The sequence below is a fragment of the Augochlora pura genome, chromosome 10, assembly GCF_028453695.1.
Source record: "Augochlora pura isolate Apur16 chromosome 10, APUR_v2.2.1, whole genome shotgun sequence".
NCBI lineage: Eukaryota > Metazoa > Arthropoda > Insecta > Hymenoptera > Halictidae > Augochlora > Augochlora pura.
The window spans coordinates 446340-517386 of NC_135781.1; the positions used below are offsets into that span (position 1 = coordinate 446340).

At 43.1% G+C, this 71047-nt stretch overlaps 6 protein-coding genes across 8 annotated transcripts; 1 reads left to right on the plus strand and 5 right to left on the minus strand.

The window, feature by feature from the left end:
* Positions 1 to 6414: 6414 nt before the first annotated feature.
* On the minus strand, positions 6415 to 17100 carry LOC144475974 (uncharacterized). Its single transcript, XM_078192460.1, has one exon. The coding sequence runs from the start codon at positions 15891 to 15893 to the stop codon at positions 13887 to 13889; it is 2007 nt and encodes a 668-aa protein (XP_078048586.1). The 5' UTR covers positions 15894 to 17100; the 3' UTR covers positions 6415 to 13886.
* A 6087-nt stretch (positions 17101 to 23187) lies between these two features.
* On the minus strand, positions 23188 to 33156 carry Me31b (ATP-dependent RNA helicase me31b). 3 transcript variants are annotated; one of them, XM_078191657.1, is made up of 8 exons: positions 32873 to 33156; positions 31512 to 31680; positions 30838 to 31044; positions 30580 to 30751; positions 30187 to 30337; positions 29894 to 30089; positions 29605 to 29775; positions 23188 to 28814 (listed from the first exon to the last, which is right to left on the minus strand). In XM_078191657.1, the coding sequence occupies exons 2-8, from the start codon at positions 31650 to 31652 to the stop codon at positions 28518 to 28520; spliced, it is 1335 nt and encodes a 444-aa protein (XP_078047783.1). In that variant the 5' UTR covers positions 31653 to 31680; positions 32873 to 33156; the 3' UTR covers positions 23188 to 28517. The 3 variants fall into 3 exon arrangements, with proteins under 3 accessions (XP_078047783.1, XP_078047784.1, XP_078047785.1); XM_078191658.1 differs by lacking the exon at positions 32873 to 33156 and adding an exon at positions 32678 to 32812; XM_078191659.1 differs by lacking the exon at positions 32873 to 33156 and adding an exon at positions 31846 to 32001.
* An 814-nt stretch (positions 33157 to 33970) lies between these two features.
* LOC144476244 (uncharacterized) lies at positions 33971 to 35584 on the minus strand. The gene is made up of 3 exons (XM_078192945.1): positions 35524 to 35584; positions 34604 to 35243; positions 33971 to 34136 (listed from the first exon to the last, which is right to left on the minus strand). The coding sequence occupies exons 1-3, from the start codon at positions 35582 to 35584 to the stop codon at positions 33971 to 33973; spliced, it is 867 nt and encodes a 288-aa protein (XP_078049071.1).
* Positions 35585 to 37140: 1556 nt separating this feature from the next.
* On the plus strand, positions 37141 to 43397 carry Yl (Putative vitellogenin receptor yl). Its single transcript, XM_078192690.1, has 20 exons — positions 37141 to 37254; positions 37570 to 37636; positions 37721 to 37845; positions 38148 to 38285; positions 38627 to 38732; positions 38859 to 39008; positions 39096 to 39212; positions 39282 to 39407; positions 39526 to 39741; positions 39864 to 40035; positions 40169 to 40370; positions 40443 to 40634; positions 40749 to 40869; positions 40945 to 41088; positions 41337 to 41592; positions 41664 to 41866; positions 41939 to 42091; positions 42259 to 42386; positions 42477 to 42601; positions 42812 to 43397. The coding sequence occupies exons 2-20, from the start codon at positions 37573 to 37575 to the stop codon at positions 43056 to 43058; spliced, it is 2985 nt and encodes a 994-aa protein (XP_078048816.1). The 5' UTR covers positions 37141 to 37254; positions 37570 to 37572; the 3' UTR covers positions 43059 to 43397.
* Positions 43320 to 45528, minus strand: LOC144476099 (chymotrypsin-1-like). Its single transcript, XM_078192692.1, has 5 exons — positions 45463 to 45528; positions 44938 to 45088; positions 44078 to 44327; positions 43849 to 43986; positions 43320 to 43564 (listed from the first exon to the last, which is right to left on the minus strand). The coding sequence occupies exons 1-5, from the start codon at positions 45509 to 45511 to the stop codon at positions 43424 to 43426; spliced, it is 729 nt and encodes a 242-aa protein (XP_078048818.1). The 5' UTR covers positions 45512 to 45528; the 3' UTR covers positions 43320 to 43423.
* Positions 45529 to 47389: 1861 nt separating this feature from the next.
* Positions 47390 to 49317, minus strand: LOC144476098 (chymotrypsin-2-like). The gene is made up of 5 exons (XM_078192691.1): positions 49207 to 49317; positions 48743 to 48893; positions 48067 to 48316; positions 47791 to 47928; positions 47390 to 47537 (listed from the first exon to the last, which is right to left on the minus strand). The coding sequence occupies exons 1-5, from the start codon at positions 49253 to 49255 to the stop codon at positions 47397 to 47399; spliced, it is 729 nt and encodes a 242-aa protein (XP_078048817.1). The 5' UTR covers positions 49256 to 49317; the 3' UTR covers positions 47390 to 47396.
* Positions 49318 to 71047: the final 21730 nt, after the last annotated feature.

Genomic DNA, 71047 nt, shown 5'->3' on the forward strand with positions numbered 1-71047 from the left:
CGTTTCTATCACGTCACTCTTCGGTCTCGTTTCATTCCGATAACTGCGCGCAATTAATTATAACCGCGGAAACGAAGCGTCGCGTCCCTCCGAATTCAATTCGACAATCGTCTTTCCCGCGCAGCGTCAGGATTTTCTAGCCCCAGCCCCGCGAATGGTGCAGCGTTTCAAACGTTTCAATACCATCGCGATAAACTGCGCGCACAAGAAATAAACTTGAATAAACGGCGCGACATGAAAGACCGGATTGCCGGACACAAAGGAAGAGGAGCCGCGTTTCTTTTCCGCGGAGCGTCGCGTCGCGCCGCGGCGTGGCGCGTCGGTAACGAAGATCAATTCGGCGCCGGGATGTTACTTATTTCCCCGCAGAGAGATATAAAAGTCCGGCTATTAAGTTCTTTAATAAAGAAGGAAGAAAAAAAGAGCGAGGCGAAGAAAGCGCGAACGAACTCCGGGAACTGCTGAACTTTCGCGTGGGCTGTTCCATTCGCGGTGCCGCGCCGCGAGAACAGTAAATCCCGCGAAGCCGTTTGATTTCGATGCCGCTTTGTAACTTTGAGGACCGCGTTCCCAATTGACGCTGCCGAATCTCCGTCTTCCGGCAAATCGGAAATTTCGAAGCAGAATAATTTTGTAAAGGTGTCATTTTTGGAACACCCTTGTATCGGCACACACAAACTTTCCGTCAATGGTCAATGGATAGTGGGAGAAATTAGACAGCTTGTTCGTTTTACCAGCGGTAGCAGCGCTTCTATTTCGCATTGGAGCATTTCATTGCGGATCGGATATTTTTGAGTTCGAGCGGCTTTTTAAACTAATTAGACAGACGCGTAACGTTTATGGCATTAACATAGCGCGAACCAACTTGTACCTTTCAAAGTAGCATCAGCGGAATCGCGCGTTTCAGTGAAACTGAAGCTGTATCTATAAATATAATAATTTTATATAGCGGAGTTAATTTTTAGTTACAAGAACGTTTAGAATACAAAAGTTTCTGAATAAAAATATCTCAATTTAAGCTGAAATAAAAAATTAAAAAGCGTGGATTTTTTGGCATTCTAGCCGATTGAAATGTTAAGGGAAAATCTTTTTTAGAATTGTTTAGTAATACCTAACAAATAATTCAAGTCGCGTGGACCAGTTGTCGAATAGTTATACCATTTTAAAAATTAATCCGAGAGCCATTGTGGCAGCTGATGAAAATTTCATGGCAGCTAAATGTGGAAACGTTATTCGAGAGATCAATTGTTCAGGCAAACTTAGTTCTTCTTCATCCAGAAAGGAGATTCTCTCTGTGTACATATGTAACGCGTGTAATATTAAAGCTGGTCCAAATGTGGAGTCCAAAGTTAAATGTCGTATTTCGGTGAACTCCGCGGTTGTGTTGCAAGAAGGGGGAGCTTGTACAAATATCTTCTTATTTCTGCAATTAGAGCTTGTCAGAGGGCGGTGCATAATGTAACGTATTCCTCGCTGGTTTTCCCGTGCGAAATACGAGCCCGAAAACATCATTTCAGTCGCCTTTAACTTTTTATGCACTTAACTTTGAACACCGTCGAATTTATCACGCGGATTTCAATAATTCAACGAAATTTTTTTGTTCACCCGAACCGCATCGATTTTGCAGTTTCGTATAAAACTCCCGACGCGATGTAAATTCAGGCGGAACAATTGTGTTACCGTTTGGATTTTACAAAATTTATCGATACAGCTTTTAATGCGAGAAGTCGAGGAACGTTTAACTCTTCGTACCCTGAGGAATCCCTAAAATTGTTACGTCACACTCCGAACTAATTTTTTTATTGTCAAAGTTTAGATTTAAAAAGTTGCTAAAAATCCAACAGTTGTGCGAGCCACAAGACTCAATTTCGTATGCATAAAGAGCACTTTGTCGCGTAAAATAGAAATACCGTAAGCCAGAAAAAATTAATGTGGATCTGCAGTTGAAATGGCCTCGACTGCAAAGGGTTAAATATTATATCTTCTTAAATAGAGAATGAAAAGAAAAGGTATCGAGAGGTAAAAGCGCGTGTACGGGAAAAAGGAGAAATCGATCGTAGAATTGAAATAGCGGTGATTGAGATTGGCTGAAAAAATTTCACTGAAACTCTCGCTCTTGTTCGAGAACGTAAGGCTTAATTGCCCGCAATATCTTTCCGGTCGATCATTGCCAGAGCTTCCAGCTTGTTGACTTTTGTGTCATTCGCGAACGATACGAATCGCAATGTTGTAGATTACTGATTGTAGGCCGTAGCATCGAGAGAGTTGTATCGCGACTGAGTCTGTTTATTAGGTTTCGTTGTGGTCGTGCCGCGGCCTATTGTGTCTCATGTCAGATCTGTACAGACGGGAAAAGATTCTGAAGGTTCCCTTTCCCATCGATCTACTTGAACTTTGAATCGCGACAACACGCTACAGGCAATACGCGTAATTCCATGCGAATATAAATCTCGGCTAACGAAATTGTTCTCGGATACGCGGCGCGATGTCAAGAAAGATCGTTCCCCGACATCCGAGGCTCGACGAGGAAATCATTGCACGGATTTCAGTTATTTTAGTTCGTCCTTTTATTTCATAAATATTTGATCCTGCTCGTATCTATGCAGCCCCATAAATATTGGATGAACCGAAGGATTGCACGAATTTCGTTATTTCGTTCCGTGTTTCATTTATTCGATTTTCTGCGTTTCATTTTTTGATGTGTTTGCATATCCGCGGATGTTAAATAAACCGGGAGAATCGTAGAACGACCGTTTGAAAATATATCTTTCGAAATGACAATGTTTGCGCGGGATCCTAATTGCTCGGCGACGCGCAAATTCATTGAAGAAACGCGGGGGGGAGAGTAGGGGGGGGACAAATGCTCGGGAATGTTAAGCTGCCGTGCTCGAGGTTCGCGCGGCGCGGCGCGGCGCGGCGCGGCGTTCCATATGCAACGACCCCCGGCATGGTTTTTATTTCACGGATTCTGATCTCGCGAATGTTTTGGTGCAATTGAAGCAGAAAATTGTCAATACCGAAGTTATATCGGATATAAGTCGCGGCGCGGGCCGACGAATCGCGTCGCTGCGAAAGAGAAACTGGAGCGCGGGCCGCGACGATCCCATTTCACGTGACGCTTGCTTTTCGAAATATTGTCTGCCGGACTTCTGTTAATCAGCCTATCTCCGGATTAAATCCGATCCGGCCGTGGCCGCGCGTGCTCGTTCAATGAAACGCGCGCGCGCGCGCGCCATTATTTTACGATTAGTTAATTTTCGTACGCGGGCCCCTGAACGTTATCGCCGTTTCAGGTGGCAACCGGGGCAAAAAGTTCGAATACCTGTTTCATAAAATTCGCGGAATTTCATTATCCTGTGGACCACTAAATTCTACGGACTTGTAGCACAGTTTATTTCAAAGGTTGCGCGTTCAAAGATATTTGAACAGTGAATTTTCGGGGGAAAAAATGTCGGCGTTTAAAGCGTTACAGCTTCGTAACCGCGTGAAACGCAATTGCTTTTGTACGATAGAAAATGGGAACGTCTCTAAAAACTTTAGACAATTTCTTTCGCGGATGAAAATACCATCGGTTTAAACATTTAAACTTCCTCTTTGCAACGACCTTTCGTGACACGATGCACCATTTCTTTAGCTATTTTATGAAATAACAATGGAGTCTGTCTTCGATCGGGTAAATCTGTTGTCGCGAAGTTGGCAGGGCTCGTTTCGCTCGGAGCTCGTTCAAACGATCAATGGGGGAAGATCGTACATCGAGGTCTAAGATCTCGTTGAAAGAGGGAAGCTCCAACCTAAATATCTCTGTAGCAGTTTCAATCGGGGAAAGTATAATTGAAAATGAAGATAGCGATGCGAAAGTAGCGCTTTCAAGCTTTAAAAGAGGGGCCAAGTTAACTGGCGTACCATATTTCTTTTACAAATTTACAACGGTTTGCAGTGACTCTCGTTAATATTCGTTAATATCGGACCGCTTTTAAAACGCAATGAATTTTTTAGTACTGGTACGAAAATATTAAATACGTGCTCAAAATCGTAACTAGCTATTCTAGTCATTGTCTAGTACACTAATCTCCGTATCGTCCAAAAAAAGAAAACTTCAAATCGTTTAGTCCAGTTTTAAGAAAGTTATTACCATTTTAAAAGCTGTATGAATATTAATCCCTTGGCGTGCTTTGACTGTCCTTTAAAATTGGAATAAAATTCTAATTCCCCGTCATTAATATATGAGCATTTAAGGAAATTTCGGTACGGTATAAATATTAATTTTCTCTCCCTTTTAAGAAATGATCGCAATTGAAAAATTTCTAAACGCAGTGATTGCGAAGAAAATGATACGTCAAGGGGTGAATCGGAGTCACCGGAGATAGCAGTAATTTCGCGAGAATCGAAAGGCCGTCGTTTGAATAGTTTTTTCAGGTTGCATTTATTTCCGAGCGTTGAAGCGGCCAATTCGTTACGAGAAATTCTCACGTGGCGCAGGAACGCGAGAACTCTGCCATAGAGCAGAAACGTGAATTCGCGATACTGCGGATCATTGATAGGAACATCGTGACGCGCGTTACTGGTAAATATGTTGAATAGCGTATATACCTGCGATAAAGTACGTCGCTCTCCTCGGCCGCTTTCGACGATGACGTACGCGGGCATAAATTTATTCCGTGTCGGCATTAACTGTGCTATTCTAAAGGGAAGAAGACGTCGAATCGACCGTTCTCCGTAGCTTCTTGTACAGGTAATCTAGTTCCCGCGCCCGGCGAAACAAAAAGGCCACGGTTTCTTCGGATTTGTTCCAGCACATTTTCGTGCACGCAAAAACGCTACGAGAAGTATTATTAATGAGCGAAGCACAATTACCTGCGGCTCTTCGGGGAAGGTATTTATTCGCTCCAGCCGGCTCTCGCTAATAATTTCATGCGAAAATGAGGCATGCATGCATTGGCAATGTCGATTTTTCAATATTTAATGAGGCGCGATGTTGCGGAAGAGCGATGCGTTCGTTTACGAACATTCACAATGAAATGTTCCATAGTGGAGCAGAGTCGCTAGTCTTGTGGAAAAAGAAATATTTCGATAATAACCAGTTACGATCGATGATTTATCATTCCGATTTTGTATCGATGCTCTGATCGCTCCACCAACCAGCTCAAAAATTACACAGAAAATTGCACGTTACACAAAATTCTCGCAATGTTAAATAACGCGACACTGAGTGACGCAACTTTTCTAATAAACAGTTTCGAACGGTATATTACTTTGGCAAGATGAAGAAGATAGGATTCGGATGTTCAGAATTTTTATTCGATACGTCGTTTGCGAATCAATTTGAAAAACTGGGATCAACGAATATGCATTTCGACAGTTTCAACCGTTTCGTAGTCGTCGATCATCGCTTCCTTCGCCATCTTGGGGCGTAGGAAAGCCATTTCCATTTCGTGCGGTTCACAATAAATCACTCTTTTAATTTCAATTCAGAAACTTCCCGGGCAAACTGTTCGCGGAATGAGAGAGAGAGAGAGAGAGATTCGAAGAGCGTTTCATCGAACACTGCATCACTCGAATAAATCCGAACAATAAAAATTCAACGGTGTAATTGGCTTTCTGGTTGGAGCGGAGATTTTACAAGAAACTATAGGAAATCGAATTAAAATCGAGTCGCAACGCTTATCGTTGTATCTGTGGCGCACTCCGACGATGCCGCGAGCTTCTAATAAATTTTGGAGCCGATATCACTCACGTACCGCGGATCCAGTCACTTCGTTTCGTATTTGACAGGAAATTATTACCGATACGAGGTTTGAATAACTTCTGTCCGTGCAGTTATTAATAACAATAGAGACCCGTTCCCGTATCAGAGTGCTTTAATATCTGAACGTTCCGTTCTCCGGTAAGTCTGTTATCCTAACAATAGGTGATTCTGTCGAGCAATAATTTCGGACAACCTGTCGCTGGGGATAAAACAAGACCCAGAGAACATTTAAATAAATTGCTATGGAAAAAGTGATCGTTCATAACTCATAAACTGTTGTCCACCTGCTAATTGGAAAGTTTTGTCGCGCCATTAAATCGGTCCGAGTAAATAAGTAAATCGCTAAATAAATTTCGAGTGGAATAAAAATCGATGAAATCAATTCGTGGAGATCGGATTTAATGTTATAAATTAAGTATCAGAAAAAATGAACTTTCCAGTTTCGGTAGATTAATCGTTCGCTGCGCTGTCGCAAACATCTCTAATCGTAAATAACTTCCGTTCGGTTTGCGTTTCCATCGACAGTGCATTATTGTTTGTGATTTTTTAAAACTCGTTGGTGAAACTCGCGGTTTTGGATAAGTATTCGTCGATTTGCTTCGGTAACGAGAAAGGGAAATTATTTACGAACGAAATCGGTATGACAAGGTGGTCGGGCAGGAAGTAGCCAATGTTTTAGTCACACGTAACGTTATATCAAACTCTAAACGAATTTTATTGGACAAATTCAGTTCCAATAGATTCTGTACATATTTGTCAATGAAACGCAAATACATATATATATTTTTTTTATATATATGTATACGTATATACATACGGCAAATTATAAAATTAATTCATCGAAGACGATTTTCAATGCTGTCTCTCTGCTGAATGATGATTTCCTTTGTTAAAAACCGTGCGGCCCGGACGTTCGAGCGGAGCTTCCGAGAAACTTTTATTAGGAGTTTAACGCGTCTAACTTGTTCGTCTAACGTTTTCAGACTTGAGTGTGCGCAATAAATTAGAGGCATAATGGATTACGCGGAATTGAATTCTGAACACGCGTTACGTGGACACGCTTCGGACAATTTACAGTGGATTTTATTGTCGAAACCGTACACGCAACGAGCCGTGTTTAATCACTTTCGTTAATGCCAACTCTGATCGAGTCCTTTCCACGGTTAATAATTTAATGGAAATGTAATAGGTCGTTCCAGAAGGTCGTGCCGCGACCACGCGTCGCAATTTCACCTTTCGCAGTAATAAGAAAGCGCCGTTTCCCACACGGGCAAGAAAAAGGTCAATGGGATTTACAACGAAACTGGTCGAAAAGTACGCACAGAGCGATTTCAATAAAAGCGAAATGTAAATAAGCGATGCAAATAAACAATACGAGCACGCTGCATTTAGAACGATCGAGTTTAATTAGAGCCAGGGGACACGTGTCATCCGACGAGACTCTGTCAACGCGTCTATCCATGGTTCACGGGTTCTACTTGCCACGGTGTTCGAAGCCGTTGCGGATCGTGTACAATGCAAAGTGATTTTTTCGCGCAAAAGTTCGTCGCTTTTAAATAAAGCTTGGCGTACTTTGTAGACCCCGGTCTTTGTACCTGGTAATTCTTTCCGTGCTGAACAATGTTCTTTAGCGGATTACAGATTAAGATCGCAGATTAAGAATTAGCGGTGCGAGAAACGGCAACGGAGGATATTGTAATAAACGACGATCAAAGAAACTGTTTCTTGATATTATAACGACTTTACCGTGGAAGCAAGCGACAACCGTTCCGAGGATTACATTTTTCCAAAGGAACATTTTCGACTGCGAAGAAATTTCGACACGACTCTCTGGAACGATCCAACGTTGTTAATTGCGACACAATCGTGTAATAACGAGGAACTTGGAACGTACGAACCTGTTAAAACTCATCGACGGCAGTAGGAAACGCGTCCGTAAAATTGACGAATTCTAAAGACCCGTTCCGTCGAGTTAACTGGAAACGTAATACAAGGATATGGTGGTATAAAGGCAGAAATCGTCTGCCGGCGCTGATGCGCGACCGAGTTCCGAGACAGAGACAAGTGAGGTGAAACAAAGGACAAATGCTTACTTCGAGTCAGACTTTGGTTTTTAATTTCTATAAAAAGTGTTTTGTGCGTTCGTCTTCTATTACGATTGAACTTTGTCGATCGAACGAGAAAACCGAGAACGAAACGTAGGAGTAGGAAAGATCGTAGCGTTACAACGGATAGTCGATAAATCGGTTACACCCTTCGTACCGATGAATTTATGCGCACGCGGCCTTCCATCGGGGGGGGAAAAAAAATCTTCGAAAATCAAAGCACGGTTTTATGCCTCGAACCGCAGGAATTAAACAGTACCAACAGAACTCAACAGTTGTGCGCGGTCATTTTAGCAAACACACGGCGAAGCTAGGTATCAAACAATGAATCGCAACTGAAATTTTTGTGCACGGGTTTATTGGCGAAGTTTATTCGATTCGATGCTTATGCAAACAAAGTTTTATTCGCTGAGAATGGAACGGTATGCCCGCGGTACAACTACAGCACCGCTTTCGTACCAAGTTATCGAATAAACAGTTTTTACGCTCTTTATCATGATTGGGAATCTTTTGCCAAGTTGTTGCGCCCGGAACGTCGTGTTTATCGATAAAAACATTCCGTTCTTCGTTCTTATGCTCGCATATGCTTATTCCACCGTATTCTTTTCCTTCAATCGAAACCAGAAGGTACAATTAGGTGGCAAATCGGTGTAACTCAGAGTTTTTGCTGCAATTCGAATCAAGCTACCTTTTCCAACAAATCTTATATATACAAGTGATTCAATTTGCTCGTCTAACAAGTGCACACTTATTTCCATTGATTCAAAAAGCGAGAATTCCAAGGTTGTTCGTTAAGACTGCGGATTCTGGTTTCGACATATCAATCGTGTAAACCATAAAATAGAGAATAGAGTGGCGTTTACTATTATTTCGTCCTTAAAATCCGCTAAAATTGCCAAGAAGAAATGGCAATGTAATTTCTGCGTGTTGCTGCTGCTGCTGCTGCACCAAAATCCGCAGTCTATCGCATAACGCTATGCTAAGCAAATTCTAATGGACTCGCGAGTATCGTAATGATATTAATTTAGTCGAGGCGGCCGGCAACGACACCCCGCACGCATCAACTCGGCAGGCGGTAAAAAAAACTGCATCTATCATCGGCGTCTAGGAACTTGCATGTGCAGTTGACAGGAATCGGTGCGTCGCGCGACAAGCGACAAGCGACGAGAGTCGAGCCGAGTCGCGGTCCCCTATACCGTAAATCGCCGACCACTGCCCGATATCGATCGGCAATAGATAAGGGCACGGAGAAGAAAGGATTATTTGTGTGAATTTCATTGAACGACCGGTCGCGTTCGCCGGTGTCACGTGCATTCGGCACGATTACCGTGATTCGTTCAAAATATAGTTCGCGGAACAACCAATAAACCCGCGGGCTCGTTCGCCGGCGAATAAAATGACCGCTAGATACGTGTCCAGTCGTGTTTCTCCGGCCCGTGCCGCGTATTATCGATCGCGTAAAACGTATAGGACACGTGTGCAGGTATGTACGTGTACACGCGCGTACAAGCTTCCGCAGAGGACAGGCGAGCTTGTATGATATACAATATACATAATGCGTGCGATCGCGCGACAGGGAGACAGGGAGCCAGGGAGACAGGGAGACAGGGAGCCAGGGAGCCAGGGAGCAGGGAGACTGGGAGACAGGGTGAGACACGACGAGACACGCGCAATGTGCACAGATGATTCGGTATATCCGATGGAGAGGCCGGTCGGTGCGTATCGAACTTGGCGCGTGATATTTTTGTTCTCTCTCTCTCCTCTATCTCGTCTCGTCGCGGATACGTCAGAGGATTCCGGGATCATTGAGCAGAGAGAAGCAGCCGGCCTGAACGATAGGCGATAAACCAATCGGCAGTAATTGCGGCCGCTGCACGCGCGATTTCGCCGTCGATTTCGCGACACCGCCGTGCGCGTGTCGCGTGTGCGCGTGTGCGCGTGCACGGGCCACGCGGCGGATACTTTCAATCGTATTATCGTACACGTTGTTCACAGACACACATATATTCGGACACGAGACACTCGGAGAGACACGTACGAACCGCGTATACACTCTGCCGTGTGGAGTGGCACACGGGAACACACGGGCGACAGCCGAGCAGCGAACGCGCTGCAGAACACACCGACAACCGCTGTTGCTCCGACGACTGACCGATATTCGCAATTGACGTTTTGGCTTACCGCTTATCGCTTAATATCTGGATCGACGCACGCACGCACACGCACACACGCACAAACATGCACACACACACAAAGAGACTCAACTTACGTAAGACACTAACGCGAGGCATCGGCCGGTCAGCCAATCGCAAGCACTCCGATTCAGTGTTTTCTTGAGCAATAGTTGTATGGATGTTCCGCTTGCAATTGTCTTACGGGCTTCCCGTGGTTGCTATACAGTCTTATGTAATTGATTCTATGTATATTGGCTTCGGGTGAGTAACAACGGAAACACGAACCACGAAAATCAAGAGAGGAAAACGTCAGAACAGAAGTCTCTCGATCGACGACGGATACATTCCGGGATCGCGAACTTTTCCTCCGGCTTCTTTACTTTACCCTTTTCTCTCTTCGTTTTATTTTTCTGTCTTCTTCTTCTTCTTCGTCTTTCCTTCCTTCTTTCCTTTCTTTCTTTTTCTTTTGAGCATTTTCGTTCGACAAACGTCGCGACGCGCGAAGATATGCATTCGTGGGATAAACGCGCCGGTAATCGAAACCGACGTACCGATATGTATAAACGTCCGATACATACCTACTGTTCGGAGATATGCTAGAGGACCGAAATTCCTCGATGACGTTGAACAATATCGAAAGAGGCAGTGTTGGTGACGCGACATCGCGACCCGTCTTACGCAGCTAGCTACAGAAATATCCGGTCCGCACCGTTTTCGAATCGAAAAATCTTCTTCTTACTTTTTTTCCACTAGTCGCTAGAGTCTTTTTTCCCCGAAATATATCAAAATAGTACTTTACAATCTCCTTAAAATAGTCGTCGTATCGGGGGGGTACGTAGCCTTCTTCGTCGAGGTTACGAAAAATAAGTTACATCCATAGTATCCAAAATAAAGTATGCTTCTATCGCGTTCAAGCGTCCTAAACTCCGATCTCTACAGCGTTGCAAGGAAACGACGATATTGAACAGAGGCTCGAAGGACGAACGAAACTTCGGGAAAATTTATCGCGTACGAGGCACTTGGCGCCAAAGGTGTTTGCGACGCTTTCACAATTTTTCCGAGCTCTGGCCCTTCGCGTCGTCTAATTTTTCACCCCTCCATTCGAGGGCTGGCTAAAATTCTCAGAGTTTACCACGAATTGAACCCGAAGGCTGAATTGTTGTTGCTTTAAAAGGCAGGAAAGTTTGTCAAATCAACTCGCCCATTTCTACGTAAACTATGAAATCGTAAACCGGTTAGCTGAACAGTGTTTAGCAATCGAACATTGAGCAAAAGTATCGTTTAAAGGCTTGAAAAACGCATTTTTCCATGCATTTTTACGGAACTTTTATACTTTGGATTGGTAGGAACGCTAACACGTCTATAGAATATGTCATCATTTCATGCTTCGGATCTTTTTTCCGCCCAGACGATGCAAGCACAATAAATAACATTATCTTGCGTGTACTCAACGACTCGAGGCTAAAGACGAAATTGGTTAAAAAATCGTGTGCACGTCCCATCTGCCTGCCAATTATCAATCGACGGACTCGCGCGAGCCAATCGTAAATGCGATGCAACCGAGGATTTAGACAATAAAGAATTTGTCAAGCTACGAAGAGAAATTCGACCGTGGAGCTTCCAGGCGGTACGCTGTCGAAACGTCGGCTGCGCTCCTTTGGTTCCATGTGTCTCGTAAGAAAGAGTAATCCGTCGCGTAACTATCCTACGGGTAGAATGAAAACGGTTCTCGCGCGCGGAGCAATCGTACCGTACTGAAGTTCGTAGGCGACCGAACGTAACGAACGCGAATGGGTGAACGCGCGAGAATATCTGTTCGAAACTGATCTCGAAATGACACCTACCGTCTGAACTAACAGCCACACGGAGAATCTACCTATTCCTCGGTGCGACCGGATACTTTTGCGGATATCTGCGGGCGGAGTCGTCGGTGAGGCGCGCGCGGCAAAAGTAAATCAATTTACCGTCGAGAGGATCGCAACGTCGAATCCAAGGGTGTACCCGGCGTCATATTTCACGGTGCGTCGTTCCCCGTGAATTTCGTTCTCGTTTAGAACACGAACGCCAATAACAATCCGAGGTGACAATATCGGCTCGAAACGTCGTCCTCGTTCGTTTCCGCGGCATCCGCGGACTGGGAGGCCCCCGACCTTTTCGGGGATCCGGTCTCGGCCCCGGGATCCTTCCATGACCCCGACCTTATTCGAAAAATCTCGACATCGGCGCGCACGGCAGAGTTTCGTCGATTTTCGTATATTAAATTAAAAATTCACCTCGACGGTCCGAACCGCAGACAGGACAAAAGTTGATATTCCATTGTTGCGTCGGCACCACTATTCACTGATATCGTGGTTTTTTTTTTCTTTTTATTTTTGAAACAAGTAATCGCGCCGCTCCACGACCAGAACAAATATCGTGCCAACCGTGTCAACCGCGTCGGCGAACCCCAATTGTCCAAATTCTCTAATCGTCTAGTTACATCCTCGAATTGACTAGAAATTCCACGTCTAGTATATTTTGCCTTACGGTAGCCAATACGGCGATAGAAATTATACTCGTCTCCGCAATCAGTCTATCTACACGTCCTTTGGAACATGCACTCCAGTCTTCCTGTTCGGTACCTTAAGAAACGTGTATTTGTCTGCTGTCTGTCTCTGTCCTGTTTGTTTGTTCGTTCGTTCGTGTGTGTGTGTGTGTGTGTATGTTTTCCCCGGCGTTCGAACGCGAACTTTTTGAAAGATTGTTGAGAGGCGCGCGCGCTCTCGCTCTCGCTCGCGCGGTCGCCGCACGCGCGCGTACTTTCTCTTTACCGTTCCGACTCGGGTCTTTTCTTTTTTCGTTTTCTGCTATTCGTTCTCTCCCGTTTGCCCTTAACCGTCCCAAGAAATCATTTACCCGTGAACATTGTGCCGCGAGACGACCGAGCGACAACGCGACGCGTCGGCGAGCTGAGCCGGCCGCGCGCTCCGTATCGTAGCATGCCGTGTCATCGTTCCGGTCGTTAAAACATCGGATCCCTCGTCTCGTACGTTGCGCACACACGGAGCGCCTCGAATAATCGCGTCGGGCATTATTCCTCGAGCAGCCGGATGGCAATTCGGTCTCATCGATCGATTCCCCGGCAGATTCTTCGTTTTATGTGTTCCGTGCATTAGTCACGACGACACATCCAACTATTTCATCGACCTCGGGTAAATCTCGCGACAAGTGGATGTTCGTTTCCACGGTTCGTTCGGTCGGCGGATTCGACGACTTCCCCATCCTGGTACACGCGTCTATGTATACCCACGTACGAACGGAGAACACCTCGACGCGACCGTTTCATCGACCACACACACACACACACACACACAGTCACCCCCACACGTATACACACACGCTCACTTATTTCTTTCTTTCTCTCTTTACACAGTTCTCTGTTTGTCTTTCTATATATGTATATATATGTATATACATATACGTGTACGTATATATATATATTCATATGCATATGGAATAATGTGCGCGCACGATTGCACGCGCGGACGCACACGTGTGCACGCGAGCACGATCGTGCGCGCAATTATGCATATAGGTTCATTTATATAGATATACATATATGTATATATGTATATAAACGCGATTCACGCGACGACGAGCGTGAATCCTGACGAGTCTCTGTGTCCCAACATAGTCGGCGCGACGAACTAACATCGTAGTACGGAAAAATGATCGGAACGTTCACTACCGCTCGTCCGGCACTTGGACAATAAAACTTGCGTGTTCGTTCGTCTGTCCGTCTCAACAATCGGTGTCCTCCTGGTGGCGTCTACGTAGCTCCAGGTAACGGTGCCGGGCGTCGCAGTAATGAAGCAGCGGTACCTAGACATCCGTCCCAGTCCCTTCCTGGTAGCCCTCGTCGGGCGAACTGCGCGTCGAACCGAGCACACGCTTCAACGCCGAGACCGGCGGTATCACCGGCACTCCCTTCTGCCAAACCCGGAGCTGCTTCGCGCCCGGCGGGAACTGCTCGACCATGGGCGCGACGACCGCCAGGGCCTCCTTCGAGGGGTACGTGCTGACCGACACTGATGTCCTGCACGCGTCCCTCGCCTCCCACATGCAACCCGAGTAGAGGATCTTGGCGTCGTCGACGACCTCCATGCGGCTGTAGTCGGCGCCGCCGTACGGCGTGATGTCCTCGGCGGAGCCGCGCCGCGTGTCCCTGATCAGGTCGGGGTTCTCGATCGGCATCAGCGAGGTGGTCGAGGAGAAGCACGCGGCCGGCGCGATCATCTCGGACGGGTGCTGCTGCTGGCCCGGGTCGTCGAACCGGCCGATCGAGCCGTACTCGTTCTCCGGCTGCAGGCTCGCGGCCTGCGGCCTCTGCACGTAGCTCAGGCTCAGGGAGACCGGCGGCTTCGACTCGATCCCGAACGACGTGGTCTCCATCTCGTCGAGCTTCCTGCGGGAGCTCGCGGTCGCGCTCGCGCTCCCGGACGGCGGGTTCTCGTTGTTGACGCTGCCGCCGTCGACCGAGACGCCTTCGGCGGGCACCGACGACTTCACGTCCTTCTGCGGCATCCTTCGCAGCCGGATGAACAGCACCAGGATGATCAGCAGGATGAGCAGGATCAGCACGACCAGCGCGGCCGAGATGCCGGCGATCTGGCCGGAGCCGAGGGTCGACATGCCAGCGGTTCTCAAAGACACGTGCAGGGTGAAGTTGGTCTCGACGCTGCCGGCACGGTTCTCGGCCACGCAGTAGAACTCGCTCGAGTCCGCCTCCTCGGCGTTGGTCAGCACCAGCGTGCTCACCTTCCTGAACTGGCCCTCCTCGAATATCAGGATCTTCTTCTGGTGGCTGCCGAACGACGAATGGTTGGTCAGCTGCCGGCCGTTCGAGTACCACTTCACCTTCGCCGGCGGTATCGCGCTGACGCGACACACGATGCTCGCGTTCTCGCCTATCGTGGCCTCCGTGTAGCGGCCGGTGATCAGGAGGATCGGCTGGCAGGCAAAGTCGTCTATGCCGAGGTCGGTGAACGTGCGGTTCAGCAGCTGTTTCGGCCCGTGGCAGAGCGGCGCCTGGAGGGTCGGCAGGTTGTGCTTCACCAGCCACATCTTCATCTCGCGCAGGTGGCAGTCGCAGATCCACGGGTTCTCGTGCAGCTCGATGCTGGTCAGCTTGTTCAGAGGGTCGAAGGTGCCCGGATGGAAGGTGACCAACTGGTTGTGGTTCAGCTTGAGGCTCTCGAGCAGCTCCAGGCCCCGGAAGCCCCGCTTCTCGACTTCGGCGAGCTGCGTGTGGGACAGGTCGAGCTTGACCAGGTTCGGCGTGCTCTTGAACGCGAGCGAGTGAATCTTCTTGAGGGGGTTGTTGGCGAGCACGAGGTCCCTGAGGAACGGCGTGTTCGCGAAACTGCCGCTGGGGACCGCGGCCAGCAGGTTGTGGCTCAGATCGAGCTCCACGAGATTCGTAAGGCCCGCCAGTGCCTCGTTATCGATTCGGTCGATACGGCACTCGCGTAGGTAGAGACGCTGTAGATTCGTCAAGCGTACCCGTACGAAGATGTTGCTCGGCAGGAACCGAATGTCGTTGCCGCTGGTGTCCAGCACTTGCGTTTCCGGATCGACCCACTCCGGTATGCCAGTCAGGGCGCGATTTATGCACTCGACCGTGCGCTTCCCGCTCTTCCACTTGCAGGAACACTGATCGGCGCACTTGTCGCTGCTCGCGATCCCGAGCAACGTCATCACGTAAAATAAGAACACCGAGATCTCCATGACGAACAACTGTATTATCGTCGAACGGCGGTGGTCCTGGTTTCGCTCGGCCCTGTCCTCCCCGACAATATCGCTCGAGGCTCCCGACCTCGTCAAACGCATCAATAATCACTGAGTCGTTTTCGGCCTGCCGAGAGAATCCTTCGCAGACGATCTCGCGTCCATTCCTCTCCTCCCAGTGTCCCGTTCGAACGCGGTACCGCCACTTCCCACGCCTCCTATACTTTCCTCTCGTTCCGAATATCCACCGCGTTAATATCCGTGGCACAGGACCGTCTCTCTGTCGCTCTGTCGCTCTGTCGCTGTCCCACACACCTCACCCCTTGTGCCAAAGTTTACGCAAACCCTTCTCCCCGTGTAGTTCTTGCAGCATACTACGGCTAATTATGCAAACGAGAGGGTTGGAATTAAGTGGTCTTGGCTCGTCCATTCGTGAATCCTCCTGGCTCGGGCTCCGACGACGGCGACGGCGACGACGACGACGACGACGACGACGATCGCAAAGACGGGAACGTCGACAACGACGATGCACGACGCGTAACCGTTTCTCTACGCCAGGCCTTCGACGAACGATGCTCTCCACGCCGGCAAATATATTCAGCGAATTCACGAATCGACGAAAACCACCACCGTCTTCTTTCTCGTCTGGCTTTCCCGTATTTGTCGGTGCTTGTCACACGCGCGCGCGCACACACTCCGGATATACATACGAACGAGTAAGCATACACCACGGGCGAGAAAGAGAGAGCAAGAGAGACAGAGAGAAAGAGAGAGAGAGAGCGAGAGCCCGTCCGTTCTTCCTCTTACGTAAACGCGGTGATCATCGGCGTGCACTTCTCTCACTAGGATCGTAGCACTCTAGGGACAGACTCGCGAAAAAGACGAAAACGGAAACTGCAGCACCCCCGCAGTCGAGAGCGGTCGTGGATAATATCAGGCGCGTCGTATCGGCGTCGCAGCACCACCAACGAAAACCGGACACCCCGCGTCACACTCGATCTACTACCCTTCTCGGACAACGACCACGACCACGACCGCGATCACGACGACGACGACGACGACAACGACGACGATGACGACGACGGCGATGCTTATTCCCACTGCCTATTATCCGAGGCGTTGTCCGCGCCAGGCGATATCCCAGGTATTAACCCCGCCGTTTCCGATTTTTCGCCGTTTACGCACAGCCGACCGTCGATAACACTCGGGCCGATGCCGCGGACGTTCGTCGTGAAATGGGAGACTATGAAAAGCCTGCCACCGAACCGGAGAGATACCCTCTGCCGCCTTCTCCGTCTTTCTTTCGGTACGTCGTTGCACACTGCCAGGAGGGAAAACGCCGACGCGAAGTAGGGCGCACCCTTCTTCCACTCCTGCCAGACTATATACAGTGTGTACACACCACCACCGTGATTCCGAGCACCCCTTACGGCGCCTTTCCTCTCCTCCAGCGTCATCCACCAGCATCCTTCACCCCCTTCGCTTCGCGAGCCTGCTGTTCCCGGCAACATCCCACCGAAACTCCCACCACTCTCTTGGCCAGACAGCTCGTGCGCTTTCCGCGAACGGCGTCGGGTAGGGATCGTTTCCCACCACGCCACTCTTCGGTCGAGCAACCCCTACCTTCGGAGCCGGCGCTTTCCACCCCTCTAAACGGGTACACGCCGGGCGCGCGCACAATGTTGCACCGTCTCTGCTCTCCCCTCATCTCTCCCTCTCCTCTCTATCTCTCTCTCTGTCTCGCTCGCGCTCCCTCCCTCTCTCTCTCTCTCTCTCCCTCTCGCCGACCCATTCCACGTTTTCCTACGGAGTTTCCTGACCTCGCCCCTCCACCCCACCCCGGAACTCCCTAGCTGCTCTCCTTTTCTCTCGCCACCACCTTCAACCCTACCGACCTCCCTTTTTCGACGTATCGAATGCTACGTCACAGTGACGAGATATACGGCTATTTCACAAAGTGGTTAAATGCACTGCCAGATTACGAGCAAAGGGACAGGGACTGGGCTAGCCCCGGTCTCGGCAGACAGGGGAAAAGGAAGAGGCGGACAACGATGGCCAACGATGGCCAACGATGGCCAACGATGGCCAACGATGGCCAACGATGGCCAGCGGCGGTCGTCGACGGCGGCGACGCCGTTGGCTGCGATATCGTCTATCGGCTACCGTCAACTGCCAGGGACTCTCTCTCTCTCATCGTTTCTGGCCGCCGCGATCCGACCTGGAGAGAAGTCGTCTCTCGGTTGTTTTTGTTTTCTTACCCACCTTTCCGGCGCAGAGCCTTCCTCGGTCTCGCGTTTACGTACTCGAGAGGTCTGCCCGTTCTTTACCGGCCAACCGCCCACCCGCACCCCCACCCCCCTTGCTTCCTCCAGACGACAGATCTCTCCTTCCTGTCTGTCATCTCTCGTGGAAATTATACGGAAAATGAGGGTGTTCCTTCGCAGAGGTGAGTTAGTCTCGCTTGAAAAGCTCGGGGCTGCGAGAATTCGTCCGCTATCGAGGTGGCGACTAGCCAGCGAATTTTCCCTAAAGGACCTTTTAGGGGTAATTGATCGCTCGAACCGATACACGTGTCCGAACGAACGCCGCCACGTGTAATGCAACCCTAATGGACGCGGAAGCCTCCGCGACCCCCGAAGAAATCACGGAACGACCCCCCGTTAACGACGTCCCAACGCTTTATCAATGCCCCTCTCGCAGCGGCCGCGCTCTTTTCTCTTTTCTCTTTTCTCTTTTCCCTTTTCTCCCAGGATCGCGCGCGGCCTGGCTCGCCGCGAGGACGATCCGTAGTCTCTGCGTGTTCCTGTGCGCCTCCGTTTCTATTTCCATTTCCCACGCGAGCATTTCTAATCTGCTTTCGAGCATTTATCGATTTACGATGCCGCGGAATGACGGGACACGGCGGGGAAAATGTCGCGAAGAAAGTCGAAAGGGCAGGGGGCCAGGCAAAGCGACGCGAGACGCGTCGTCGTCGTCGTCGTCGTTGTCGGAAAGACGAGCAAGAACCGCGTCGTCGATTTCCTAACGGCTTAAACTTCCCAGCCGGCCGCCCCGGTCGAGTTTCTCGCATCTCTGTCCGTTGCATGCCATGACACCATTGCACAGGCCATTGACGCTATTTAAGCGATTACTTAAAATCAATAGCGGTCGTTCATATCACACCAATCGCCCCAATCCTCCAATTCTTATCCCAATACCCGGCTTCCGCCTTTCGCAGATACTTCACGGGGTCTCTATCGATTTCACGTAGTCTTGCTCGGATCTAAATTCGGATGCTTCGCAGTATAGCGTACGCGAAATTTCTTAGCGATTGATTTTGGAATTTCCAGGTCCGAACGTAGTCCTGTTCCGCTGCGTTGTCCGGCAAATAATGTAGGCTCGTTTGTTGTAACAAATCAATGTTGAACAAGCGTCTGGATTAAATGTAAAAATGGCAAGTTGTGGGCGAAAAACCAGAAAGCAAAGCATTTTGTTGAAGTTGCGACGAACCCATATACCGTCTAACAACAGTATTCAAAGCATAACCTTTCGAAAATTTCATTTCAAGAGAAAGACGGAAATAATCATTAGTGAAATTGGAATCATAATTATTCACGAGAAAGACGGAAATAATCATTAGTGAAATCGGAATCATAATTATACCTAATGTATCCTACAAAAACTATTATCTCGATGAACGCTCCCTCCTATGGTGTTCTTAAATTTATTATACGAAGAGATATACGTAATAATTGATAGGAAAATATAAAAGAAAGCAAAAATCGCATGCAGATTTCGATCCGTTCGACTCGCATAATATAATTAAAAAAAGTTATATCAATCAAATATCCGTTACACCGTCGTTAGTTCAATATTTTCGCGTACTCGCGCGCGCAAAATTCCGGGATATAATCTTGTTTAAATAAAAGCGCTTCGATTACTATTTGCAATACTTTCGATCCGAAATGCGCTCGGCTCTAGTATTTCCAGCTCATTCGCTCCACCCTCCGCGGAACACTCTCTAATCAAAGCCGGTAAAAGGGTGTAAAGAAGACGAAAAAAGAACCGTCGGTGAACCGAAACTGTACAGAGTTACCTCCGGCCGGATTTTTGCCGTGGAGTTTATCAAATTGTACAATCTCGCGTATTTCTCGAGCTCCGCGCCGCCGCCGCCGCCGCCGCCGCCGCGCGATGTAACAGGCCTTGACGCGCGTTCATTACACTCGCTAATACGATAGTCTCGCAAATTTACCGCGCGCGCCGTGAACAAGTATGATCGGGGAGCGAAAAGTTATCAGCCTGAGGGTGTTAATTGACCGCGCTACACGCCCGATGAGAAGACTGCGGATTTTCTCCGTTTATGGTAAGAGTAAATAGGCGAGATGCGGAATCGTGGAAATATTTGAAGAATTTAGAAACACTTACATTATCTACATCCTATTCAAACGATAGAGAATGTAGATTTTTGCAAGACGAGTGGCGTGAATTTTTAAATAGTAAAAATAATAAAAGTGATTCATGCTATTCTGCCGGAGCAGACTATTTTATATTCTACGTCATGATTTTCTGTAATATATCGAACTAATTTTCGTGTGTTAAATATTAAGGCAATTTGTAAGTTTGCACACATTTATTTTGATCCATAAAAAGACAATATTCCTTTGGTTTTATTTCCGTACAACGCTTCTTATAGTTTATTATAACCAAACTGCGGATCTCTATTTATTTATAATTTAATAAAACTCTTAGGAGACCTTTATCGGAATATGTTATTTTAATTTACTTCTCTCAGATTCGGTCTCGTGAATCGTTATGAACTCGATAAAAGCTCCGCAGTCTAATTATAGCATCATTAGGTTTTTAATATCTTTAGGAAAGCGTTAATTGTTACGAGTACCACAACAATTATTCATAGATATCTAAGACATTTAGTGCCTTCGATACTAAAGGAGACTACTTTAAATTGTGGAAATTTGTTTTTCGATATGACCGCATTACAATTTGCGTGACCGCATTACAATTTGCAAATGTTTAAGCTCTTCGTGTTCTAACATTAAAATTGCTTTTATGCTGTGTGAAAATTGAAAATAAATTTATTTCTGTTATGATAAAAGTTTCATCTATTATTTCGCTGAAGTTATCACATACGTACGGAGCAATAATAAAAATAGAAAATCGCGAGACCGGTAACTGAAAAAAAATGCTTTTTAACTATTAAAAATTCATAATTTCACTTTTTATTTTATACTGTATATGTACAAAGCTATTTACTTTTTATGACTATCGAATAAAATTTATTAAAAAATAATAAACTTATCTGTAGAACGATGATATTCTATTTACGTAATAAATTTGTATCTGAAATAAAAATTCTAAGCATAATTGATGAAGTTTACGCATTCCCTTCCAAGATGCCCTTTAGCACGATAATAATATTTCTACTTTTTATGAAAAAATAAATGAAAACATGTACGTTTATTTAGGCCCTAACAATTAAGGTATGCTGATACCTTTTTACGTTCTTCGATATCTACATTAACACCAATACAAAAAATTACATTTATTTTAATCGCTAAAACGATTGAATTGAATTGTCAATAGAATTCGTTTTTTTTTCCGAGTTTCTGGTTCGTTAAAAAATTGTCTGCAAGCTTTCCCTTCGATTGCAAGTGACAATGATTTGCTGACAGCTACCGTATTCGTCCGCGTTGCATTTTTATCCATCACACCGTCGTTTTGTTGTTCCATTTATTTTATTCCCGCTAATCTTTTGCTATTATTTTGTACATTTATTACGTTTCTGTACTCTCTAAGACATTTTCCTTCTTATAATAGTTACTATCATTATAGAAGTATCTTGCACATAACGTAAAACATGAAGAGACAATAGAAAGCTTTGATTCTTTACTGTAAATAGTCAAGTTTCGCTACTCGACTTCATTGTAAATTAAGAAAGAGAGGTATTCTTGGTGACACAGTTACCTATGAAATCCCAAGTGACAACATAGAAGTCAGCGAGAGAAAATCTATGTAGATTTTGCAGAAGTAACCCGACCGATCAAACAATTTGTAGAGGATCCACCTATTACATAGCAATACTGGATCTCATCCGTGACCGACGGAGATTCGCGATTACTCTCGCCGGAATAGATGAATGCAATTACAAGAATAGAATTCTATTTGTACAGCACGTTCCAATATTTACGATTTCTCAATGGAAATTATATTTCTCTGATCTATTTCTACTGGACGACGATATTGATCGGACAGACTATTAGCTGGTAAAGATGGTACTATGATTTCGCTAAAAAACTCGACCCTTGGACATTCCGGAACACGACTCGGTCGTTCGTAGAAAGTGTTAGCCGCGTATTTGATCGGGGCCCTCGATGATTTACGATAATTCAATGGGTTTCAAGAATACACGGGAGCTTATAAAATTAACTTTCATAATACATTAGTAGTATAATGACGAACACGATTATTTCTGATCCCGATTCCACAATAGGCTTTTCGTAATCCGCTTAAGTCGCGATGCTTCCGCTTTTGTCGAATAAATTAATTAAGCGAACCCCGTGTTACAATATATCGAAATAACAGTCTAAACGCGTGTGTTTCTCACATGTATCGTATTGCTACTGCAATTATCATTTCGTTATTTATCATAAATTACAAAAGTATGCAAACATTTGAACCAAATAGGCGTTACAGGCAAATGAAATTCAACGTGTTTTACATAACGGACTCTGTGATAAATGAGATCATGAAATATTCTCGTCTCCATTTTACGTATTCCTAAGTATTGTTTGCAAATTATTCCAGTAAACTACACCTGAATCTATTTAATAATTAATTGGATACGTGGCAACAGATAGTTGAATATAATTTGATTTGCTCGGAAATAGATGCATCGAAAACGAAATTAAATAGACGACCGACGGGAACTGAATTTTCCTTCGTTTTGTTCGATAGTAGCACGTCGTAAAACATGGAAGAATGTTTACAAAATAAAAAGTCACTTCATTAATATACGAAGCAATGAAAAGTGCACTTTCACTTTCAAAATATCAGGTCCCTTTAGTGTAAATGTTTAAAATCAAAATCGATTCGGAAAACATTGACCTAAAACGATTTACAACACTATTGAACGTTTCTACTTAGTAACTATGATTATAGTTGCGCGTTTATCAACACGATTTAGCAATTGTTTGTATCGTAAGTTACATTTTTTGTAACAGTCTGATCGATTTGTTCACATAAATACCGATTAAAAAAAATTGGTGAAACGTTTAAGGTCAACAGAAGTTTCTGTACATTATTCTGCTAGTTTTTTTTACCTTATGTTTATCAATAATGTAGTTAGTGCGGCAATGATCCGCCAACGGGTTCCAAGGAAAGAGAAATAATATTCCAGGTGTACTGAACCGGAAATTTTATTAAGGACCAAATCTGTTTTTGCTGTGTTGTTCCTTTCGAAAACAAATTCGTGGACATGCGTTTTCCAATTACATCGGGCGAGGGGTAGGGGTGGGGGCGGTTTGGGGGGCTGGGGAGCGCGGGGTCTGTGCTTTTTGAGAAATGAAAAACAAATAAAAAAGATTCTCTCTTTCGTAATACGGGCACAAACCTATTCTTTCATAATCGACAAATAAACATACTTTTGTTCCTGTAGTAATAGACAACATCTCGAAATATATCGTTTTCGCACGCGTCAAAAATTTTCTTCACTCATCGAACGTAACAAACATAAAAATATTCGATTTCACAGAAGTACATAAAAAGTTTACGATTACAAAAAAGGTTCGATCGACATTTACAATCATTACGGAGATCCTCTTACTATGAGTATTCCATGCAAGTCGAGCGATACTGCGCATACGTTTTTTTTTTTTTCAATGCACAGCATTTCCACCGCTTCGAATCATTTTCAAGCACTTCACGCGTTTCGAATAATACCGTCTAATACAACATTAAAAACAGGTGCGCAGTAATCCACGACTTGCATTTACACGAATTCATAATCGAATTTTTGGTTGCCAGAGAGAAAATTGATTTTTGTTTCAGCGTAACGCACGCACAGAAAGGCTTCGAAGCCTCGTTTCATTAGCACGAAAAAGGGTGTGTGTTTTGTGATTCCTAACGTACCGTCTGCGTGGAACAATTAGCATATTTCATGTGGAAGTAAAATAGTACTTTTGGAAATGAATTTCGAGAACGATTAAAAGTTTACAGTGACGGCACTTTGTTGTATGTGAAATTATTTCTCTTTTTTTTTTTTTGTATTTTTTCTTTTCTTCTTTTTTAAAACGTTATTTCACGTGACTGTCGGAGATCTTTTTTCCGACACCACGAACGAGCTGCTTATCATTGAAAATGTTTTGAAATTGTTAATTATAAGTCCAATCAAATTGATCTTTACTGTTAAAACATATTGCCATATAAGTGTGTGCAGCTCGTAGCGCTGTACTATGCCAGCGCAAATAGTGGCGAAGGTAAATGCAGCTGTTAACTGGGCGTCATCAGCCTCGCAAAAGATGTTGTCTCCTTCACCGTATGCGAATTGTTTGCATTAAAAACTTTTTAATGCGACCCTTCGTAAGATGTTCGCGAAGGACTCTCTCCTTGTACATTCCACATCCAGATGTTAACACAACGCTTCCCAAAATTGCACTTTTATATCATAAAAGTGCACTCACAAAATCGTTTCCACATCAAGGGTATTCTCGTCTCCAAGATGAGGCACAGGAACTTCACTTGGAAATATATACGTGTCTATGCGACAGACATGAGGGAACGCTTTCAAGATTTTCACGAACAAAATCACTCCGATCGTTTCTGTCACCAATCTTCACCGCTGCCAAAAGTATGCACGTGTATACATATGTACCGCGAGAATTTAACTTCCACGTACAACATGGACAATGATGTAATCTTAAGGTTAAAATTACTCATCGGTATCAACCATAGAACGAAACAAACATATACATTTATATACATGTAGGACGTATCAAAACATGCATCCACTGATCATGAAGCATAAACGTTCCTCCCACCGAACATATGTCCGTTTAAAAGACACACTTGTATCTGAACAGTTTCGTTGCAGACATGTTAAAGCAACACACCTCGGTACTCGAAGAGGACAAAGTTCTGTGCTGAACTAGCACATTTTGTAAAGAAAACGATCGAGTTGCAAAGATCATTGCAGTTTTAGAACAAGGTTCAATCGGATAATAACTGCTTGCACGGTGTTTCGTTACTTCCGTGTGCTAAATTCACATCTGAGATTCTGTTTACACGTTTCAATACATCCTACGTACATAAACCCTTCAGTCTATTCGCATAGCATTGCATTCAGCAACTTTTATCGCCCAACTTCTACTAGAAATTTATAATTTTATCTCACACTCATACCATTCTTTAAAAAGAGTCAAGACGAATATAATAACGACAGTTTCGTGACACTATTTCGAACATCTCAAACGTGTGCATTCATGTACAGATGTTTGATTTGTTAGCGTTCAGCTGCAGCAACGACAAACGAACGCGTTCACTGTGTATCGAAGATGCTTCATGGAGTAACCAAAGAGCATGTGATGAATCAGGAATGATTACAGTCGCATTTTGTGTGAAAATTTGTTCAAGCTTTATGATCTCCTCGTTGACTCACCTTCTTGACTCTTTTAAAGATTGATTAAAATATATTTCACAAAATAGATTCCATGTCGGATCTAATGGTATTTCCAATGACAATTCAGTAAGACCAAGAGAGTATTACCGCCCTAGTCTACACAACTTCGTCAAAAGAACCATAATAACTTTCACAAACATACAACACAAAAGCAAGATTTTGCGGTGAATATGCGAAAAAGTATACCTTTTCTGTTTCTTTTTTCTTTAAGAGTAGACACATCCGAAATACTGTTGGATTCGTTGAATTATCCGTTTCCGTTTGCTTTCCGTGTCGATAAACATAATCGAGATGAATCGTTAGAGAAGAAATGAATAATGTTACATTAGAATGGAATCATATGCGAACCATACACTTTATCAAACTTCTCCGATCGATGAAAAATAAAGAGCCACAAACAAAGTAGTGTTTTCTCTTTTTCTAAACTGTTATAATAAATACAACGCTTAGGTAAATTACTTCGATAGATCACTGCCAATTTCTTCGTTAACTGATTCTTTTCATTACAATCCCACTTTAGAATATTTACATCCCATTGTGATAAAAGAATGTTTCGTGTACCATTGATCTTTTTTTCCGTCTCCATTAGTAATTCGTTTTCCTTCCTTCTATCACTCCGAAGCATCATCATCATCATCACCTGATCATCTCGCAACAATAAGATGCGTGCTTGTGTTACGATCAGTTATCGAGACTTTTCCCACATCGACATCGATTTTCTCAATCACACTTGTCTCAAATCGACAAAAATGTTTTTAAATCGATTAACGTCGTTCACACCTCTACGTGTGTAGCAGACCCACTTCCCATTAATCAAACATCGTATGTATCAAATTATGATTTGCGTGAGCTCTTAAAAGAAAGACGGTTTCTAATGCTTTTAATATTATAATAATACTACATCACAACATCAATGCTCGGGACGATGGCAACGAGAGAAGTACTCTCCTAACGTCAGTGATTAATAATTGTATAGCATATCATTCTCGCGTGTAGCATAAGAATCGTTAACATGTTTTGTGCGGCAGATTGTGTATTACCCGGTGTAGTATAAATATAATTTTTTCAATTTTATAGCGGGTAACGAAACGAAGAAGAAAACAACTCCTCGTTTTATTCCTGATATGCATATACAAGTCAGTTATATAGAACTCTCGTATAAGTATTCTGGATCATCGATATCCGGTTCTCGATCCCTGACTGTATCGAATACATGTATCGCCTGTACGAAACGTTCAATGAGAAATTAAAAAATTGACAAGTCAGCAAGCTTTACATGCATCACACGGTGCTAATTCGAATGTCCGACAGTTCTCCCTCCGCGTGTAAAACGTATTTAAAGTATGCATATAAAAATTCGTTCGATTTAACTCGATGAATTTCTTTTGTTCTGTAGCAAAATCTCAAATGCTTACACTTTCTGCTCCAGCGGTCAATCATTTTTGTCATAAGACGTCTCCTCCGTTGCCATCGATCGCTAAAGCAAAATATCCGTCAAAGCCGATATTACAAGACTAAGAGCATTCTAAACCGCTTTTCGACGCTCCCATTAATATTTCTCGTTGAAATTTTTTTTCGCTTCAAGTAAGAAATATTTTACTATTGCCTATTAATGTATACGCATTTCGTTCCATAAACCTAAGTTGTCTTGGCTGGTGGCGCACTTTTGTTTGTTTTACGGAATACATGAACAATAATACAATAGAAATCTAATCAAAAGCAATTTCTGAAACGCCTTTTACAGTTTTTGTATTTTGTACAATGAGCATGTACATAGATATCAAAATAATAAATCAAGAGTAAAAAGGGATTCCATGATATGATAGCTCTAACAACAGATTATATTTTTGCAGTTAACTTATCTGTCACACAAAATGGTATACTACGATATAATTGTTAACAGTTCTTTTTCATATTAGCAGATTTACAGAAACCGTGCTCCTAGAGTAATAAAAGATTCTTGCCTGGCAATTTTATTACCCGTACACTCGTTTCATGCATCAATTTTGCGAGAGGCACGTAAACATCTAATGGAAATTGAACATTGAATCCCTAATATTGATAATTACCACCAGCCAGTTATTTATACAAAATAATTATATAAAACTAGTCAATTTTACAATCTCTGACGCTCAATCACGATTTCGTAAAAAAATTACGATCAAGTTAAAAAAAAACGTTTAGGTTACCGCTTTACAGAAACAAAAGATAAGCTTGCTCTTTTGAAAAGTGATTTGAATTTCAGAGTTGTACGACAGCATTGACAAGGTAGCAAAATCAAGCCATAATCAAATATTAAGATCAATACAATATTTAGAATTTGTGGTAGATTTAAGGAAAATTTATATGTTATGCTTATGGAGATGCAAAAGTAATGAACATATGGATTACAGAACATTTGGGTACTCATAAACAGCGTTCAAGTATGAATTTTCTTTCACTCTGCTGTTTTCTTTCCCTGAAAATCACACATGCCATCACAATTTCCCTTAAAGAACAAAAGATCTTGGAAGTATGAAGCCATTGTATAAAAATTTACTATTAAAATGATGGATACTTTTCATGTAATATTTACAGTTGTGGTAAAATGTTTATGATTATTATGTTACCCATGTACTTGTTTACATATTGTGCTCTTGATAATGGCTTGACTCTGACGCACTTTAGATTATGTACATTTATATGTATGTATGTACAAAGAATGACTCGCACCGGCATTCGCATCATCATATCATTCACCGAGTTCACTGTTTCATATTCAGTATATGCCTTATTTACAAGTAATTCATCATGTTTTCGCTGCTTACTATGTTAATTGAAATTTCCAATTTTTTTTCTATATAGACCACTTTTTTTTTATCTAAATGTTCATAGCACTGTTTCGTCTTTATACACTGTTAAACACACCAGACAATTCATTCCAAACTAAAGTAACATTTCACTCTGTGAGTTCAAAGCATAGCAGTGTATGCCTTATACGTACGAGTCACGATCACCATTTTACACTTTAAACTCTTTGAGCGCATGTAAAACTTCATAATGATGACGTATCGAAACTACTTGGACACATTACCCTCTTCCATACTGTTATTGTCTTCTGGTCTTGCTACATACAAATTTGGATCTATTACCTTTGGGATAGGTTTGATTTCTGTTCCAAGTTCTTGTTCGATACGATGAAGATTAAAACGGTCCTCGTATGTAATTAGGTTAATTGCTATACCTAAATGACCGAATCGCCCTGATCGGCCAATACGATGCAAGTATGTCTCTGCCATTTTTGGAAAGTCAAAATTGATTACGACGTTCACAGCTTGTACGTCAATACCACGTGTGAAGAGATCGCTGCTCACCTGTAGATATGTGATACTCATATATATATATATATTTTTTTTTCCACATCCACGCTCATCGCTTCTTTTAAATTATATTAAGCTTAACTACAAAACTCGTGAACCTGCAGCTATCATGGAAATTGCTAAGTAACGAATTCCTCAAATCCACATTTTTCATTCCATATTTATAGCACATTTACTTGAATTTAATTTTATTAATATATTTATGATTTTTCTAATCCTACACAACGTAACATATTTAAAATATTTATTAAGTACTTTATGCCTGCATAAATTCTGATTCCTAACAACATTAGTTGGATTTAGGTAAGCTACTTCAATTATTTTCTGTCTAGCCTCCATCATGTACCTAAAGTATCTTCCTCTACTCTCTGGTATTGTTATCTATTCCCCAAACTGATATTTAGTGATACCGATTTCTAATGATATGAAGCATAACTCTCAACTAATACAAATAACTTTTCGAAAAACTTCCATCATTTTCTAAACCAAAATTTAAGTAGGGATACTCTGTGTTTACCTCTCCTACTAAAGTTTCATCATAATTTGAATTATTGATACTCTACACGTATACATTTGATTTAGATAAAATCACGAACATGATAACGATAGATACAGCTTTGTTGTTGAGCTGCTGTTTTCGTACATAGATTAAATTTTAATAAAAACATTAAAATAAAAAAGCACATTATGATAAGATTTGCATGAATATTAAAAAAATAAAAAATATTAGAAAGAAATGGCATCTATTGAAAACTTGATTGTATGCTTTTGTATTATCACTTACCAAGTTTCTGCATAGCCCAGCTCGGAAATCATGAAACACGCGATTTCGGTGTGCCTGCGCCATTTTCGCGTGTATGTAATAACAGCAGTACCCGAGATCTGTTATCTTTTTCGCCAGTAATTCAACGCGTTGCGTTGAATTGCAGAATATTATACTTTGCGTTATTTGCAACTAGAACAAAAAAAGAGGTACATATTAAATAAGTAGTTAATCCGTGTGGTATAAAAATGGGTATTCTAGGTGTTAGTTTCAAGTCAAGGACGTCATACGCATAGAAAAAAAATCTTACCTTGGAAAACAGTGTATTAAGGCAATGAACTTTTTGTCGTTCTTGTACAAAGGCGTAATACTGGGTTACACCTTTCAATGTGAGTTCCTCCATTAAATTAATCTCATATGGATCTCTTAAGTGTTTCTCCATAAATTGTTTCACCGTTAAAGGAAATGTGGCTGAATACAGCAATATCTGACGTTCATGTGGTAATCTAAATATCAAAAACGAAAACGATTAATTAGTCTTCATGTTTTATGAAAGTGGTGTAGAATAAAAACATCAACTAGGCTAACAGAGCAAAAATTTACCTAGAAATCACATGATCCAACATCCCTTTAAAATCTTGTGATAGAAGCTTGTCTGCTTCATCCAAAACTAGAATTTTACAATGACCCATGTTTGCAACATTCTTGTCCATGAGATCAAGAATTCTTCCCGGCGTTGCAATTATTACTTGCACTATAAATACACCACAACATTTGAGTATTATTACTATGTCTCATATGAAAATAATGGTATTTAAACAATGGTTTTTGAAACATTTATTCTATGTATGAAAATATATGCTTGTTATTAATTTTATAACAAGATAAAAAAATATCATTACGTTAAATGAAGATAAATTAATATTACGAAAAATATTTAGACATAGAACACAATTTTCGTATTAAAAGCAATATTGATAATAAATCAATACAAACCTTTCTGATAAATCCTCATAATGTCATCCCGTAAGATTGTTCCTCCAGTAGTTACCATTACTTTGATATCCATATGTTTTGCCAGTTCAATGCAGATTTGTGATGTCTGTAGAGCTAACTCTCTAGTGGGTACAATTACCAGTGCTTGGATCACATCTTTTCGTGGATCCACCTAAAGTCATGATTGTCAAAGAATATTAATAGAAGGTAGATTGAAATTGAGAAATATGTTTAGCAGTGTGTAAATAATTAACATACCTGTTCTAGCACTGGAATTGAGTAGGCCCCAGTTTTACCAGTCCCATTCTTTGCACGAGCCAAGATATCCTTACCAGACAATGCAATGGGAATGCTGGCTTCTTGAATAGGAGAAGGCTTTTCCCAACCTTTTTCAAAGATTCCCATCAGTAATTCTCGCTTCAGGCAAAACTCCTCAAATTCATTGCCACGGGTATCAGTAACATCCTACAATATATTCAAATATTTAGTTACTTGTGTGCCCCATAAACCATCTCTGAGTTGCCATCTCCGAACTTTTATAGGTCAATATATTGAAAAGATGAAATATTCACCAAATTGTATATTTTTTAAAAAGCAACAACTTGGTCAGTTAAACCTTTTCTGTAATTTTAATAGTTTCACAGATATTTAATTAAATATAGTTTTAATTGCGTATTTTGCTTTTATCTTTTTAATTCTAACAATGAATAATGAAAGATATATCTGTTTAATATTTTTCAACAAATACTTCTTTCCAAAACTTTATTAAGCTATATCAAAATATAATTATGATATCTAAAAATAATATTAATATATTTATAACAAACTTTTACTGAATACTTCAAATAAATGTTGCTCTAATGAAAGCAACTAGTAATTTGAAGGGTATTGGTTAAAAATATTTAACTGAATAAATAAAATATTTAACTTACGCTAGTTTTAATTCGTTTGTCCTTTGGTGGAATTTTTAATTTGGCTTTCCAACCTACATCGTCCATTTTGTCTATATCCGACTTGGGTGTCAAACCGGAATTTAAGACATGATTGGAATTTATGTGTGCTTCTGTCATCATTTTGAAAGTGATGAAATACTTTTATTTCCTAAAAATAAGTTGATATATGTAAATAAATTATAAATATTCATTGAAGTATCCAGATATTGTTTTAAAAATTTTACAATTTCACATATTCTTCACATTATCAAATAATTTAAAAATTTTTTTAAAATTATAACAATTATATTTAACAATATTATATCATATTTACCCAGTAAATTAATGAAATTAGAAACTGAAATGTGCAAGTATCATGTACAAGTTACACAGCTTATCGACTTATAAGACAAAAGGCAAACAGCACACTCAAGTGACCTACTGGAAAGACCACAAGGGGATGTAAACATTATTTGTTCTCTCATTGGAGCTGTACTAGTTTTTATATGTTATACCTTAGATGGGTATATTGGAATTCTTGTTATTATTCGTTACAGAAATTGCTGGTAAAAAATTTGAATTATAGAAAGCCTTTGAGCTCAATAATTAACCATATGTACATGTGTATATATATATATATATTTATATACATATACAACACATGGTATAATATATTACTGTCTACAATGCGCGTGTTTAAATTTGCAACGAAATCTGACTATCGCAATAACGTTTGTTTGAACAATAAAGAGCATCTAAATCCATAAAACAATTACCCCATACTGTAACAGTTATAAAATATTTCGTAATCTTTACGTAATTTCATGTGAAAATCGGAAGTCGTTACACCCGATTATTTTATCAAATAAACAAATCGTGAAAACGGAACTTAAGCAGACTGTATTTGTGCTAGAAAACATTTACCAACTATTGCGAAAATTCACACGGGATGAAACATATTCAATTTGTATATGTGTGTATGTAGGTATGAATGTAGGTATATATGTAGGTATGTGTGTATGCATGGAGAAAAACGTACAATATTCCAATTTCGGAGAATTACCAGTCACGGTGAAATTATGCGATAGAATTTCGAAATCTTAACAACATTCTGTAATGGAACATGAATTTTCAGACTTTGGATCATTACTATCAGACATACTTACAACCAGATGAAAAACGGATCAGCGAAGTTTTAACTTTACTCGCGGAGGGTTTTCGACTGTGTGAAGTTAATTCACCACACCGTGGAAGGGAGCGACACTTTTGGAACAAATAAACGATAGGGAACGATGCGGAAGATTATTATAAATGCATAACCACTCGTTTATCGGGGTATCCACAACTACGAAGCTACTTACCTTGAAATGGATGGATATCGATGCTGAGCTGAGCACTCGATTAGGAAACAACACGCCAAAATGGCCGTTCCAATGTCAAGTTTTCTTTGCAGTGCTTAACCGCTGTATTTCTTTTACGAAGCACTAACACGGTTTAATAGCTCGGAAAGTGTATCGCGTAACACGCGGCACTATATAACGTTCTTTTCAGTTTGTAATATGCGATTAACGCACTGCGTCAAATGCGAGCGATAATTATTCTTCGTTGAACGTACACGATATGCGCCATGAAAGAATAAAAACACTCAGACCAGAAACCGTTACATCGTCGCGCGCACTCTGTGGACAATAACGACCAATTGCGTGGCACGACTTTAAGGCGCATCTTCAAAGTACCGTCCTCATCGCTATCCAGACGAGCATTATGTACACACGTACATTCGTTGACCGTTTTACATTGATATTTTAAATTAAAATGATCAATATTTAACGATAAAACGAGAACAAAGTGGAACCTCTTAAAGAACAACAAAATGAATTACAGATTTCTGCCGTAATCGTATTCGTTGAGCACACGTCCTGTTCTTTGTACACGTGTCTCGTGACCGAAATTCTGCTTAGAGGACACCATGTAAACCGTATTGGAAAATTCATAATAAATTCCAAAAATTACTCGATGTACAGTCTTCAAATTTAATGTGTCGATAGGTTAAACCTTTTCTATCCTCTGCGATTTTCTCACAACAAGAAAACACTTATTTTAAGCTCGAAATAGTTACTTTTGATAATTAATTTTTGATAAAATACGGAGCAGTTAGCTAAAGTTTCTATTGCATTACGTTCAACTCATTACAATTATTAACAAACGAAATTAAACGTGCACAGTAAACTCTTGCATCTCGCACTGAACGCAGACAATTTTTATTTCATATAAAAATGATCTTTTATGTTTGCTACACAATAGAATAGAATTTTATTAGAACAATAACGTAATAACAATATGTATTCAAATTTTCTAATATCGATTAACAAATATATTATATTACACCCTTCTATATATAGAGCGTTTCTATATAAAATCTGTATATATTAGAGAAATAAAATTCACATCCTAGGTGTTTAGGTGCAGCTTTGTTCTCTTCTTTGAGATATTCTATATTTTCTACACGCTTCGGGACAATGTCGTTCTAGATACCGTCTTTGGGAGAACGCTTTAAAACACTCTCCACATCGCCATTGCCATTGATGGTGATTTCGTGTTCTTTGATGTGCTCGTAAATTCGATCTAGAAAATATACATATAACATACTGTAATAAACTTTTCTGTAATTAAATGGAATATTTGTCTAGCAAAAATCTATTATTTTTCATTTGAAGCAATTAATTTAGGTAGGAAGCAATTATACATAAATTATACGGATCTGTAATTTAATTAGTGGTACTTTTAATATATTCAGTCATAAATTGATAGATTAATTAACGAATCTATGTATGATTATAAACTGTAATAAATAATAATATTGTAGAAAAATTTTTTTATAGTTTGACTAGTTGCCATAATTTTTTTGCCGGATTCGAAAGTTTGCTGATAAAAAGAAATCAATAAGAAATGAATCAATAAATTAAAAATTGTTTCTCTTGCAATTGGTACAGCGTCGACTAGAATATTTACTTATAATTGGCTGATGAACATTCTAGTAACGGAAGCGACAGACGATAAAGGCTAGGATTAAGTAAAAACGAGATAAGTACCGATCGGCGAATGATTTATGGCACATCGGGCACTCGAAGGGTCTTTCGCCAGTGTGGAGGCGCAGATGACCCTTCAGCACCCACGGACGATCGAAACTTTTCCGGCAAAAGGGGCAATAGTGCATGGTTTTATTTCGTTTCCAGTTCGGAGTGCTCTCGACCCCGGCAGTTTTCACGTTGTCGAAGTACTGGTTCTGAGAAAGATCGATCGGCTTCTTGCTCGGTGTCAAATACAACGTTTTCGGCTCCGCCTGACCTTCAACTCCGTTAAACGCCTCGTTCAAATCCACCGCTACTTTGATTTGATTTTCAGACACGTTGATCGGATACTCTAATTTTCTCGCCGTCGAGGACAACGATATCTGCACCTTCTCCAGGCCCTCCTCGCCGATCGTGCTCGGAATCCTCCGGTCGGTATCGATCATGGTAGACTTTTCGATCTCCGAAAAATTCGTGCCACCCGTCAATTCTTTGTTCCAAAGCACATTGTTCTCTAAGCCCCCTCTGTTGAAGCTGTACCGTGTTACGATCGGCAGGCTCGAGGAGGTCCAAATATTATTCGATTTCGACGGATTGTCTTTGGTCTGGTGTTTTCGTTTGGTATCGATCGATGACGGTGGAATCCACGGAATTTCCGTCTCTGCGTGTACATGGAATATGTAAAAATGTTTCTCTCTCCCGTTTCCCCTAGCATTTCGCGCGACGGTACTCGATAATGAATTAATCGTTTCGAAACGCTCGACGGGAGACAAATTCTACGTTCGAGATTTAATACGATTTACGTGGGCAACAATAACGGGACCGAGTTGCAGCTCGTACGATACTTTTCCATAACCATGCAACGATTTCACTGTCGTTACTTTAGCGCACTGTGCTGTTCGTTCGAGAACAATTAAACGGTAATTCTGTCGGCGGCTTACCTTCCGTTGGGTTATCAGTTTTCCTGTATCTCCTCATGGATTTGATCAAGCAGCGAGGCATGGTTTTACAGAGGCAAATTAACACGGGACTCGGTAGAAACAACGAAAAGTAATTAAGTGCTTGTTCGTTACAAAAGCGTTGGTGCAAACCACTGTCACACGCAATCGACAGACATTTGTTTCATCCATTGGTCAGTACCGTAATCCTCGAAGAATCACCCGTGGTATCGCTCGCATAATTTATTGTCAAGAAATATATTTATTTCACGCGTATTTCATCTAGAACGTTACAAGTTTGGTACTTGAAAGCCCGCTTGTAAATGGTTGCGTCGATGTAATTAATGAATTTCAGCGATATACCTATATTTCCGAAAATAGCTATAACGTTATCTCAGTTCATTAACTTATGAATGCGTTTACGAATTATTAAGTATGTCCCGTTATAATTCGAAATGCCGCTCCCATTAATATTGTAATGTATTTGGTCGAGTTTGTAACTATTTAGGTATAACCTTTGTTAGTTAGAAATGACCTTCCAAATTGTCATTTTTAATAATGACTTGTAAAAAATTTATGGAATTTTTCAAACAATTTTGTTCTGTTCAACGGTTAATATATTTTGTAGAATTATGTGTATATGGCTATACATATATTATATTTAGACAGAAAATTATAATTATAGTAGCGTAAGCAATTATGACGTATAATGGCAATGGTATCAAGTCGTCGAATAATAATAGCAATTATTATAATATACTTCATGAATTCTCATTGATTTTTGACTAGTTTCAGAAGAGTCGAACGAATTTGAATTTGACATGCTAGAAGAGGACTCCATGACATGGTCGAATATATTTATACATCGTTTGTATACATTTCTTATGACATACCTACTTGTACGCGAGGTATGTACAACTACTGATATTGGCCGAATTAAAGTCAATTAATAAATGAGCTTCAATTCAAACAATTAATACATTTAAAAATAATAATTGAAATTGTATTATTATCGATATTCTTCTTCTTATTATTATTATTATCCTTAATTTTTTATTGTTTGTAAATTACTGTTGGGAGACAATATTGTATGAAATTATCTATTCTTAAAGTATAATTTTATCATTAGTGGAACTAACGTATTCGTGAACGCGTTAATTCTCGTTCTCCATAAATACAACTGCCAAATATTCTTGTACCGAGTTATATAGACGACTTTCGTCTTCAAATTTATAACTAGTCAGTTTAACTATTCGTATATAGATGTTATAGCAACTACCTTTAATTGGAAATGTCCCGATTTAAAGTTTCGTTGCTGTAACATTGAAAATCGATAGGACGTTGAGAACGAAAGAAATAAACGATTTTCATTAATGAATAACGAAAAATGATTGACGCGAGTAGACTCGCAGAAAATGAATAACAAGATATTTTCTGATTATGTGTGGTATAGTAAGTTTATATGCCACAACTACATACTACTGTATGAACAACAGAATCCATGATCAGTATCTGTACGATACTGTCAGGTAAACTACCGTGTCTATGTGTATTCACGGAGAGCAACGTCTTCTATAATTTGGCTGGGTGCCCTGTATCAACCTTTAGTATCTCGTAAACAGTCATAGCAGTATCACGGATCCAACAACTTCCATACAACTCCGACAATCGAATTACTTCTGAAACAGATATATTAATTTATAATTCCACACTTACATGATATAAAATATCTTCGTAAGTATCATCTATTAACACGTTTACCATTATCGAACAGTGAACAAATTCTTCTAGATTATTTGTCGTTCCTATACATCCAACCTCTACATTAATTTCAAAACTTGGAATTTTATAATCGACTCGCGCAACAGAAATTAGTAGAAAAATACGCGAAAGTAACTACTAAAACTTAAAATCCGAAAATTCTGATAATCCTGTTTTAATAATACTTTTACCGACTCGGTGCTGTAATTATGAAATATTTCGCGATCTTTGTGTAACCTATATGTTATAAAATAATAAATATTCGTTAACAGAATCGGTTTGTTTCAGATTATGTGTCGCCATATCTTCGCCCTTCTTCTTCTAAACATTATGTTCAATCACATCGACTCTACAGGTAATTCTTTCGATTATATATTGCTCGATTGACGCACAAGTTTATTATTGCCGTTCTTAATTGTTCTTATTTTGGACATTCAAGCTATACGTTGCGAGGGACCGAATTTTTTCTGGTGCGATATGAAATGTATGTCATCCACGTATCTTTGCGACGGCGAAGTCGATTGTAGAGATGGATTCGACGAAAGCGATTGCGATCATAACATGGTAAGTATTTTGCACTATAAACTATTGCCGTTTTTGAAAACGCTGCGCAGCCCTTAAAAGCTTTCTGAACACCAATATTATTCCCATGGCATCACGGTGATCATTATTTAATGTGTATCAATGTAGCGTATATTTACCGATCGAAATGAATGCTAAGTGTGTTAATCAAGTTACTAGATTCAATTAATTAAGAGTGAAGTTAATTAATTAATTGCATGCGCAATGGAACGGAGTCGGCTGATAGGTGCTTCTAGCGGAAAATGAGTAACACGTATTCGACTTCTTCTCTTTTTTTTCATTAGCCTATCTTTTCTGAGATTAAATGTGCTACGGACGAATATCAATGCGCCGATCAATCTTGCATACCGATCGACAAATTCTGCGATACGAGTTCCGATTGCGCCGATGGCAGCGATGAATATGCAAACTGCGTAGAAAAGGTAATACATTTGTCTGCGTTTCGAATCTTTCATCGATAAAGATCTAAGAAATGATTAAAGAAGCTTGCTACTATTATCGCATGTAAATTAAACATTTAATGCGTCGATCAGGGTAATCTGGTCGATGAGATTGCATGCTCGGATATGTGCTCGTCACAGGGACCTTTTACCATAAATCCTAATGAAATTCTAGATTTATTTAAAGCTCCGCGGATCCTAATGGAAATCAAAAATTAATTTTTAAACGGGAACGATCAATCGCGTCACCTACGTTATATTTAGCAAATTGAAGAGTCATATACTCTGTTCATCCTAACGTAAAATAATTCTTTTGGAAACAGTTGGAATGCAAGAACTTCCGATGCAACGATGGACATTGCACAAGAAACGAATGGGTCTGCGATGGTGTGCCAGATTGTCCTGACACCAGCGACGAACATAATTGCGGTAAATCTCATGAGATGCGCCAAATTTTTCATCGCGAATGCTACCTATATACCCATAAAGATAAATCGATAAATCAGCGATAGATTTGTTAATCTATGATCTATGCTTTTATTTATTTCTTCGTAGAGAATAAACCGGCACCAATCGATAAATGTACCAACGAGTTCGATCGGTACTTGTGTAAAAATCGTAGGTGTATTTTCTTGAATGCAACTTGTAACGAGGAAGACGATTGCGGCGATGGTTCGGATGAAGGCTTCGATAGCTGTAGAACCGGTGATTGCTCATAGTTTTTCATAATGATTCGACTCGTCCTTCGGCAAGTGAAATCAAAGTCTGACAGAGTTTAAATTGAATTTCCAGCTGATTCGATTTGTGAGAACGGAGTCACGTGTGAACAGAATTGTAGAAGGACGCCTCTAGGTGCTAAATGTTCGTGTTGGCCAGGCTATAGATTAATCGACGATCGCACATGCATAGGTAAACAATTATTATTAGCATATTAGTTGATGCATGTAAGAATTGTGTAATTTTCACTTTTCTTCGCAGATGTAAACGAATGCGAAACTTATGGCACATGCGATCAACAATGTACTAATATTCCTGGATCCTACTTATGTTCCTGCCAACATAATTATGTTCTTACCAACGACAACAGAACGTGTAAGGCCGAAGGTACAGAAATGATCTCACACGTACAACATTTAATTCAGGAAAAATAATAATTTCCAACTAGGTCCACAGTCGATGCGTATGCTTGGGCCGATCGTAATTATTCATTTACGTATTACAGGTGGCGAAGCCGCGATCGTATATTCGATGGAGTCGGAAATCCGTGGTTTGTATCTCGACTCAAATGTACAATATCCGCTAAAACAGAATTTAGAGAATGCAGCCGCGGTCTCCTTGGATGCCGACTGTGTATACTGGTCCGATATTAAAAATGGGAACGAGGCAATTTTTCGGAGTTTCGAGGATGAGCTCGAGTCAGAAGTCGTCGTAACGTCTGGTAATTAGCGTCAATTCGAACCAAGTTACCGTTCTTCGACGAGAAACGGGAACATTCGTTCGAATGCGGCACACACGCGTAGATATTAAATGACGACTTCTTTTCTGTTCGACGCTGTTAAGGTCTAAACAGGCCCGAAGCTATTGCAGTCGATTGGGTAACTGGCAACCTATATTTCACCGATAGCCATCGCATGCACATTGGAGCTTGCAACAGCAATGGTACTTATTGTACCGTTGTGATCGAAGGAACAAGCGATAAACCGAGAGGCTTGGCTCTTTTACCACAGAGTGGGTAAGAACGCGCATCGAATACTATTCTTCAACTTCCCCTGAATTCTAAATCGAATCTTGACCTTAACCCTGTACCAAAATTTTATTCTCCCTTCGCGACGTAATTACATGTTGCAACTACAATTTATTATCAGTATGATGTACTGGACGGAATGGAGCATAAACTCTCGTATATTGATGGCAAGCATGGATGGAACGAACCGCAGTGTACTGATCTCGGAAAATTTAGCATGTCCAAATAGTTTGGCTATCGACGACGTAAACGGCAGACTGTATTGGATGGACAGTAAATTGAAATTAATTGAATCGGTTCGCCTGGACGGTACTGATCGCAGGGTACAGACAATGCTTCGTAGCGATAACGTAGTTCTGACGATTCGACGATATTCAGGATCCGTAATTTTGTAGATCGTGCTGGAAGCTGTGGGAAAAGCGCCCTCGTCCCTAGCAGTTTTCGAAAATAGGCTCTATTGGAGCGACAGAGCGTCTGGAACCGTGCAGTCCTGCAATAAATTCACTGGCAAAGATTGGAGGACCGTAATAAATGCGTCCAGCGCAGTTTATGGGATAGATATATATCATTCTGTTCTAAAACCCAAGGTGAATCTCTACTTATTCGTGTCCCCTCGTGTATCAGCGTAATCGTTTTGTCATTGTAATTCGTACTTGCAACTTCCTGATATCAATTTGGTATTTGCAACTTTCTGACGACAGATTTCGAACCCGTGCGAATCGAGTCCCTGCACGGAACTGTGTCTATTGAGTTCAGAACGTGAATATACGTGTGCTTGCACATTGGACAAAGAACTCGACTCGGATCAGCATACGTGTCGCGGTAAGCGCAGCGGTGTCGTTAAATTCGTTACAAGTGATACGATTCATTATTGAAACAGAAAATTGTACATTTTAGCGGTCAACGAACAGATGCGCCTGGTCATCGTAGCAGGGGATAGGCTTGTGGACTATCATCAAATTGAATTATTAGGGAGACCTAAAATGACCTCGAGTGACGTATTGAAAAATATCACTTTGGCTGCGTACAATCCTCTTGCTGGTAAGAGCGGCCGACAAATACAGTAAATTCTCTTCAATTGTCCCTCGGCTTGCGAGCAAAAGCAGATCATTTCATAGGTGTTGACTTAGTTGTCGAGTCTCTGATAATCATATTTCCTCTTTTAAAATTGTCCATTTCTGTTTACAAGCTGAGGGACAATTGAGAATTTACTGTCATTGCTGCATTCTCAGAGGAACAGTAGATTACTTCCGAACTGTCGCAAGCTGTTAACTAAACAATTTGTGCAGATGGCCTGTTCGTGGTCGCGAATAGCCGGTTCACGGATATTTTTAATTTGAACACGAATACCGGCTCGCTGAAGCTCATAACGTCCATCGAGAAAACAGCATTGGGCGGAATGGATTTCGACCATATCGGAAATAACATATATCTGTCGGATATAAATCGCAGGACGATCGTAATTCACAGTTTAAACACCAATGAGAAAACGGTATTGTTTTTCGAGGAAGAACCGCACGGCATTGCTCTCGTGCCAGAAGAAGGGTAAACGAATTATAAAATTCATTTCGTCGCGTGTGTAAAAGTCTGTTCATCGTATGTTACTGAAATTATAGGATCATGTTTGTTGTCTTCCGCGTGGATGGAACCTATCGCATAGATTCAATGAGGACTCATGGAATCGGTCCCAGAATTCCGATCGAAGGAGTCAAGGCTCGATTGCTTGGACCGCAAGTGGCGCTGAGTTACCACCGAGGCACGAAACGTTTATTTTGGAGCGATCAGGGCACGGGTCGTATCGGTAGCACGTCGATATTGGGTTGGTAATCGTTCCTTATTCGATGCGGGATTCAATGGAATCGATTTAAGTGTTCGACTCCTCTGTTCGAAGGTTTCGAGACGCGCATCTTCCGGGATGGATTGACAGAACCTGTAAGTCTTGCTGCCCTCGGCAATTATGTGTTCTGGTCGCAGCGCAAGTCGAAGGAACTGTTCTGGGCCAGCATGATCGACGCGGAACAGTACCAGAAGAGTATCGCGTTGAGTAAGTGACAGTCCCCGGATGGCACAAGGACGTCTCGAAGACGTCTTCGTGTTACAAATCAAGACGTCTTTGAGACGTTCAATTGTTTATTCGATCAAGGATTTTGAGAAAGAAATAAAATTACCATCAGCAGTATCATTAACATTAAAATTGTCATTTTCTTTCAGATCTACCAAAAGCTTTCGAAAGACCTCAACTAGTAAGCCTGCCCACGACGCACGACAACGATCACGAATGTCTCCGAAATAATGGCAACTGTTCTCACGTGTGTCTAGTCTCTAATCCACGTTCACGCGTAAGTCTAACTGAGATCCTATTGTATCAGCTTCAACGTCCTCGGTCACGATTCGGTGGTTCTTTCATCCTGTTTTTCACAAATTTTCAGATTTGCGCGTGTCCGCCAGGAATGACGCTGCAGGAAGACAATCGAACGTGCAGCCCGGAAACTCTGTGTTGGCCCAACGAAATGAAATGCCGGCAGCACAATATATGCATAGAATTGCGTAAAAGGTACGAGTATTTCCGTGATTTTAGAACAAATCAAGCGTTCTCGTGGTCAGATTTTATCTTTCAATCTCTTACGAATTTTCGTACAAAGTCTTTTGAATTATAATTTATTATCGGAAATGAATTAATTGGGCGGGTGTCCCCTTAGTAGTCTTGTAGACTGTGGAATTTGTATATCGTTCGAGGTGTTCAAGGTTTATGTTACCGTTCCAGATGCAACGGCGTGAGAGATTGTCCAAACGGCGACGACGAGTCAGACGTGTGCGACGAATTTCATCTATCGAAATGCGTTGGGGACGGGCAATTCCGATGCAAGAGCGGAGAATGTATAAGCGAGGCGTCTCGCTGTAATTCACGCTTTGACTGCCGAGATATGTCGGACGAGGAAGGTTGTCAAATAAAACGAAAAGACTGTGATAAAATGGAAGCTACGCTGAAACAGATCGCCGATCTGTTGTAATGTAATATGTAACACTGGCTGTGCATACGTGTATATAGAAAGAAGAATGCAATGTTAATTCCGGAAATAATAAAAAGGCTATTTTAATGACAATAGAAAGAACGCTGGTTTTATTTAATCGTTTTGAACATCGTGAATGTTCAATAAACGTGTACAATTTTAGAAAATATGTGATTTATCGAAATAACTTTTCGCAACATCTGCGTTTTAGATACCGAAGATTTTTATGGAGCGAGGGCTCAAAAAAACTTAGATCACACGTTTAATTATCAGAAGCGAATGAAGTTTATTAAAATCACATAAAACAAAATAAAGGTAATTAATTCAGTCCCTGTTTGGTGCCCCCAGTTACTCTTCTTGCACGTTTACTGTATTTGCTGTTCGATCCAGGGCACGAAGGAGGACACTCTGGTGAAGACATCTGGGTAGCCAATACCGCAGGGACGACCGAAGGAAACGATACCAACTTGGTGTTTATGGAAGACAAGAGGACCGCCGGAGTCACCCTAAAACGAGGGAAAGAAATCCAATTAGAAAATATCATAACCATATTTCACTCTCATCTCTTCAACAGTCCTGTCAACAAAGACTCGATTCTTTCATGTCGATCGCCCTAGGAATTTGCATCATACTGAAACCGTAACGAAATCAAACTTTCTACATTGATGCAATATTGTTCGGTAATACGTTTTACCAAAAGTCTAAGAATACAGTAAAAGTTGTATACTTAGGAGTCAATAATTTTCAATTTTACAATTTGTCGAGTATTATTTCTGTAAATGAAACTTACGTGGCACGCTCCCTCTCCGGATTTGGTGAAGGTGCAGATGTGAGTGTCCTTCAAGTTCCAGTGAGTTAACTTGCACTGCAGCTGCGAGTAGACCTTCAAGTCGATTTCCTGGAGTTTGTCAGGCACCGGTCCTCCAACCTGTTAACAAAACAAAAATCAGCGACTGCTTCGACGTAGAAATATCAGCGTAGAATTTATTGAATAGAATCGATCGGAGATTGATAGCAACCTTGGTGGTTCCCCATCCAGTCAAGACTACTGCGGCACCGGTGGCCATCTCCGCAGCTTCCAGTTCGATCGGTTGAACCAAGTTGTTGAATGCGATGGGAGAGCTCACGCGGATCACGGCGATATCGTTAACGATCATCGTGGAACTGAAACTCGGGTGGATAGTGATCTTTTCCATTCCGTAGACGGATCCACGGGCGCTAAGTAGGTTGGTTCCGGCATGTACGGTGTAAGGTTTCAAGTTCGTGATTCTGTGGACATCAAACATTTCGATAACCGAATACCGATAACCAAACATCGTAGACGATTAATATCTAAGAAGTCTCGCACGGAAAACGCTTCCTTGTTACTCAATCGCGAACACCATGCTTTCGATAGATTTCTTCAATTCAGATAAAACTCTGGACTCGCGCTTCTTCTTGGTACATCGGATACAACAAAAATTCATCGATTATTACCAGCAATAATTGTTGGACTTCTAATTTCTGACTTTATGCATGGCTTGAACAGATTCCATTAAAAATAGAGCGAAGATTAAAAATATTTAATAGTGCCAATAGGTAAACCCTTTGTCTTGTAATATCGTCTCAGACTCGTTACGAAAATTTGGAACATAATTTATTGGAAAATAATTGATATTTAAACATTGAAATAAAGGTTATATTAAATATAAATTGTTTGTCTTACACGTGAACTTGTTAGTAACAAACATACGCTAATCAAGGGGTTCATTCTGAAGTATCAAAGTTACGACACATCGAAGTTATTAAAAATTGTTAGAGACACCAAGTACATTATTTGCCATAAACGATGGCAGCCTATCGATTGGCACACCGTATTCATTGTGTCGGAAGAACTTACCCTTCAACGCAGTGCGCTGCAGTGAGCACGTAGCGATCGTTGAGGATTGATCCACCGCAGAAGTGTCTGCCGTTTTGCTGGAGCGACACTTGGTACGGGTACTTTCCAACTGGGGCGTCGCGACCACCCACAATCTGGCCCTCGGGGAAGCCTAAATTATTAAAATCCGGTTACGCGCTCGCCACAAACTTGTATCTTCTAAATAGACGCGTTGTTCATTTTTACAATCCCGATGCAACAATTACCACAAATTATTGAAGCTAAGAGAACCGTATTTCCGCGTGTCTTCTGGTTTTAGAGTCAACTTTAGTTAATTAGAGCGCGACAATTTCTTGCACAGTTAAATAAAACTTTATTACAGAGATCAGTTGCTTAATAAAAATTCTCAGAAGCACAAATAGTAACGTTAAAAATTATTTTCTCCGTTACAAAAATTTTCTCTTCTTTTTATTCTATTGAGAATTAATTTTTTGATTATTTCCAAGTCCATGGAGAAATGTTTTGCAATGATTTTGATATACTTACCGTAGACGGCGACCGCCAGGCAGAGCGTTAAGATGACCGGGGTGTACATCTTGGCAAGATTCGCAATACTGTAGTTGACAACTCTTCCGATCAATTTATATACGCGCCTAGGGCTTAGTGTAAACCGATAAGGATAAAGAAGATAATGGATTTTTATCAATGGAAACAATCCCCAATTACAAAGAGCAGCGATCTCCGCGACTCGAAGATTTAATAAATCTGATTGCAACGATAAGACAGAGTTCATTGTGTCCGACGAATATCAGATGTCTGTACTTTAAAAGAAGGAAGTAATTAGTAATCCGATAACTTGCATACCGTTTATACTGGCTTTTAAATGCCCGACGCGCGTCACGTTTTCAAATTGATAATAAGTACGTGCCTAGCGATTGTTTGGAGTGCGATTACGCGAGAAATGTTGGAAGTTAATCGGAATTGAAAATTCGGATGTAGAAATAAATATGTTAAGTGTACATGTATGTTGTGAATAATTTAGTTAGCTTTTAAAATATAGTTCTAAGAAATTAAGTACGTGAAACAGTAAATGTTCTAGTTATCAATAATCATTTTGCAATTTGAAACAGAAACCTTCTTGTTAACTTTATCAGAATAATTCTTTTAATATAAATTGAATATGTAATTTGTTAGGCGCCGCGTATTGGTAATTAAAGTGTTAATTAAACTTTTATTTCAGATTAACATTGTAACATTCTTACGTTTATTAACCATTGTAGATGGGGTTAATAAACGAATTTAAATAATCGGGTAAATAATTAAATAAGTTGTAAGCGAAAATATTTGTGGCATTAATATTTATTGCATTTTCTTTAAATTAAAAACAGTACAATACGATAAAAGTAATTCCCAGTTCCACCGATTCTCTTTCACTCATAGGAATGTAATTAATGCTAGACATTCATAATTTAAATAAAAGATATTAATAATTTAATTTACGTAATAATTAAAAGGAAACTACATTTTCCTGTGTCGGTAAATTCTGACGTGGAAGTTGTACGTGTTCGATAGTTCTGCAATGTCACGACAGATGTCACCAGTGTCACCTTACCGATCGAGTGTAGTATATCCTTTCAATTTAAATTAGATTCTTTGAAATATAATTATTTCAATAGCAGTATGCATAATTTTTAGTTAGAATAATAATTATTAAATAAATAGTAATTACCCTATACTTCAAAAGTTTAGAGGGCACAGACTTGAAATCCGTCCAGGTCCCAAGTAATGCAGAAACGGATTCTAAGCTGCAACATTTTTAATTTGAAATGCCTATATTAAACAAGTATGTGACTATTAGCTGACTTCTTAACAAATCTATCTTTAATTTTGTATACATTTATAATTAATAATTATAGTAATATAATTTTTTGCAAGCACTGTAGTAGCACTGTAAAGTGTTATAAATATTCATCAGCATGAAAAATGTATAATACTTATTGCTTCCAAATAATATTTAACAGTAATAGTAGAAACGAAATATACAAGATATTTGCTTCTTGGTAACTTGCCTAGTTTTCGCGAACTATCGGTAATGCCGAGAGCGACACGAAGTGGTAAGAGGGTTTTAGACACCCCCAAAACTCGGACAGAAAAGCGTATGAGAATGTTAAATCTGTGATATAGTTTAAAAAATATCAGTGCTAATGTTTAGACAATTTAACAATTAAATCTTGCCTTCTCAAAATTAATCTGTTGTTTATAAAAGACTAACAATTGTAAATGATAGTAACATTCAGCAGGCAAAGCGTTAATGCTAAGAATTTGTTTCAACAACATCTGCTGAGGATATTGGAGGAATTAAATGAAGGATTCAGAGAACCTAGATCAGATGTTTAATTATTAGAACTTAGAGAAATTTATTGTAATGGCACAAGAGACATTTAGTTTGCATTCGATTCCAGGTCGTATTTCTTGAACGTTCAATGCATTTGCTGATGGATCCAGGTCAAGAAAGCGGACACTTTGGTGAAGACGTCGGGGGAGCCAACGCCGCATGGACGACCGTAGGAGACGATACCAACTTGAACTCCGTTGTGGACGAGGGGACCGCCAGAGTCACCCTAAAACAAGGGAAAGAAATCCAATTAGAGAACTCCGAATATCCATACTTCACTCTTATCTTTTCAACAGTCCCATCAACAAAGACTCGATTCTATCATATCGATTTCATTTAGAATTTCCATCGACATATATCCAAACATTTCGTACGATGAAATCAAATTTCTCATAAACATTTTATCTAAATTAAATTATACAATAAATAATATAGTAATATATAATAAATAATATATTACTTTGGTAACTCTAACTTACGTTGCACGCTCCCTGGCCGTGTTTGGTGTATGTGCAGATGTGACTGTTTTTGATATTCGAATGGGATTTCTGGCACTGAGCCTGCGAGATGACCTTCAAATTGATTTCCTGGAGATGGTCAGGTACCGCTCCGCCAGCCTGTTAACAGAACAAACAGTGAGCGATCGCGTACGAAATCGGTCGGATCTGTCCCAATTATACACTTTGCGTCAGAATTGATTTCCCAGAATCGATTCCGTAACGGGTTTGTCGACCGATCGGATGATAGACACCAACCTTGAGTCTTCCCCAGCCAGATAAGACAACCGTGGATCCAGCGGCAACGTTGGAGGAGGCCAGTTTGACCGACTTAACCAGGTGGGTGAATCCAATAGCTTTGTGCACACGGATCACTGCGACGTCGTTGATGAGCTTGCCAGAGTCATAGTGGGGGTGGCGAGTGATCTTTTCTACTGTGTGAACGTCTCCGCGGGCGCTCAGGTGGGTGGTTCCAGCTTGGACGGTGATGGCTTTCAGATTATTGATTCTGTGGACATGGAACTTTTCTATGCAGACTTTTACGATAACCGAGGCAAGTGTATTATTCTTATGTAGAGGAAGCTATTCGAAAGGTCTCTTTCAGTCCTACAAAAGTCGCTTTCTCGTATCATCTAATTTCTCGTGATTTTTTAGTTTTATAAATGGAATATCCATAAGGCAGAAATCAGTACTGTTCTTCTTCGCTTTTCCTAGAATACTACGTGAAAATTTGCAACAGTGCGACCGACTGCTAGATTGCAAATTTCATGCTATGAAGATCTGAGAAGATGTTATTTAAATTATTGCAGAGATTAAGAGCGTTTAAGGCACACGATATATTATTTTTAATATTCTAAAGACATTAAGGATTGTTAGGGGTAAGAAGATCCTTGTGGTTTGCATCGAGATTCGATATTGTTTTTATTAGACTTACCCAACGACGCAGTGAGCAGCGGTAAGGATGTGCCTACTGTCAATGATTGAACCACCGCAAAAGTGTCTGCCGTTGTTTTTAAGCGACACTTGGTACGGGAACTTTCCAGCCGGGGCGTCGTGACCACCCACAATTTGGCCCTCGGGGAAGCCTGTATCATAAAAATTCACATATCTTAGCATTTACCGCAAATTTTCGTACAACTCTTCCAGACGCCGAAGGAAGTGTAATTAAAAAATATACCGGATGAAATTTAATATCTTTTCTTTACTCTGTTCACCTCGAATTATTTCATTTATTCGCAATTAATTGGAGAACTTGTTGTTACATGCAATTAATGTGCAAGTATACCATATAATCTACTGAAATTGACAAAGCAGCATTTGACGCGTCGGGGATCGACGGTGAATGATTGATTTTATTTTGCAATTAATGACGAATTATTCGCAGTGGTTTCCACTTACCGTAGGCGGTGACTGCGAGGCAGAGCGCTAAGATGACCGGAGCGTGCATCTTTGTAGAGTTTGTTTTACTATAGCTGTGCAGTTCGATCGATCAATTTATATACTGATTTAGATCTCGTGTTGCACCGATAAGCAGAAATAAAATGTTGGATTTTTATCGATGCAACAATCGGCGACTGCAACAGCGCAGACGAAAGTTTAGTAACTTTGATTACGAAGATAAGAAGCGAAGTCGTTTCGTCGTGCGTCCATTGGATCGTTTATTTTTTTCCAAAAGGAAAAGCAATTAGTCCGATAACCGGCAAACATTCTATTATACGCGCTGTCTAATAGACGACACGCTCGACAATTTCGAATTGATAATGGGTACGTGGCGATTTCTATCGATTGTTTAATCAAGATTATTGGAGGGCGTTCGATTAAGGACGGAAGATCTTTGAGATTAGAGAACCGATATCTAGCATAGTTTTCGTTTTTCTATAGAAACAGTATCTGGATTTGCTATTTTGTGACAACCAAGAGATACCTGCGACAATGAGGTCTAGAAGTTACGTTCGTTCGCGGCTCCATCAGTGTTTCAAATTATTTTCCAAATATATCGTATATAATCGCTTCTTGTGGCCAGGTGTAAATCTTTGGCCGATTATCGTGACAGACTTGTATAAAAGCGGGATAAAAGCGACTAACATAAATTGCCCCATAAAAATCATAATTCAAAATTTGTTCAGATTCGTCAGAATTTTTATAGGAGCGTGTGATTGGATAAAGAAATATTTTCAAGCAATTCTATCGAATCGTTCGAAAGAAAACAATTTCAATATTAAATGAATTAAAGATTATTCATATTTTCGATTAATACGCTGCGCGTGTCGGTATCTTAAGAACACAGTTGCAGGAAGCCGATTCAAGTAGCTCCGAAGTTTTTCATAATACTCGGAGCGCAACGGTCGCGACGATCGTTGAGATTCGAAACGATCGAAGGCGCGAAAAGACGTCTCTCGTCGGCCTCCGAGAGATGCCTAGTTTGCTCGTGGACAACAAGGCGAGCAAAAAGTTAGTAATGAGTGGAGCAAGCGCTGGAACGGTGTTTGCAAATCGTTAGCACGGCGGTCCTGCTCGAGATAAGGGTTGAAAGTTCCTGGCCTATCACGCAGGTGCACTGCGAACTAGAACGAACATTCTTCCAACAATCTTCGTTCTCCTACGTGCTAGAGAAATCTTCTCTGCGTTTCAGCGGCACACCGTCGTTACGGCATGTTAACAACCCGTGCTCTAAATTAGGCGAAAACATTCACGGTATCGTAAACGAAACGATGCTCCAAAAATCGACAGTCTTCGCAGTTTCGTCCACCAATGACGCAATCGGCATTAATTAAAATATTTAAACTGCTAGGTGAAATAAAAAGACCTATTTTCCATTTATGTATATAATATATAGTATGGTATATTATAATATAATAAATATTTATGTAATATTGACACGTTTACATAACTCCATAAAATTAGCCTTTTTGCGAAGATTGCATTCCGCGGGGATCTACAGGTATCGGATCGTAACAATTTCGTCCCGCGCGAGCCGGCACAAGTGTCCGGGACATTTTATCGACGACAGACTTTTTTTCGTAATAGAACTTGAGCACCGATTGCGCAAACCGCTTCCCGATACCGCGGAGAGAACCGGTCTTGCACAATCGGTATCGTTCACACGAGCATTCTTGTTCTTTGTCAAGGTTCCTCCTCGCCATCGTCCGTTGCGAGATGCTGCAGCTATTAATCATCTTCCGCGCTTGCGAATCGACCGATCGGTTTATTAATCGATTTACCTTCCCCCTCCCCTCGAGCAAGCACCGCTTTTACCGATTCGAAAAATATTTTCGCAACCCGAAGAAAGAACTATGATGCCGCGTATCAATTTCGCGCGACCGATGAGTATTTCGCTGGATTAATTCAATTAGAAAACGTGAATCATTCGATTCGGCGCTCTCGTGAAACTTCTCGTGGCAATCTTTGAAATCCTGATTCCCCGTATCGATCGGATCGAACGGGATCGAATGACGACAATCGATCGCTGCCTCTCTGTCGGATCGAATAGAGTTTCGCGTCAAGTGCGAAAACGTGGCTGTGAATTATCGGCTTAAAAATATATTCAATTAAGTCTATCTGATTCTCGTAGCGAACCACGTGACCGATTACGATCGCTCTTCGCCCCGGTTCTACGAATTATCGTCCGCTGGAGATCGTTTACCTACTTCCTACGGCGATCGTACGTTCGATACACGGTTTTGCAGCAACAAACGTTCTCGGTTAGATTTCTGCTCGAAAACGATCGGTGAAACATTTGATCATTCATTTGTCATTTACAATTGTACCGTTGGAACATAATTTAGTGCGCTGAAAGTTTGCGAGTCAAGAGGAAAATTGCATTTCTGATAATTAATAAGTACGATACGATGTCCGGCAGGCAATCGTAGATCTCGTGACGTTCGATGCGAGTATTCGACTCGACGAGATCTCTAGATCGAAATTCGTAGATAATTTCGAAGCTGCCGGAATGCGGCGACGGCGGCGACGACGACGATGACGACGTCGAGATAGAGGCGAGAAGCCACCTTTGCGCGACGCGTAGATCGATAATTAATCCGAGCGAGTTCGCGTAGCGGGGCCGCGCGGATAGTTTGGTGCGCGAGCAAGACCAATAACCAGGCATGGAACAGGTAACTCTCGGGGTGCCGCGGCAGAGAGCTTCGAGGGACGCGTAATATCAAACGTCAACACAGTCTAGCTCGTCGCATCGTCGCGTCGTCGCATCGCGTCGCGGCGCCCTGGAGATGGACTAATAAGAATTGCGGCGGCAAGTAATTTCGTTCATTGTGTATTCTGCAAATGAATATGTCCCGGCCGTTCCTGGTAATTCTCCGGGAGCATCCGGGGGGAATTTCGCCTCCCCGAGGATCAGAGGAGAGAAGGCGATTGCGAATAACAAGAACCCTTCATCTGCCACGAGTCTTGATCCTGTTAACGGGATCATCCGGGCGCCGGCGATAGCAACCAGAGCAGGACCGTGAGATCAAACTAAACTCCCTTCGACCTCCCTCCTCTCTCTCTCTCTCTCTCTCTCTCTCTCTCTCTCGCTTCGATGTCACTCGATCGATTCACCGAGATCCGAATCTTTTTCTTCTCCGATCGACGTTTTCGCGCTCGATCTTTCTTCGAAATCTCGCCTTCCAGACCAAGGGACCTTTCGCTTGTCGGGCTCTGGGTAAAATCGCCGAATAACTTGCCAGGTATCGCTCCATTTTCTCATTCTCGCGACTATAACAGGTCGAGCAGTGTCGCTTACGGATGAAGCGTGGTAAAATCATTCATTGAACGATACATTTTCCGTAGACGGTTATTCGAAAGGATTGCAAATATTTTTAAGGCAGACTGATTATTTCATCGGTTCGTCACACGAACGACGAACGACGAACGACGAACGACGAACGAGTTTCTCGATTGCAAAATGGCAGAACATTTCAAGAATTTAAGGTCCCTTATCTTCGACTTGCGAAAGGTATTTGATATATTTCGCAACGTTACGACTTTTCGACGTTTCAAAGTTACTTATATCGTACACTTTAATAAAATATAATAAATTGCAATTTTTTCCACTGACGACAAATCGTAGATGATTTCTCGTCGATAAGGAAATATTTTCACCGTTTTCGCTAAAACGATAACATCGAGCAGGGGAAATGAATTGTGTCGATTGAAAAATGTGTAATCCGAGCGTTCGTTTGGCAATAGGAAAATGGGCCGCGGAGAGCGATTCACACGGTGAAATGTCAAGCGAGACACGAGAAACTATGAGTAAGAGAATATCCGTAGAACGGCCCGGTAATCAGATTTCCCGGCGTTAGGCCAATTCGTAATGCTCGGTCACCGTATTTACATATGCATATCATTTGTCGTATCGCAGGGGAGGAGGGAGGGCCCCGTGCTGGTGATATCCCACAGGACTCTCCATATATCCAAATCGCATTACCGCGCTGCCTATTTCGTGCTAAGGTACGTCGTGGACGATTTGATATGCGTGCACCATAACCGAGTTAACAATGCGCTATGACAGATGGTGATCCGAGGCCGATTTTGCGGCCGGGCTCTCTATCGTCGTTCCATCGATGCGTTTCCGGTCTTCGCAGTGCCCGCAAATTCGACCGAATTTCTGCTAGGAGATTATTAGCTCGCTCGTCCAACACCATTAACAAATTATTTCCATTAAACAATGTTTCTAGCCAACAATCATTTCTTTAAATACAATGAGAAAATTGTATTTAAATAAAAGAGATTAAAAATATTTCTATCGTAAAATTTGCCATGATAGAATGTTATTGCAAATACAGTTGTTACTTGCAATTATCTTGTTTGTTCTTTGCTTTCTTTCCGAATAAATACATTCGAGTTTTTAAAATGGGTGATCCGTGACAAAATGCTGACTCCAAAGGGTTGTTCTGGTTGTTGAAGAAATTCCTACAGTTTGGTCAATTGTTAATGGTAAATATAAATTCTCTTCTTCATCGAAGAAATGATTACAACGATAAGGTGTTGGAGAAGCTAGCGCTACATTCTCTTAGACCAATTACCCGCTAAATACTTTTTACAATGACGAACCGGAGGTATTAAAAACTGTTCAAGTTCGGAGGGGGTGGTACCTTCTCGTAAATAATTGCCAGTCGGTTCGGACTTTGCTCGGCACCAGCCTCGCAAGCACTTCCGCGTTTCTCGGAACGGAATCGCCTTCGGAAAATGTGTATTCCCGTTTATCGTAAGAAAAAGGCGCAAAGGACGCCCGCGAGCGAGGAGCCGATCCTTTCGCCCCCGCCTCGGATTCCTCGAAACGAAAACTCGCGGCAGTTTCTTCGACTGTTCGGCCATTGTCCAGCGCTCAGCCCTCGCCTCGCCTCGCCTCGCCTCGCCTCCCCGGCGTATACTTGCAACGATTTTACAGCGCGAGGCCTCGGCTCGGCTCCCGGTAATCGCTGTCGAAAAATTGCCGAACATCTTCTGGAGCCCGGTGTACCGTCCCGAGAGAGAGAGATCGATGGGAATCCGCTTTGAGTTGTGGGTGCGACGACCCGAAACCGAAACCGAGACCGAGACCGAAACGGCGCGCGGAGCGTCGTTGAACGCGCGCGCGGGGGGGGGCGACGGGCGCTCTCGAGTGGGCGATGCTTATTTTTATGCCTCGTAATTATACAGTTTTTCTGGCCGTTGCCTCGGAGTTTTAGGGTTACATTTAGAACGAGCCAAATCGGTTTCGGCCGCGTTTTCGCACGTGTTTCTCCCACGATCCCGGGCGGCGCGGCGGCGCGGCAGCGAGAGCCGTCCTTCGCCGCGGCGAGAAAACCGCCATCTTATTGTTCTCGCAACCCGTGAGTGCTACCCTTTTTTTCGTGGGAGTTCGAAAGTCTCTACTTTCGGCAAATCGTTCGCAACGGTCTCTCTCTCTCTCTCTCTCTCTCTCTCTCTCTCTCTCTCTACTTCATGCCTCGCCGTTTCGTGTTTTATTGCGAGCTATATCTCAAATTGAAGAGCGGTGGGGGTGGTGTCGGGGATCAACTATCCGGCCTGGCATTCGGCGCTTCGCGGTTGCCCTTGGATCTTCGTCCCTTTCGCCAGCCTGAAAATGCACGCTCGCGTTAATTAACATTTGGCCAGTCCACTTTGAAAGGGAATACAGATTTTACTAAATTAATTGCTCTTTTAAAAAATGTTCATCTTCTCCTGTTCCAAATTGTGTTACTTTTTTAGATCACATTTATACCTAATTACAAAACAGTTAATAACCCTATCGGTGGTTGGCGCGACTCTAAATAACCAATTAAAAGAAAGAGATATTTTTCGTAAATCAAATGTGTAGTAGAAAAAGAAAAAGCAGGCGCGAGTATTTTTCCTATTATAGACTCGTGCATTTCGGTGAATATAGAAAAGGCTCCAAGGCCGTAAAAATGCTGGAAGAAGAGAATCGACCACACGCAACCGCGCTTATCCGGTATCGACGTTCCGCGATCGTCTAGGAAAAATCGATCGCGATAAAAGGGATCACGCGAGAACCTCGGCACCGCGATTCCCGCGATAACAGTGACGAAACCCTGACCGTGTTGTATGTTGTGCGTCGTGACGGCGATGCTCTCGGAGCCGCGAGGACGCCTCGTTCATCGATGAGCCCGGCGGTATCGGGCACGTCGTATACTATACACCCGAGTATACTTACGCGGAATACCATAATAATTACTCCGCGTAGACGGGGGTACCCTGTGTTTACGAAGGACCTATTATTAGTGCAAACACGTATTACCGTCCGGTTGTTCCTCCGTTTATGGCTGGTAAGTGATTTCAACCACGGGCACCCGTAGAAAGTGCCGGCAAATTGAGCACTTGAACGGAAAGAAGACGTCAACGCGCGAACAGCCTCTCGCGTTACAGGAATTCAAAGATCACTTTCGGCTATATTAGTTCCCTTACCGGCCCATTCGGCAAACAACCGCCAATTCGTTTACGTTTACGCCGCGGCACGGCCGGCAGACCACGAATTATGAATTATCGAGGCGAATCCGCCGGCTATTTGTTTAATATTATTTGCCTGTTCGCTGCGCGCCCCACGGTTTTGACAATTGAAGATTTACGTGCTACGGAGCTGGCCACCTACCTACCTACCTACCTACCTACCTACCTACCTACGGAGGAAAACCATCCAGAGTGAAACGTTCCTCTTATATTCCTCGACAAACCGTGTCTCGAGCGATGCTTTCAAAGTCACACTTTTTAAAGAAAATTGCCGAATGAAATGAAATGAAAAATTGCTACTTTATATCTCGGACGGATTGCAGTTGCTTCCACCGAATTTGCCGTGGAGGCCGCAATTTGACAATTTCGAGACCCAGGAAGGTAAGATTAGTCGCGATAAAGCAATTGATGGTTGGTCGAGCAATTTTGTCAGAGTTTCGGCATCGAAAGTCGATCGTTTTGCGGAAGCCGAGCGGTTTCGTTGGATCGGTCGAAAAAGACGGTAGGTGCGCATTACGTAATGACACGAGGATCGATATCCGAGCGATCGCGATCGAGGGGTATAGTTTGCGGGACGTTGATCGGTCCGAGGCCGGCCGACAATCGGAGATCGTGATTAATGGACTCGGCCGGTGGAGAGAGATGGTCGGTACGCGCCGACGAATCGGGGACCGCTTAGCGTGAAATTTACCTGATGAATTGTTCTCACAATTATCATGATCTACGGGTTCGTGGATCTGAGAAACACGAAAGTCTCGGGCCGAGTCCCGCTAATCTTTCTTCGGCGAACCCTTCACTTTGGCCCCGAAAGCATCCCCTCCGTCTCCACCTCGTCCGCGCCTCCGCCTTCGCCTCCTCCCGTCGGTCCGGCACTATGGGGGCAGCCGTCTCACCCACACCAGGTCGGGGGGGGAGCCCCCATAACGATACTTTTCTGCGGCCGTGGCCGCACAAAGTGGCTAGCTCTCCGGCGAGACGCGGGCGCAGAAATCTCGGAAATTTGTACGTCGATCGAGTAAACTATAATTATCTTTTCTGGGCTATGCGGTATGCGCAGCGGCGCAGCGGCGCAGTCGGTTCTGTACGCTCTGAAAATCCACGGCCGAACGCATCCTTCATTTTTCTCTCCCACGATGTGAACCCCCGTGTCTGTCCTCCGCGCGTTTGGTCACGGAAGGATGCCCGGCCCGTGGCGTGGACCAGAGAGGTGAGAAATTCTTTCTTGGCAATTTCTTTCTGCGGGGGAGAGAGGGGGAGAGAGATTACCCGTGAACACGAGATACGCTGCGAAAGTTTGTCGCTTCGCGGAATCGGCCGAACGGCTCCTGCCGGACCGCGCGCAACCGAGCCTCTTCAGCTTCTCGGTAGAATCCTCTAATCGCTATAATTATTTGTCCTGGAAACTCTGCCCGTTCGCCGGTTCCCCTGCTTTTAAGCTAATTCAATAAATATTCGAGAGACCGCGGAAATTGCCGTTTCCACGCAGATTCCCGGCCTCGATTGTCTCCATGGGAAATTTTACCGAGTCAACAATTTCCGAATTCGTACATTTTTAATTTTAATTGACCGTCGCATGTCGAACTCTCGCCGTCTGAATCGTCGAGGAACATTGTATTAAAAAAAGCGTACAATTGGCGAGATAACGCATTGTGTGCAATATTAAATTAATGTATCTTCGATCCGCGTCGATCTCAGTTAAAACAAAATTGAGACATCTTCGATTAGTAACAAGGTTCTCGGACAAGCCGAGTCACACAACGTTTATCGCGTGCCACGGCTGACTCGAATGCCTAAACGTTGATAACGGGAGAACAGAATCTTGATCCGCCTTGAACGAACAAAACAAACTTCAAGCTTGATAGATTGTTGCTGCAAATCTCCATCAAAGCGCGGCGAGCGATTGAAATCTACGAGGAGGACTTCCACGAACATTACATTTCTATAAGACTATAAACTATGTATCGCTGAAATAAATGATCGAAATTGTAAAAGTATTATTTATAAAGCCCAATCCGTAGACTCGAAGCCGAGAGAGGACCAGCAGAGTCGACTGTTTAGCGCATGTCAAGGTATACCGGCGATCGTTTCGGAGGAATGCACCAGATCGGGGGCTGCTGGGGGGCTGTTGGGAGAAGATGGTTCCTCTGAAAAACGTTTTGCGAGATTCCAGACGAAGCGTGGACGTCTACGAAACGTGATTTATGATAGAGCCTCGATAGCGACTCGGGGGCACCGGTGTAACGCTGTCTAGAGTCTAGATCGCGATCGCGTTCGTGGCAATCTAATCGACGGCGCGTTGGAAGCGCAGATTAATGAAAACGCCGCGGATTATCAGTCAGGGGAATAAAGAGGCTACTCCGAGGAAGAGATTCCTTCGATGATCGTACGACGCGCGCTTAATTTCCTCAGCTCTATCTAAAGTACGCGGTCAGACATTGTAAAAGAGCCGAGATAACGCAATCTGGAAATCAGTGTGTATTAAGAGGTTGAGAAAATAGCACGCGTATCGCTGTTTCGGGGCTTATCCGTTATCGGTGATGCTAATTTGAACGTTTCGACACTTTACGCTTGGACATCGAACGTCGATACCAATGTAAACAGGAAGTCCCATTCTGCTCGGACTCGACGCGATCGTGCCGCAAATGCTCTGAAACTCTCCCAAGGCTTGTAGACAAAAGTGGACAATTTCGGAAGAGAAGACACGGTTATTCCGATCGCCAAAAATTATAAAAATCAACCACGAGGTTCGAATATAATCGAATTGTTTAAATCCTAAATTGTCCATTTTTGTTTAGAAGTCGAGAGGCGGTTCGAGAGAATTTGTTTCATTGCGTTTCGATCGGCAAAGTTTCGAAAAGTCTGATTGCTCAGATTATAGCAAGATTCGTTGCACCCGACCGTTCGATGTCCGCAATCTTGACACAAACGTTCAAATTCTGCGTTTGCCAGATACGCGAATTAATTTTTCAAAGGTCGCAAATAGATTAATTCGTCTCGGAATTATCATATCTCGTTTAAACGCGACGCATTCGCAAATCCGTTGGATTAAGTATTATATCTTTCGCAAATTAAATAATATACGATATAGATCAGTATTCTCAATTAGCGGATATCGCTTCTCAGGCATTGTCGCGTACAAAATCGGAATCTAGGAAGTTTGCATATCGCAAGTGCGCGTTGTTTAAAACTTTGATGCGGAAACTCTAGCATTTCGTGTACTTAATTGCGCTCGAAACGTCCTTCTCTGCGCAATTACGAATTTCGGCGAGCATCGATAATCGCAGCACAAACAAAAACGTTCGAAAAGCGACGCGCAGATCGTCGGCCGTCGATCGTATCGTTCGGTCGCATTTCGATCGCGATTAGAGAGACGATTAGAGAACCGTGATCGAGCAATCAAAGGAATGTCGACGTAGATCGGATAAACGGCGCGGCTCGGACGCGGACGAGTCTCCGTTAGAAGAAGAAGAAGAGGGGTCGATTGGCTGGTTCCGCATTCGGTATTCGGGAGTCGATGTTGGGTGTTCGGGAGGGGTCCCACTTCATTTAGAGTGTCACGCGGATAGCCGAAATTAGGGTTATAATCCCCCTTGCCATCTGATACGCGTCGCCCCGTTCCCCCGATGCCAGTCGCTATTTACCGATAGTATTTTAACCCTCGATTTGTCGTCAACAGCTTTCGGAGAGTCCATTGGGAAGCCTCGGCTGCTTAGTTGCCCGGTCCGGCAGCGCCGCGGGAACGACATGTGCTGATTATCGTCGACATCGGCAGACGTTCGAGACCCGCGGCGGTGTACGGCGCGTCGCATCATCGCCTCGAACCCTTTACGTTTAAAGCATCGATAATTCGTTTCTTGCCGCGGCTGCGGAGCCGCGTATGCCCTCGTAATTGGCAGGTACCCTCCACCGATAGCCACAATGTGGCTCCTAATAGCCGGTGGTTTCGGTCATTTCACCGCGGCCGCTCTCCCGGTCGCGGCCACGGAGAAATCATCCTCAATGATGAACGATATTCAATTACTGGCCACGCAGTGACGCCGTAAATCTCCATATTCTGCGGAGGTTTGCGGAGGTCTCGCGATGCCGTGACACACCACTACGAGACCGCCCCGAGACCGGGTTTCGTAGATGGGTCACTCGATCGAGAACTTTGACAACGGCGTCGGTTTCCCCGGCAACTTCTCCTTCTTTTCAGGCACCTCGAGTTCATCCTTTCGCGGATCGTATTCATCGTTTTGCCAGGATAAATTAACCCTTCGGAGAACTTCCTTGTCCTTTAACAAATTGGTTTCATTCTTTGGCGAACTCGGTTCGCTTCGATAGTCACAAATAATTAATCTGCACTTGTTGGATTTTCAGGGGGGCGTGTAAGACCTGCGAACGAATTAATTTGCAAACAGGTGTATGCATACGACGTGTAAAATTGTAATATTTCGCAGCTGTCCCGAGCACGTCGCAAAGTCGCGCACGAAAATATGGTTGAATTGTAATTTGTACGTAGGTGTCGTACTGCTGGTGAAAGGGTTAAGCGTTCGAGGTAAATCTAAACGCATAATGGATAAATATGTATGATTGGGGGCCAATGGTTTAAGTCGTCGCATCGCAGCATCGTTCGGTCGAAGCGACGCAGGTGGAATATTTAAAAAGGAACACCGGCGCGGCGCGGCGACCGATTCGATGCGATGCGATGCGATGCGAGGAGAGGAGAGGAGAGCAGAGCAGAGCAGAGCAGAGCAGAAAGAAGAACAAAGAGAACGTCACGGGATGATATGACCCTAAGCGGGTATCGATCGGCGTTCTTTCCGTAGGAACGGTCGCAACCAGCCAGGATATTTTGATAATTCCCTTTTTTGTGCGCGATACTCCGCAGCGTGTAATGCGGAAGAGATCAAAGGCGTCAGTAGCACCTGTCCTCTAACCCCCGTCTTGTCATCCAGCGAAATTACGCCAGGAGGCTGGGGATCCCAACGGATTCTCTCTTTCCCTGGCCACGTTTCTCTCTCTCTCTCTCTCTCTCTCTCTCTCTCTCTCTCTTCTCTGCCATTCTCCGCTCTCCACTCTCCATTCTCCTTTCTCCTCTCGGTTCAACTCGTTCCTCTGCCCGGCGAATCCTTCGTCCCCCTTTCGCCGTCTTTTTACGTCCGCATCGTTGTCCTGCATACGATGCTTCACCCATTCACCCTCTCCACGATTTTCGTTCACTTTCCCTCGCCTACCATGAAATTCGCCGCTCCGTTTTGAAATCCTCGTCCTTCGTGCACCCTCTCGCGTCTTCGCGTTTTCTCGCGTTTCTACCTTTTTTTCCCCGTTAACCGCCGTGCTTTATCAGGCTTCTTGAAGGGATGCGCCAGATTGTCCGACTCGCTCGTATTTTGCCCCCCTCTGCCCTCGGGGCGCTCGGATTAAACCACAATTATCTTAATTGGGTGGGACCCCTACAGTTTTTTCGCGTTTTCGTTTGCGGGCTCCGGTGGCGATCGCGACGAGATTTCGAGGGATCGATGGCGGGGGCCGGTCGATGACAGAAAGGTGTGCGCAGGCGACGGTGGTAGATTTGGTTAATGGATGCCGGACCCGTCCCGTCGCGCCCCCGTCGCGCCCCCGTCGCGTCGCTTCGCGTCGGGGGGTCGTTGACTATTTCGAAAGACGCGGTCGTCGGGAATGCTAAACTAGTTGGAACAGTCTCTCTCGCGTTTAACACGAACGCATAAATCCTACGATCTAATCGTTGCAAATAAAGCATTGTAGACCTAATAGATAAGACGGTGTTTTTGCTCAATTTGTCTACGTATGTACAGAGACTCTAGATCACGGGATGTAATAAAAAAGAAAATATTTTCGATTTTTTCCATTGGTAGAATCACTGCGCGACTGGTGGAGAAGAGGAGGAAGGATAATAGGGTAACCGTTTAGCTTTCGCGTTGCGATTGCGTAGGTTCGCATTAAATATTGCGCGCGGCAAGGATCCGCCGTTGGAACTCGCGACACAACGGAGCGGTGGTACTCGCGTACATTTTGTGTGCCAACATTTGCAGATGCGGAGCAGCGCAAGACGACGCGGGGGCCGGGGGCCGAGGGGGGAGGATTCACGGTGCCATCGGATGCACCGAGGCACACGAGGAGTTGAAATAACTTTAGCGAGCATAAGTCATCCGGGAGGCCCGAGGGCTCGCGCGGCTCGCGGCCCGGGCACCCTAGAATTATCGCTAAACGTTATTGCCTAGGCTCTATAGATCTTGCGTATAAAATGCTAGGTTATCCTTAACCGTTTATGTGTGGTTAGAAGCGAGGGTGGACCTACGCGGACCGGTCTAGAATTTCGTCGGGGACGTCTGCAAAACCTTCGCGAATTTCTCCGGATGCCCGCCGTTGTATAGCCTCTGCAAAAATCATCGTTCTAATTTTTTGCGCGCCGCTCTCATCGATCTCGACCCGTTTAGCATCGTTTTTTATTTAATCTTTACCTGGGTTCCCGAATTCATTTTTATTCGAATGTATGCGGACAAACTGAACGTTGCCAGGATTCTTACAATAGAGAAAGAGATATCAAAGTCCTATTAATATTCTTGAACTGTATTTAATATGGAATAATTTGAAAATAACAGTAAGTTCAGAACACTAGTTATGACAGACTATTTTGCTAAATGCCCATTTCGTAGACACGAACGCCGTTACACCGCTGTGTTCGTTAGACTATGCTGGTTCGTCAGGGAACGCATCCAGTAGCAGCGCATCGGCAGCCTTAATCGATGCGTCGCCATTATCGGCTCTGTTGTCCGGCGCGGCGCGGCGCGGCGCGTCGGTTCTATGTTTGATTCGCGGGGAATGGCGTAAAGCAGGAGACCGCTTTGGACCCGGTCGCTAGACATTAACTCGTTTTTCACCTTTTTCCGTGGCGCGCGTAAAGGGACGATAGAAACTCGCAGGATGCCCGCCGCGGGATGAGAAAGAGGAACAGGGAAGAGGAAGGGAGAGAATGAGAGGGAGCGAGCGAGCGAGGGAGAGAGAGAGAGAGAGAGAGAGAGAGAGAGAGAGAGAGAAAGAGAGGAAACGTGTAGCAAACGAAACAGGTCGCTTTGTTGTTAAGTGACAGGAGTTGGAGGGTATTATTCATCGTTGTAACAGACTTTGAGCACCGTTACGCGCAAAGATCAAAGCTAGCTAAATCCACCGAACTCCGTGCCAGCCGGAGTCATGATATTTTGACGCATTTAATGTTCGTTTCTCGTTAAATGCGGCTGGCTGATATTAACCGTTAATACAGTGCCAGCACACGGAACCCGTCCGTCCGTCCGTCCCTCCTAACGAAACACCGCGGAGTGTACGGAGAGCGGAGAGCGGAGCGTAGAGCGGGGCCACAGTGTTGTCCGACACGATGACGAAGCATGCATTTACACGCGATCGATATCGCGTTCTGATAGACGCGGCCGAACGGCTATCCGAATATAACCGAAATTTCGTAACCAGCGCGTGTGGTCCTTCAGATAAGAATAGGGAATTCACCGGCCGTCAACTTGTTCGAGTAGCTCGCCTCGATAATGTGCTGTGTTTATTTATTTACTTCAAAGCTGCTACTACCGTCTGATATCGGCTGTTTATTCTTCGAATATCGTTAATCCGTGGCCACACTTTGACGGGTCTAACACGCGATGGAAATGATTAGAAGGAACCTGTCAAGTATGAATATTATTCCGTTCTTTCGAATCGAAATTAAATTCTCTTCTCTTGATATCGATATTTAAGCATTCGATTAAATGCTGAACAACTCATAATCATTGTAATTACGAAGAAAATGGCACGGCAAAGGGTTAATAGCAAAGCTGCTGGTAATTGCATCATTTTTTTCCTTTCATAATAAAATGTATGATTACAATCTATGCTAAACTCTGCTTCATTTCTAGTAATATAACGACAGCACATGCATTAAATATAAAACAAAATCTGTGAGTGAAAATAAATGAAGACAATAAACGATCGTCTCTGTTTTTATTAGACAGCATTGGAGAAATGAAATACACGCGTGACAGAGTCTAGCACTTAGTCTGGCCTCCGAGATTTCGCGATAACGAATCGTGTAGAGGACTCCGATTAGTTCGATATCGACTTCCTCCTGGACTTTGGTTCATCTGATACGTTTTTCGCGTGGCGAGTGCGTGTCGCTGCGTCACATTCCCGTTTCATTAAAAAAGCTCTTGGCTCTCGAGTAATCTCTAGCAGCATCTATGTACATGCACCTACACACGCTGTACATCCATACATATATCGGCCTCTTTACGGGCTCGTTAAACTTGTTCGCGGCGACCAACAGGAAATCGTATAAATATTAAAAAGCAAATTAGATTGAAATCTGAATTGGAAACAAGGTTGAAACGTATTTTTCAGTAATGCTTTTTCCATAAAGTAAAATCGTGCCGCGCGCCTTATTCGATTAAAAGAGCAATATAAAATCACTGAACAGCGAATCTTCGCGTAAAATAAAAATTATCCGGATCGATCGAAACGAGTATTATTTATTCGGATGAGATCCTTTCAGTTTCCGAGCGAGCTCGAAAAACCCAAGCATTAATCAATTACGCTCCATTCGTCGTATACACGTATATGTATATATGTATATATATCCACCAATAATCTAGCGAGGGTGGTAAGAGGAAAAGGGGTTTCTCATGGGACGTATGAAAGCTGTAACCGGGGAAGACATTCTGAGTGATTGTGGTTGCGGCGATCTTGACATCTTCCGGAAGTCCTCGCTGCCTCCCATCTACATTTGTTTAAGACGAATAGATTTATTCCACGTAGGCCCATTGACGTCGACTCTGGTCGCCGGCTCGTCGCAATTTCGTCTGGGCAACGGCGTAACCTTAATAGCGGCTCGTTACGCGCGCGGAACGTTGTCGCGCATATTCTACATATGTATGTATGTATGTACATCGATCGCCTCTATCGATCCCCTTTTCAACCCTGCCGGAACGGAACGAATATCGACGGTTTAACGCGCGTATTCCCGTCCGAAAGCACGAAATTGTATACGAAACGAATGACAAAAAAAGCAAGTGAAAACTATACATCAACAAAACAATCGGTTCAAAAAGCATGCGAAAGAAAATAAACAAACTCCCACGGCGTTGACGACGATCGAAAGCCCGGAGCCAAATCGAATTCTACCCCGATCCAAATTCATTTTTCGACGTATTTATACGTTTCTATAATTCGGATTGCACGATTTAAAAATTGAGTCGTTCCTCTCCCACATCAAGACTGATTTCCCCTGATCGAGAGTGATTCGCGCGTAGGTTCGCCTAACGCGTACCGCGAGCTGTCGCGGAAGGTGTTTCAACCGGCAACAACTGTTTTAATAGAGCGAGTGCTGTTACTCGGTGATTCCGGCTGGCCGGCTGGCCGGCTGGCCGACGTGCCGCGCTCCGGAAAGCTTTTAATTCGTTGTTTGAAATTATTAAATAATGGTTTTCCTCGAGGAGGAGATTACGGCGCGCGGATTTGCTTTGCGGTGCACCGGACTGTATGATTACCGAAGTTCGGCGGTGGCTATAGTGCCTCAGAGATCTCGCGGCCACTATTCACCTCAGCGGTCACGTCGGTTTCTATTGCTGTTCATGGTTTCCATTAAAGTCGCTCCCACAAAGATCCGCGCCGTTTCTGGCCATTAGCGTTTACCAACCGACGATTACCGCTTGCCGATTTCGGGAATTCGCGGTTCCAACCTCTGGTTAACCGTTTCAATTACACACCTACTCGTTTCAGCCAGAAACGTATGAAATCCGCTGTCTAGTTACAACAATCAGAGTAGGGTCTCTTTCGACGATACTTGTTACGATTCGAACAAAATGATTAATGCGCAGCATGGGACAGCGTTGTAGACAATCACGCGCGACCATTGCATGTAAAACGAAAGATTTTCCGTAGGGAAGCGTGACGCGAGCGCGATGGAAAAATCCCGTCGAACAATATAATTTCACTGGCGGGTTTTTAGCGACGGAACGGCGCCGAGACGACATCGAGCATGCTAATTGAAATGTCGGGTAACCTGGTAACTGGTCGTGTAATCGAAAGTACGGAAAGTCCGTCGACTCGCAGACGCTACTCTCTCTCTCTCTCTCTCTCCCGGCTTACGTACGTTCGTAGTCGTCTGGAATTGACGGAAGAAAGCGGCGGCGCGGGGGTGATTTGCGATTTACTTACAACGAGGAGAAGGAAAATGTAAAATCAGGATTTTCGACAGATGGCCGGAATCTCAGACCCCGGGCCGTGAATACGCGGATGGCGGATAGTAAAGGGAGAGCCCCAGACCTCACGATTTTATGCCCCCGGGCGGACCGCCGATGGAAAAGTTGCGCTCTGAGTGCTACGACTCGCTTTTTTGCTCCGAGACGCTCGTACCAGCTCGAAATTTTCGAAACATTTCCGTCGACGTTTTGTCTACGGTGCTTCGCCTCCGTTGCGACCGTGTCTCTTGTTAATACGGAATTACGACGATCGCCGACCGTAATTCGTAATTCGCTATTCGCTATTCGATATTCGCTATTCGCTATTCGTGCGATCTGAAAAACGCGTCCCGCGGCGACCACGATCACGGAATCGAATTCGTCTCTATTGAGATCAAATTATAAAAGTTTCAAGAATTTTGCTACGTAATTATTTAGATTTTTATACTCGTCTATTTTATATTACGTGAATCTGTTCGGATCGAGGGTTTTATGCTGATTGATTTCGTTCGTGCGTCGTCCGTTGCGGTGTTTTCAATTTAAGCCAATCGAACGTAATCCGAATTCGGTACCGTAGCGATAATATTTCAACAATGCCGATGATGTAATATCGTTACATTATTCACAATGTTTGGCGTCAAAATGGTCAAATATCTACGGATTTTGTGCATAGACTACAGTCTCTACAAATTAATTTCCAAAGCCTGTAGATTTTTACGAACTTTTGGTATAGAGACAACTGTATATAAATCTACTGAACAACAATTTACAAAATAAATTATGAAAATGGAAATTTGGACCGTGGACCTCGATTCTACGCATTTCTCTAAACGAAAAATGTGTTTAAAAGTCGCCGGAGTATGAAACGGGCGATAAATTTCGACGCGGTTTTTAATTGTTTTTCGAGCAGGAAGCAATAAAAAGATAAATCAACGGTGACCACGCGACGATGTAAACTAATTGAACCGTGTCTTTGATAACGTTATCAGGTTCTCCGAGGAGCCCGCGATCGGAGGGGGGCTACGAATTTTCGTTGAATTAATCCGGCAAAAAGGGTCGTCAATTACCAGGGAAAGTTTCACGGATCCGACCACCCCGGCGAATACAAAAGACGGGACTCGGCCGCGCCGCGGCGTATTTATCTGAAATTAAAAGAAAAGCATTTTCCTTACGCTCTTCTTTTCAAGCCCCTCGCCGCTAACCCCCGTGCCGGCGGACGAATAAAAAAGGCGAGACGGGGCCGAGCCGAGTGCCGGCAGAGAGATACACCGTTTTCAAAGAGACCCTTCGAACCGCGGCGAATAATGTTTTTATAATATAATTGCTCGGGCTTCGACTATTGTAGAAATCCGCGATCCGCCGAATTTCCGCGCGCGCGCCTCGTTTCGAATTTCGAATTTCGAATTTCGAATTTCGAGGTGGCGAGGGGCCGCGTCACGGGTCGCCAGTTGCGGATAAATCTCTGTTGTTCGAATTAATCGCTCCTTTGAACGCGGGTGGTCCTCTATGCGATGGAAAGTTCAATTGTTTATTACAGCTGGGCTCGATAACGTTATTGCCGACCACTTTATTCCGAAAATTAGTCTTTATAATCCGTTGCGGACGCTGCAGTAATTTGTGATGCGCGGTTCAGCGACAGAGGGTTCGCGGCATTGATAATGCATCCCGCGCCGCAAGTCTCGTTGCCTTTTGTCTCTGTAAACGGTGAATTCTTTGGAACGTTGCGAACGTGAGAAAACGATCGGGGCGAATCGGTAAAAGCAGATTTAAAATTGTAATCGGTCCTAGGAATCGCTTCGCGGGAACGTGTGCACGGTGTACAACTTGTCCAAAATTCTCAAAGCTGAATCTCGACGAATAATATTTTGTAGAGCAGCAGGTGTAATCTGGAATCTAATGAGCGACCGATACGGACGTCTATCCGATCGTTTCGACCCCCGGAACGCAGTATTATATGTATATACGCCCTCTTTAAACAGAGCTCGGTGTTTACGAGCCGAGCAAGATTCGACGAGGGGTGCGGAGAAGTTTGCGATTGGGTTCGCATCACGACGAAAATTGACGCATGTCGATGCGTGTGGCGAACCGAACCGAACCGAACAGAACCGAGAACCGTTCATTTCAATTGCCATTGACTATGACGGTTCTATTGGCATTATTCCGTGTATAGCCTCGGGCCGCGTAGAAAACTAAATTCGTGGTTTTAGGCGGTAAACGAATAAGAAGAGAGAAACGCTGCGCAGCGCCGTCCACGTTATCGACCGTCGCGTAGAGGTCTGAACGCAATCTCGGGTCGATAATTGTAAATTTCACCCCGGCGAAACGAAATCCGTGCGATTGTCGAAAAAGTTGACGGGGGAAATGGGCGGCCGCGGGCGACCTCAAGACGCTAAACTTTAATATTCATTGATTAAATTATTTATACGAGTGCAAAGATACGATTACTAGCCCGCGGAACTTTATGCAAAACGAACGCGTCCTTCGTGTCTTTGGTTGATTTGAATCAGTTGAATAAATCTCGGCTCGCTCGTTTCCGGCATAATCGCAGGAAATTGTCGGGATCGTTGAAGTTGTAAACTTTCCGATGCAACACGTTGCACGGATTGTTTATGAATATTCCGCGGTTTCCGTCTCCTGCTACCGCGGTTAACGATTTGAATTGCTAATGACGAGCTAATGTTGCATCGGGAACGGGAGACACCTTGCGGCGCGGTGTCCCGCGATTCTTTTTTTCAAAGCAACAATGAGAGCGAGCGCCGAGCAGAATCGCTTGCCGTTAACTGCGTATCACACCGCCGCCAACCCCCGCGGTACAACTATACAAGATGCATGCGGAAAGGAGAGAGAACGAGGGAGGGAGCGAGAGAGAGAGAGAGACCCGTAAACAATGCAAGTATCTAGCGGCGAAGGGGTTCCAGCACTTGGCACGTAGGGCTCCCTGCAAGCCGACGTCCAATTACCAGCTGGCCGCGTATCTTCATGGGGGGTCCTACACGCAATTGTTGTATTTCGGCATTGTTCCGCAGCGTGATTGAGCCCATTGTTTTTCCTTCTTGTAATTATCAGAAAAAAAAAGGAGAGGCCCGAAAGGATCGTGCACGGAAACTCGACTATACGTGCTGGCGGCCCTGAGACGGCAATCGACGGGGCGATGCGTTCGGAAATTTCGTTTCGCTGCACTCGAAAGAATTGACTCGGATCGTACTCCGCGACGGGCACGATGCCGACACCGTCTTTCGAGTGATCTGCTACGTAACGGATTATTCCATAATTTATGGAAATATTATGCGTCGTCGCTAGACTACAGGATGATAGCTTTTAAAAAATGGTGGACCACGAAATTCATCCTATAAAATTATGCATAATATATGACATTTCAACACTGCCAAGCAACTTATGAAAACTAACAATTGCCTGAATTATGTTGCGCGAATTGGTAAGAGCAACACCGTCGAACGAATAACGACGCCAGCGAACGATTTATCGAAATGTTCGATTATAAATGTTCGGCGTGATTGTCGAGCCGCGACGCGGCAACGCTGCACTGGGTGTCGAACTTTTTTTTTGCGCGCGGGCCGTTATTAAATGGCAATCGGACCGTTTTGAAGTCGTTGGACGATTGGAAATGCAGTATCGGACGATGCCATGTTTCTGGCCGTGATTCCATCGAATGACGCCGGAATGGATTTTCGGGCGATGTACGATGTTGAAATTTCTGAAAATACGCTCAACGTCAAACAAAACGTGAGGCTTCTGTCCGCGGCAGTCAGCTCGCCGGCGCTTCAAAGCTCTGACGTTTTCAATATTTAAAACTGGGCTCTCGAATTCTATTCGATCTCTCGCGCACAATCAACGAGCGGCGCGGCGCGGCGCGGCGCGCGCGGAGCGAGGACATCCGCCGAGCGCGTTCCTCTGTACGCGGCGGTCTCATCCATAAAATTGCAAACCGCAAAAACCTGCGCGGATTGATTAAGGAACGCGAGAGACGCTACGGCGACAGCTTTCAGTCTACAGTGAGAGATAAATAGAAACCTCGTCGTACGATCTCCTTGATTAACGCGTCCATTGCCCGACACGTCGATAATCACCGCAAACTTTAAATAATGTGATTAATCGGGCTGAAACTAAATCGTTAAAATTTCATCACCGTTACCATTTATTTAATTCTTCGTGTTGCCGATAAAAATGAATTAACCTAGGTAAAAATTAGTGTCACCCACGCGTATTTTTACTTTTCTATTTTCATATCCATCGTTTCCATAGAAAGTCTTTTAATACTTTTCCAGTTTTCTACTCTATTCATTTCTGTTGCGACTACATAAAGCCAGTAGTTTGATTTATTTCAGATACTGCTTAAAAATTTGGCTTAACACGTTAGACAAAACATACAAAAATAGACGATCCAGACTCAAATAAATTCGTCCGATTTAACTAAAAATACTATATATTTTTATTAACGTACATTGTGTCTTGTAACGCGAGCTAATAGTTAATAGAAAAACTGTAACCAGAAAAAATTGATAAAGTACCAGGAAAATGACTATAGTTCCGAGCGAAGCGAATATCGTTAGAGTTAGCAACGAGCAGCCGACGATCGTTCCGAATGCGTCCGTGCGTAATCGAAATTTTTGCGGTGTGACACTCACCGTATCACGTTTCCCTTTCGCTCGAGGCGCAATAGTGTATTATACGTCCACATAGAATAAAGATCCTTTGACAAAATTCTCCCCAGGGAGTCGCTTTAGGGACGGCTATATGGCCACCAGGAAATGACCGAACCGCGTTAGGATATTACGTTATGTTAAAGGCGTTTCCCCGTAAGAAAGTTGGGTGGTAGTTTTCGTCGACCTGTCCCTGACGCAGCTCTCTACATCGCCTCACCTTATGTAACGTCGTCCCTCACCGTTTTAACCACGAGACACGTTGTTCGACATTTTTACAAAGTTCTTGCATAGAAAGTCGCTCCCTCCGAACAATGTCGAATTATTTTTTCAAACTATTTGGAAATCGCTTTGTTTTCGTTTAGAAAAGAGATTTAAAATTCGCATTGCTTCATCTCCGTTTCACGTTGGAAT

Bases quoted from the DNA above. Each gene is read 5' to 3' on its own strand.
- LOC144476099 (XM_078192692.1), bottom strand. From the start codon at position 45,511: ATGTACACCCCGGTCATCTTAACGCTCTGCCTGGCGGTCGCCGTCTAC. The intron at 44,328-44,937 runs GTAAGTTCTTCC...TGATGTCCACAG, and splicing joins GCAGCGCACTGCGTTGAAGG to AATCACGAACTTGAAACCTT. The intron at 43,565-43,848 runs GTAAGTTTCATT...CCCTCGTTTTAG, and splicing joins CCGGAGAGGGAGCGTGCCAC to GGTGACTCCGGCGGTCCTCT.
- Me31b (XM_078191657.1), bottom strand. From the start codon at position 31,652: ATGATGACAGAAGCACACATAAATTCCAATCATGTCTTAAATTCCGGT. The intron at 31,045-31,511 runs GTAAGTTAAATA...AATATATTGTAG, and splicing joins ACAAACGAATTAAAACTAGC to GATGTTACTGATACCCGTGG. The intron at 30,090-30,186 runs GTAAATTTTTGC...TTTGATATTTAG, and splicing joins TTGGATCATGTGATTTCTAG to ATTACCACATGAACGTCAGA.
- LOC144475974 (XM_078192460.1), bottom strand. From the start codon at position 15,893: ATGCGTTTGACGAGGTCGGGAGCCTCGAGCGATATTGTCGGGGAGGAC.
- LOC144476098 (XM_078192691.1), bottom strand. From the start codon at position 49,255: ATGCACGCTCCGGTCATCTTAGCGCTCTGCCTCGCAGTCACCGCCTAC. The intron at 48,894-49,206 runs GTAAGTGGAAAC...TTTATGATACAG, and splicing joins CCTCGCAGTCACCGCCTACG to GCTTCCCCGAGGGCCAAATT. The intron at 47,929-48,066 runs GTTGGTGTCTAT...TTCTGTTAACAG, and splicing joins CTGGCTGGGGAAGACTCAAG to GCTGGCGGAGCGGTACCTGA.
- LOC144476244 (XM_078192945.1), bottom strand. From the start codon at position 35,584: ATGCCTCGCTGCTTGATCAAATCCATGAGGAGATACAGGAAAACTGAT. The intron at 35,244-35,523 runs GTAAGCCGCCGA...ATGTACACGCAG, and splicing joins AACTGATAACCCAACGGAAG to AGACGGAAATTCCGTGGATT. The intron at 34,137-34,603 runs GTACTTATCTCG...TATATTTTCTAG, and splicing joins CATAAATCATTCGCCGATCG to ATCGAATTTACGAGCACATC.
- Yl (XM_078192690.1), top strand. From the start codon at position 37,573: ATGTGTCGCCATATCTTCGCCCTTCTTCTTCTAAACATTATGTTCAAT. The intron at 40,870-40,944 runs GTAAGCGCAGCG...TGTACATTTTAG, and splicing joins GGATCAGCATACGTGTCGCG to CGGTCAACGAACAGATGCGC. The intron at 41,089-41,336 runs GTAAGAGCGGCC...CAATTTGTGCAG, and splicing joins TGCGTACAATCCTCTTGCTG to ATGGCCTGTTCGTGGTCGCG.